The sequence below is a fragment of the Cyanistes caeruleus genome, chromosome 2 (assembly GCF_971803275.1).
Source record: "Cyanistes caeruleus chromosome 2, bCyaCae1.hap1.1, whole genome shotgun sequence".
NCBI classification, from domain to species: Eukaryota; Metazoa; Chordata; class Aves; order Passeriformes; family Paridae; genus Cyanistes; species Cyanistes caeruleus.
This window is the reverse complement of record NC_141702.1, coordinates 101,916,905-101,988,993: the sequence shown is the minus strand read 5'-3', so window position 1 is coordinate 101,988,993 and position 72,089 is coordinate 101,916,905. Positions and strand designations below refer to the sequence as shown.

The window sequence follows — 72,089 nt, the reverse complement described above, 5'->3', positions numbered from 1 at the left end:
TTTCAGCCCCCAGTGTGCAAGGAGGCTCTGAAGAACCCTGGTTGTAGTTGGAAGGGCAGGAGCAGCACTGTAGTTGTGGTAAAAAGCCAACCTACCCTCGCCTTCCGTGGTCAGAGGATAAGTTTGCTTTGCAAAGGAAACACTGCCTGCAAGTTCAGCAGCAAGAACTTAGTCACAGCAAAGCATCAGAAAGCAAAGGGAAGAGGCAAGCACTGCAACATGGGGATAAACAGCATGAAGATACATGGGAATGGTGAACAGGTTCAGGAAGCAGAATTCCTCCTTCCCAAGGTCAGGATGTGCTGGAGCATGACAGGAGGGAGTTGGTGACAGCAGAACAAGGTCTGATCAGCTCTACATGTTGCTCTCAGCCCTCATGGCCTTGAAGTAGTGGGGACGTGTGATCCCTCCTCTGCTGTGGGATCATGTAAAAACCAGAATTTCCAGTAATTTGTTTCTTGGGATCACCCAGAACTGTGTTGTTTGGAAGTGTGGAGCTGGGCAGTACTGTGCCATCTCTTTCTCTTCAGGAGAGGGACATGTAAGAAAAAATTATCTTGAAATGGCACCTGAATGCCTGTGCTGGAGGGGAACTGCAGGGAACAGAGACAAAAGTCACAGAAACAGGGAGAGCAGATGAGAATTTGATGGACAAACCCCATTTCCAGGACAGAAAAAATACATCGAAACTGACCATCTGTGCAGGAGCTTCTAACATTTGGTTTGCTGTGAAAGAAGGCAAAGTGACTGCCACCTTTGAAAAATAATAATAAAAAAAATCCCACTGAGCCTCTGTCACTGCAAACACTTTTCACAACTTTTACATAACCTCCAGACTTGGCCCACTCAAGCAGCCTCGGTTTTGGTGAGGGAAGGGAGTCAGGCACAAACTGTGCTCACTGAGTCGATGAACTGTGTAAAAGGCTCCTGAGACATTTTCACTCCTAATTGATTGCAGAAAGCTTCTGTGACATGTGTCACTATCCACCTTGAGAAAAGCTTGACCCAAGGGGAACGTGAAACAGCAATCTGTGTAGCCCCTTGAAAAATCAGATTGCCTGGGGATAGTGCAAAATCCTCAGCACACCCCTTGTGCTGCTCTCCATCCTCACCTTTCTGCCTCCCAAGTGCTTTGTAAGAGGAGACTGGAAGAAAAGCACAGCATCTCAGATGTAGCTGAATTATTCACAGCTTATGGAGCAAAAGGCTTTCTAGCTACATAACTATCTTGGAGGACTTTCACCAAGTTCTTCCTGGCTGTTACAGGGCAGCTGCTCTGATCTCAGCAAGCAGCACCACTTGAGCATCCCTCTTCATTCACATGGATCTTGGGCATTCTTTGAGAAAAACGGGGATACAGCCTTTAGAACAGTGTCTGTGAATTCTTCTGTGCCTGACCTGTGTCCTTTTTCATCCTGAATTTTTCAGAACTTGTTTTAATATTTCAGCTGGCTGATTTTCCCATTGACTTATTATGATGTGAAAGGGCACGTCAGCGTTTTCCCATTGGTACTGGTAAAAGTCATGGTTGTTCTCCTAGGAAGTCCTCACCAGCTGTGACACTGCTTAGGAGCAGCAAGGGAAGAAGTAGATTTTCCTTTCTTTTTCCCTCAGCATTCTGCTTTTCTCTCCTCCCTAGCTTTGGATGGAACTGCTGGCACATCACTGCCCAGTGCTCCTGTGCAGCTGTAAGCTGCACAAGAGCAGCTGCGGATGCCAGACCTGCCTATTGCCATTTCAAAGAGAGAGTGCCAGGAGTGAGAAGAGCAGAGTGAGGGAATGTTTGTTCATTGTGCTCACAGGACCTCAGAGCTAGGCATGTTGCTCTTTTTGAGTGCTGAGATCAATCTTGAGAGAGGACATCTGAAACAAAGACAGAAAGGCCGCAAATCTGAACTTGGTGCTGCACTTGGCAAAGGCTTTGAAACAGAAGGGGAAAAAAAGAAAAGCATGGGAAAGGATTTTTCTATCTTGTTCTTTAATCTCTCCTTGTTTTTATTTGGTTTTTTTGTCCCTGTTTGCTATATCAGTTGTTGCTATCATGCCCACAGAGGTGGGTTTTGGACAGAAGCCCTTCAGAGCTCCTGCTTCATGTCAAACTATCAGCATATAAATGTGACCAAAGCTACCCAGCTTACCAAGGCATGGTCACAGCCCCGTGTGTCTTATGCACTAAGGTCATGATGGAGTACATCAGGAAGCTTCTGAAAGATCATGGCCCCATTCAGGCACGGGAATAAGTTAGCTGCAGTAATCCCAAGCACTGGAACTAATTTCCAGAGCTTCAAAGAGTCACAGAATTGCCATCAGCCATCAGCCAGTCATTTCAGGAGTAAGGCACAGAAAACCCTCCCTGTTTCCAGGCTCACAAACTTCATGAGCAGGTCAAGTCCCATCCTCCAAGTCTGAGAACTTTTCTCCATCACGCCCTAGAACATGGACCCTGTGCTAAACAGGGTGAGAGGCTGTGTCACACACCCAGATCTCAGAAGTTAGGTGGGAAATGAGGGGTGACTTCTGCTTACCTTGATATTAAAGGAAAATAATCTACATACTGATGTTTTTCCTAGTGTTATAACTAAATTACATAGGAAGGGACCAGTTCTGCTAGATAAACTAAATTTCTTTTTAATATTTTCTGATCCTGTGGTGGTCAGGGAGACCAGTGCAGCCTCAGCAATGCTCTGAGATTATAATGTTGGCTACAGCCTACTCCAGTGATAGGTGTTTTCCTTTTTCAGTTACAGAGTTTACCATCCTCAGCTTCCAAAGGTTTGCTTAGTTCTCCTTGCTGGCTTCCAACCAGGCACCTGTCCTCAAAACTGCTTCCCAAGTGCCCGTTCTTGGAACTGGCTCCTTGAAGAAGATCAGGCTGTGCAAACAAGCATTTGCCAGGCAGTCTTAATATATTGTGAATGAGTATGGACAACAGACCTCTCTAGAGCTGATGCCCTTTATTTCACTCCTAAGGGTGGGTGGCCTTTTTGATGCTGCACCTTGCACACAACAGCTTTGAAAGCCTGTCTTTTGTTGCTGCTGGCTTGGAGCAGGATTTTGAAGCTTGGCTGCAGGCATCCAGGGGCCAGACCTCACCTTTCACTGAAATGTAATCAAATACATGGTACCTGCCTTCCAGATTTTACTTTTAACTGCCTCTGTTGTCAGCTTGTCCTAGATGGGCTGCCTCTAGAAGACCATGTTTGAGGTAAATGCTGCCTTTCTGATAAAACACTGAGGTACTCTGCCCCAGCTGTGGTACTCTAGCTAAGTCAGCCTAGCACAAATGAGAGATGACCTCAAATGTCATCTCAGTAGCTGGTCAAGATGCGCATGAAAATATTTCTTGGAACCGTGCTCTTTACTGGCTTTATGGAAATACATACCCACACTAAGATGACTTTGTTTTCATTATGATCTGCTCCCCTGTTCCCAAATGCTTGTAGCAGTTCATACATCATTAAAGCTAGAAGCTGATAGAGCTTTCAAGTAATTACTAGTGACAAGTATAAATAGATAAAATAGAATTTGGTTTCCAATACTGAAAGCCTGCTTTCAAGAGAATTGCTAAGCAGCTCCTTTGTAGCTTACTCATCTGACTGTAGAAAACCTTTTACTTTAAAGCTGATTATTCAGTCGGTAAGCAAGCCCCAGTTAGTGTGTAGCTACTGTTTAACTCAAGATGTGCTTTATATCCAAAGGTATTAGCCTGGGAGGGATGTAGTGCCTGAGGAAAGGAGAGTGATGTAACCACTGATGGATGCACGGGGGAGAAAGTCGATGAGCAGCACAAAGGAATGAATCACAAACATGCCTCGTTGTCCCAGATTGCTCATTTCTCTGGCAATTGTAGTAGTAGAGCTGCAAGTGAGTGTTGTAAGAGGGCAGGTACGGCACACACTGGGGAACTGGAGCGTGATTCAGGGATTGAAGGGAATGGTAGCTCCTGCTGAAGGCTCTCTCTCAGTAATGCACTGCCGGTAATTTAAGAAATTACTTCCTTAGAAATGTCCTTGTTGTAAACTCTGAGCTCTGTGAACAGACTTGGGCAGCTTTGTTAATTTGTGTCTTTTACATGAAGAAGCTTTTAATTCGTTTTCCTTGAAGAAAAAAAAGTGCACCATTTAACAAACAACATGTACCACATATTGTAGCAGGGCTTGGCAGCTGTATAGGGGGCAAAAAGGTTTTGATAGGAAATTGTGAAGTTTAATAGTGCAGTCTGGATTGTGCTTTTGCTGTAAAATTTTTGGAACTTCTTCATATGATCTCTGGGACAAGTCAGTACATCCCAGACCAAATCAGCGCTGAGAACTGCTGTGGGATCTGAAGGGGAACTGGTTTTGGCAGAGTTCAGCTGGGCCCTGTGATGCCATGGAACTCCCCTCAGCTGAACAAGCCTGTTCATGAGGTGTTCCCAGGTATCCCCTTCCAGCTCATCATCATTTTCCTCTAGCTTTCTCTTCATGACACTGCAGCTTGCTTGCAGCAGTGTGTGTGCTAGAGTGACACGTGGAGCCCCAAAACAGCTGTAAAAGTTCACACAGGGAAGAAAAGAAGGGGGAGTGCAAGGTCTTGTCTTCTTCCTTGGGGGAATATCCTTTCAGACTGTGAAACAGAGAGGATCTAGCAAAAGAGCAATTAAAGGAGAGAAATCAGAGTTGCTGACTGTCTGCATAGTTGGCATGGGACCTGAGTTTTATTAAGCTTTCTCTGTCCATGGTATGTCCTGCCAGGATGTTGTGAGACGGATGGGACTCACAAAACATTTTATGTGTCTGTCTCAGGAGGCAACACTAAACTCTTTCCCAACAGATGGCGTTGGTTTCATGGATGTGACTTGTCAAATGGACTAGAGCATCAAATGAGAGGAGAGTGAGAGGAAAGGTCTAGCTGTTTTCTGCCTCTCCTAACTGTGTGCAAGAATTAAACATGGGGCACAAAATGACCCTAGGGATCCTAGCAGTGTTATGGGACATGAGCTGACACAGGAAGTACCAATGTTCCTCAGGAAACCAGTGCACTCCTCGTCTGCCCTTGTGTAGAATTGAAACGGGGATTTCTGCAATCTAAATAAATCCAAGCAGGAAACACAGAGGAGTATGCCTTTTCCTCACATTCATTAAAATTTCAAGATACATTTAAATACAAAATAACAACCACCAAGAATCCTGGCCAGAGAAACTGTGTATTAACAAAGTAATGAAGCCAAAATTTTCGGTTTTTTCCAAATTCAAATTTATAAATTTTGTTGCATTTGTAGCTTTGAGAATCCAGTCTGGTTTATTTTCAGTATATGGGGAAGAAAGGATAAAATAGACAGCCTTATTTATTTTATCAATAAATTAAATGGTTTGGGGTGGGACTTATTAGTGCTCAGACCAGAGTAAGAAGGGAATACCTTTAGTCTTATAGAAGTGAAGGAGTAAAATTTTCTGATGACGTTCTTATGCTGCAGAGACTTTCTGGAAGCAACCCAGAATCAAATAGGCTTCTTTAATATGTCTGTTTTTCTGTTTGCTCCAATCCATCAAATCCAGAATTAGCACCGGTGTAAGTGGTGTGTGAGGATTTGTGAAACTTTTTATTCTGTTAATGCTGCAAGAAAAATGCTTTCCTGACGAATGTACTCCAGCTAGGAAAATGTGAATAAGTGCATTTGGTTTCTCTTGTTCCTCTCTCCTCCTTTTTCACCCATCTTTGTTCATGTTTTCTCTGATTCCCATGCTGTGGCGTGTGCATTTCTATACGAGCAGTGTGCTCCATGAATTTTTGCCCAAAGGAGGGTGTTCCATGGTCGCCCCAGGTAATCTCGAAAGAAGTCTGTGGGACAGCTGTGGGATAAGTGGTCATGAAGTCCTGGTCATGAAGTTCCTGGACCATTGGGGACCTGCACCCTTCTGGTGCTGGAGAGCAGGATGTGGGGACAACCCAGATGCTGGTGCTGACCATGACCTTTTCCAAGGGGTGCTACAGTGACTGGTTGTCTGGTGGTAGAAGCAAAGCTCTGAGGAAAGGAGCTCTGTAAAACATTCACCTGTCCCTCTTTGGCCACGGCATTAACTGCCCCAGTCCTCTTCTGTCTCTCCTGAGGTGTTCCTCAGCTTCTCTCTTCTCTTTTTGATCTCTTCTAAACTTTCTTTTCCTTGCATAGTTTGTTTGAATCCCACTTGGAGGGAATATTGGGGGAAGAGGAATATATTGAAAATTAATATCTAACTTCCTATTGTCTTGGACTATTTTAGCATTTTCTCAGGTAATTGCCTCATTCAAGTCCTGAAGGACTGCTCCACCTCTAGGTAAGGTAATTTAGTGCACATATCTCCAGGCTCTTTGTCTTTCTGCTGAAGAGTAAACTTCAATCCATTCTGTCCAATGATTAGTTGTTATATAAGGGTGGAGAAATGGAAGGATGCACATCAAGCTTACACAAATACTGTAATCTTCTCAGGTTCTCTGTACAGTGAGCAAGGAGCTACAAGGGGTCAGGGTTTTCTCCTTTCCACTCAGAATACCCTGTCCTTTTCACTCCGAGCAGTGGGGCAAAAGAGAGAAGGGGTGTGAAACTGCTTAGTTTAACTGCACCCAGTGGGACCTCTTCCACGATTCGTTTCTTTAAGATGCAAAAGCTTCCAGAGGGCATTAGGATGATGTAGACACTCCCATCTGTGCATACTCAGCTTGAGATATCCTCCAGAAGTCAGTTTATTAAAGGTTCCCAGTCTTTTCCATTCTGCCAGGTGATCTCCATAAGAATGCACCCCCAAAGTCACTGTGCACAAAGTCTACATGCACCCCAAAGTCACTGTGGGGAGCACAGACTGCCATTGCACATTCCACAGCCTGTGCATAACCAGGCCTTTCCCTTCCCAACACCTTTCCAACAACATAAAAAGCTTGTTTTGTAATCCAGAGGCTCCAGTCTGATGTTTAACAGAGACGTGTTAAAATCTTGTGGAAATTGCCTGGGAGTTATTGTTCCTTTTTATTAAAAAAAGGTAAACAAATCCTGAGAGATGTAAGTGAGGTAGCACCATGCATGACTATTTAATAACAGGGTTTGTGAGGTTGTAATTCCCATGGTACCACCCAGCTTCTGCTTGCTATTGGTGGTTAATTATAGCATCCACAGGGCTCCCAGCAGCGGAGCAGAGGGACACAGCGTGGCCTCTTTCTGTTAGACTTTTCCCCTGCCTCAGCCTCCACTTCCCCTCCTGCCTGGAAGATAAAGAAACAAATCCCAATTTAGTCATCAAGGTCTGAGACACGCAGTGAATAATTCAATTCCTCTTCTTCACACATGGACTCAGCTGTATAAACAAACTCAGCTGTTTCTGTAAAGCAGACAAATATATTTCCCAGTGTTTTTTGGGAATGGGATATATTGCTGTAATTGAAAGATGTGAGACTTGAGAGAAAGGTCAGGAAAGCTTTGCTGGTGAAGCAGCAGGGTGAAAAGCCAGTGAACCCTGGCTGCTAGACCTGGAACTGGGGCACCAGCTGACACCCAACCTATCGATCAGGTACTCGTGCCAGCAGGAACTCTGAGCTGCCTGGCTGAGAATCACATATGGGACCAAGGGAAATGCTGACATTTGCCTCCCACAGTTCTTCCTGATGCTCTGTTCAACGTGTCTGCTTTGTAAAAGCCACCAGACCCCAAAAGGTATGAGATTAGTCAGGTTTTTGGCACGAAGGTACAGCTCCAGGAGCCTTATGGCCACAGCTGAGAAGCAGAAGTTTCAGTATGTGTGAGAATGTTGCCGGACCCCTGAGTCAGCACAGCTGCAAAGTGGGGTCAGAATGATCTTTATTTCCAGTAAAGAAGACGAGGCTCAGTGTGCAGGGGCTGGCTGCTCAGCAAGGGCAGCCACAGTGTAACTCACAGGCTGTTGGCTTACTCAGCTGTGACAGTGGGTGAGTGCAGAAATGTCTTGGCACTCCCCTGTGCCTCGGGACGGGGGTCTTTGGGCAAGGGTGCTCTGTTTGCAGAGTTAATTCATCCCTGTCTGCAGTATTGCCTGGGATGTGTGCACACACATGAATTTGGCTCTAACACAGCCTCTGATGAACCTTTTCTCTATTATTGCCATTCATCTGTTACACACTAGTATGTGTGTCTTAATGCTGCCTACATTTATCAGATACTAAGTACTGTGAATCATCTTCCACCTCCTGAAAGGAAAATCGCAATATTAATGGAGGGCAGCATCCCATGTGAAATAAGTGAGCTGGAAGGAATGACCATCCCATAGGTATCAGTCAAACAGTGGAATTAAAATTTACACAGGCTAAGTACACATCTCCAGGCTCGGCTGGGGTTAACCTGCCAGCTCTTCTGGATTTTAAATGTAATCTTTATTCTGGATACTGTGAGATTTTTTCTTGGCTTGAATTCTGGAGAACAATGTAACCAGCAGGATGAGCCAAGGTTTTGATACCAGGGGAGATGCTGTCTCCCTCTACTTATTTCACTTGAAGTAGCACTTGGTTCTTAATACCAACACATCCTGTGGGTCTTGCTACAGTGGTTTGAAAAAAAATAATTATGTTCTGAATGCATAATCAAAATTGGGGACAGTGTGAGTTTCAGGCTGGGTAGGTTGCCACCTTTCCTGACTTGAGGTTTCCTTGTGCTGCCTTTTATTGCTTGTTGCAAAACATGTAAAGTCATTGCCTGGAGCACACCAAGAGATGAGCTGTGTCAAAGCATTAGCCTACAAGGTCAGGAAGCTTCAGTTAAAGGAGTTTATTTGCAGTGTACAAACATACAAGAATCAATTCCTAAGCAGAGAGAAATTAAAGGGACAGTCAGTCACTCTCAGAAATGGATCTCAGGCCTGGGGAGTACAGTGGTAGATAGGTTTGGTGTGGTGATGGAGATGTATCTGCAGGAGAGCTGTGTCACACCACCTGAGCCAGTGAGCCCCAGACAGGACAGTCATGGCACCCAGTGGTCCTGCACTCTCAGATGGTCACAGCTCAGAGTGGCTCCTCTGTCTGTCGTTTCTGTGGGGCAAATGTGTCCCGTGGCATCCTTGCAGTATGCACGGCCTCCTGCAGCAGGCAGGAGGGTCAGGGAGCTCATCAGTGTGTCCTGCTGTAGGGACAAGCTTCAACAACCACCAGCAGGGGAGCATCTCACACCTCCTTCCCTGGTGCATCTTCCACAGGAAGAAAATCTTTGGGAAATTCCCAAATTTGGGAAAATTTGGGAAAATCCAAAACATGCAGTCAGGCTGCAGCTGGCAACTCAAGGCCCTTGTCACCAGTCCCACAGGTACCACCTGTGAGTGTCTCAGGGTGGCTCCTGTATTTTCCACAGTATTTTCCTTCTCACTGCATTCCTGTGGGGAATCCTTTGTGTCTGGCTGAAAAGCACTCAGAGGACAAGAAGGTGCAAAATAGGAGTTATAAGTTGATAATCTCCTGGTTACTGTCCCAGAGGGTAAAGGTCTGGGACAGGTATGCACTTGAAATCTCCTGCGCTTGGTTAAATTGCTCTGAGCTTTGGGGGCTGAGAAACTGGGTTGGCTGTCCCCTGGGAAGCGTTTCACATTAGTGTCCTGTAATTGCTCTGGAAATAAAACTGGGTGTTTGCACAAGGATAAGGCCAGGGGGGCACGAATGGGTTAACCCCCAGCAGCTCAAAGTGGTTCCAGTTTTCCCAAAAGCTGTGAATACACAATTCAGTTTCCAGGAGCCACTAAGCCCACCCAGCAACAGCAGATTTACTCCTGCCTTCCTTGTGGGCTGCTCTATCACATGATGAAACACCTACCCTCTTGATACACAGCTGCTCCTTTCTCACACCTCTCAGTGAAGGCTCTGCTTATTGGGCTGCTCCTGCTGCCCTGCACTTTGCTCCAAGGTTTTGCCTCAAGCTCAGTGTCTCCCTGTGTGTGGCAAAAGCCTTTGCTGTGTATGGTGCATGTAAAGGTGAAAGCCACCCACCCAGCTGAAAGGCAAATGTCATCTGGTGTTACGTGTTCATTGCACAAAATAAGACAGATGTCCTTATGCTTGGCATCTCCCTCTGAAATAAATGTGTCTTTCTTCTCCTGTCTCCTTAAACTGAAGGAAGATGTATGGTTTGCTCTTTGCCTGTGTATAGGGAGAGACAGTAGATGACAGAGGACTCTCGTATCTGCTGAGTCATGCTTGGGCAAGGTTTTACTTCTTATGAACTGGGAAAACAAAGAAATAGAGCAACCTGATAGTAATTCACTTACTTTTGCCCCCCGCTTCTTGTTCTGTGGGCTAAATTTGTCCTGTCTTTCCCCAGTTTCCCCACTCCTCATGGGCATTACTGCCAGCATGGGAAGGGAGGGATAAGTCACTTTACCTGCATGCTGGTGGCAGCCTCTCCCACGTCACCCAGCACAGGATCCCACTGCTGGGCCTCCCAGCCCGGCTTCCTTCTGCTGACTTGGAAGTATTTGCTAACAGCAGTGACAAAATTCCTCATCCAACCCCAAACACCGTTTCCCAAACAATTATTCAGCACCATATCAGCTCTTCACAGCCCTGATTTTCCTGACTGAGAGACAGCTAATTAAAGCAACAGGTACAGCATAGATTTGTTGCTGAACAGGTAAAACTTAATAAACAGCAACGACATTGATTCGTTAATATGTCCCTCTGTTATGTTTCTCTTTTCTTCCCTGAAACTAGGTGGAATGGGCAGGAAAGCCTGAAGAGGAGGGAATTAAGGAGAGAAGGAAGCCATTCAAAGCAGGTGGGATGCTTGCCCTATAGTAGCTCAGTTGAACCAAGGAGCTGCAGTAGCATCCCACTGATGTGGCTCCTGCTGATGCTCAGCCATGACCTGGAAGCAGAGGCACCCATTGCCTTCCCCACTTCTTTCTGCATCCTCTGCCCACCCCTCCAAGGAAAGAGCTGCTGCTTTTACATCCCTGGATCCAGCCCTGATGTAGATAGATGGAAGTTGCCCATAGACAGTGGTGTGTGGGCTGTGAGCCCTTCCCACAGTGTGGGCTGCTGGGAGCCGGTGACCCGCTTGGCGGCTCCGAGTGCGAGCTGGCTGGGGCAGGCAGGGGAGCGACCTTTTCCCACACAGGGTGCTGCCCTGCATTTTTTTCTCCTTCCCTCATCCCAGCTGTCATCACCTTCCTCTGCAAAAAGGAACATCTTGTTGTAAGCAGGCTTTTCCCCCCTCCCCCACTAGCAGGCAGGGTTGCTGGGTCTTTTCCAAAGGCTCTTGTGCCACATCTGCTCCCTTGGAGGATATTCATCCTTATATCACAGTCCTTCTCCTACCACATCATCCATGAAACTCTGGGGTTCCTGATCTCTTCAGAAGGCTGAAGATACTTTTCTGAAGGGCCATAATCTCCATGTTTGGGCAGCTCAGAGATGCTCCTGAACCTGGGCCTGCCTAAACCCTTTTGTATGAATAATTATTTCTATGGAAGCATGAACAATGTCAAGAGACTGATCTCCAGAACCAGAGGAGAAGTGTCTGGCTAGGTCAGAGAGCTTAAGATGAGCTCATAGACTCATTTGAATGGCAAATTTTTGGTGTAAGAAGGATGTAAGTTCATCTGTCACTCCCAACTGATGAACTCAAAGAGAGCAGGGACAGTGGTGTTCAAGGGGGCATCTCAGAGACCTCTGACCAACGTTCACCTCAAGTGGTCTATCCCAGGTCTTCCTTAACCCACATGCCATGGGTACATGGTTATCCTTGCCATGACTTCCTGATCTGAAAGGTATTTAAACAGCCAGTTCAAGGCAGAGCTGCTCCTATGGGAGGAAACTCTTTTGAACTCTTTCCTTGTTTCTGGTGACCACACCCTCATTTTTGGGCAGGATGCTGCTTTCAGACTTTGTTCTCCATCCCATCATAAGGAAAATAACTCATTTCAGGAAGGAAAAGAGAAACATATGGAGTCCTAGCACCCCAGAGGAGAGAAGTCTGCCAGTACAGAATGGAGGCACGGCATGTTTGTAAGGACAGGCAGAGCACGTACAGACAGACCACCCAAAGCCTTTCACACAAGTCTCACAGCTTAACTGTTACATGCACACAGCAGTGTGGGGAAAAACATGGGGTTTTTCAAATAGCTTTAGTGGGAGGGGAGTTAAGAGGTCATTTTGTTCCTAAGAAAGTCATCCAACACTTGCTTGCTATCAGAGAGATGCCATGAGGACATGCTTCTCATGGAGAGGGAAGAAGATCTATTCCATAGGTACAGTCAGGGGAAAGCTCAAGGCAGAGAAGCACATCTCTTTAGAGAGGGAAGCCAGCTGGAAGTTATCATATGGGTTACAAGATAGAGGTAGGTGTGTCCTAAACAAAACACCTGGGAGAAGATAGATGCTGTAAGAGGATGGCTGGTTGCTGCTGTTTCTGTTTCACTGCTATTCAGGAGGTTTTTCAGGCTCCTGAGATTAAAAGAGTTGGTCTCTTGTGTCTTTCATTGGAGAAGGAGTTCTATTTATCAGGTTTGGCTTTTAGTGGGGAAGTTGTACTTTAGAGTGGAGTACAGTGTAATAATCAGCCTTATTTTATAGACTATGATAAGGATATAATTTCTTTTTTTCTGCTATTATAAAGGGAAATTATTAAGTTCCTTACAATCCAAAGAAGCATTTGCTTGACTTTTATACCCAAAAGATATTAGGTGGTGGCAGGAGGGAAATGGTTGCTATCAAATCAAGCTGTTCAGGGTAACTTTGGGATATATTTGTATGGGATAGAAGAGTACCCTTGTGACTCTTTCTGGCTGGCTAAGAGTAACCAGAGCTCAGTCAGAGTTTAAAGCGAGTTAGAAGTGGAAACTTTTTAACTTGTGTTATGCAGGGGATCAGGTCAGGCGGTGACAGTTCATACTAATGCTTCTCTCTAGTTTTGAAATACAGTCTCAGAGTTGTTAGTGACAAGATGACCTTAGTAAAAATTAAAAAAGGCTATATTGTTTTCAAGCTCCCCAAAAATGTGAGTAAAGGAATATAGAACTTATGAAAAATTAAGGTAAAGTATTGAGATGACACCGGTAATGTGCTTGTACTCTCCATTTATTGATGTGGACAAATATAAGAAACTCTGAAAACACAGAAATGTACTAGCATTAGTCTTCTCATGGATTTTTTTTTTTTCAAGCATACCACATTACTAGAAAGGAGGTAGAAAACCTCCAAGGAAACTGTTTTGACTGCCACTAATGATAATAATAGTGAACAAAATCATCAAAATCCATAGTTATTGCCAAGATAGGTGAAAGAGTTGGAACATAATATCAGCATTTAGTGTGCAAAACATGGACATGTTTGGGGATTCTGGAGTATTAATACTCACCAATTGTCCTTTACTGGATCATAATCTGCTCCTTGAGTTATTCTGTCCAATGAAAGAATACTTTTCTGAGGGGTGAGACAAGTTTGTGACTTCTGCTTCTTTAAAAATTGCAGGGAGGACCTATCCAGGAGAGAAGAAAGTGATCTACCTTGGTGGGGGATCCTCATCAGGTTGAGGAGTCTGTAAACCCTCTGAGAAGACGTAAGAACTAGAGTTTGGGCTGATTCCTGGTTGTTTGGTGTTTCAGGTGGTGACTTGTGCCAGAGCAAAACCTGCAAACCAGAAAATCCCAACGAGGATGCTGCTGCCACTGCACTGAGCACTGCCACATGGCTGCATGAGCAATGTCCTTGCTCTAATTATAGTTTAGGGACCAAAAAGAGATGTTTCCATGTGTGTTCACACAGTCCTTGCTTGTCTAACACAGGGGCTCTTCAGGGAAGATAGTTTCAGTGGCTGTTCTTTGCCAGCTCAAAAGTTCTTGAGTTATTAAATAGTAAATAATTTAAATGAATAATGACACAAATAGGAGAAATCTAAAGACAAGAAAAGAAAAAAGCCATGAATTTGTGCCATCTGTCCCTGGAAATGGAGAATGGTAGGGACAGATACTAGGCCATCTACAGAGATCCTAATTTACTCCAAGGAAAATTTTATATTTTTGGGGGTCTTGGGCACGTGTGAAAAACAAGATGAAAATTAGTTTTGCTCCAGTGCACAGCATTTTCTGCTTGGTTCAGAGACAGATGCTTCAAAAAGAGAGCAGAAAACTAACCAAACCGACATAATTATTTCTCAGTACCTTTTATTTTTTTTCCTTTAATAGTGCTCTTTTCAAATGCTGGAATTGTTGGGTCCTGCTCAGGTGCCAATCGCTGCTGTCCAGGGGCCGTAGTGACAAAATTTTAACAAACACTGTCACCTTCTGGGCACGCCGCAGCAGTGCAGCTTCCAACCAGCTAGCCTGCTGGTAAGGCTATTCCTCCCTGCCCAAAAGAGCCGCTGGTTCTCCTGACTTGGAAAATTTTCTGATATGCTACCAAGTCTAGATCCATTGGCTTGATCACTATAGAAAAACGGAGCTTTTTGTCTTCGGGTGAACTTAGCACTGAGGTACTTTGGTTTCTGTTTGCTTGTAATTTCATGCTTATAAACCCTGTACGAGCAGGATTTCAACATTTTTTAAAATTTTTTTTCACTTCTTGGTACATTTAGCTACTTAAAAATGCAAGCAATATGTGGTGTCCAGGGTGTTGAGCTAATCCTACAGCCTGCTTTGATCACACTCCCTGAGCAAGAAGATCTATTGTTTCAGCCCCACTGGACCTCCTGGAGATGCTTGGGGTGCAGTGGGAGGGCAACCTTCTGCTATGGGATGACACCTCCCATCAGTTCAGCCAGTGCCACATGTATTTGAGCTTTGCCACTGGTCAGAGCTGGTTAAAAAACCCACTAGAATTCAGTTTTCATTCTCCTCCCTCACCTAGGCTCGAATTTGGAGGTTTAGCAGAGACTGGATATTCATTTATAAGTCTCTTGAAGGCCTTCAGTCCTCTTGGCCATCTGGTTTTTCAGTGTCTGGTTGGTGAACAAGCAGGACATCAGCATGCTGAACGTTCCCTCCATGGAGCAGAGCTCCTTGGTATCTGTTGCTCTGCAGCCATTACCAGCTTACAAATAATTCTTTATATTGTGGTTGACTTCCCCAGCTTTGTGTTGCCTAAAGGCAAGACAAAAGGGTGGTGGGAGGAACAGCTGTCCTCCTCCTTGGGCAAAAGGGAGTTGTTGAATGCTCTTTTGTTTAGTAATACTCACAGTAATAGAGTTTGGTGCTCAAAAGATGGACCTCCAAGACCTGGCTGACCAAGAAAGACTTTGCTGGGACTCCTGAGGTGAGTGAATGACAGGACACTCTCTGTGATAACTATTTTGAGGCAACAGCAGAAGCAGCCAACAGTTAAGATATAATAAGGATAAGGACGGAAAATTGTGTGGCAAGGTGTGTTTTCTTGTCTTTCACTCTTTTGATTATTGATTTGTCAAACATCAGACCTTCATACTTACTTGGATGCAATAATGTCTTACAAAGACACAGCATTTGCAAATCTGATTATATCCTCCTGATTGGAAGCGTCCCCGCAGTATTTTGAGTTTAGGCTGACTCCAGCAGGGATAGGAGAGGGCAGCAAGAAACTGGTCAGGGAAACACTCTTGCCTCTGTGCTGCTCCAGGTACTCAGTTTGTGTTTTAGCACACTCTCCCTTGTGCAGGGATTTTTTGCCTGCCTTCCTGTGGTGGCTGGTGTTTATCACCAGCTACACTGCAGAAGTTTGGGGGGAAAGGTCTGGATCTTCTGTATGAGCACCTATTTTCATGGAACTGTGCCTCTGACAAGAATGTTGAGCCTATTTCAGCAATGCTATATTTTTCTTCTCTCTTCCCAACAGTGCTTTTTTTTAAATCATGGCTATTTTTGAAAGATATGTAGAAGACATTCCTGATTTTATAAGGATTCTAGCTGAAAGCCAGTTTAGAGCACTTAAGAGCCTCGTTTTCCACAACCGTATGAAGCCTCACAGGACTACTCAAACTCATAGGCTCCTCCTATTTAGAAACACTAGAAACAGCTCCTGGCCCAAAGCAGTACTTCACAGAGCACTTGCATGTATTTTTTGACTCCTTATCCCCACAAAGATTGTTTTACCTGGTCTAAGAGCCCAGATCAAGCAGCCATCCCTCCATGTGGGGCTACCTCCCCGTGTGACCACCCAGCACCAGGCTGGTTATGTTTGGCAGTTTAAATGGCTATCAACCCCCTCCAGGAGCAGAAGAGGTGTCATGGGCAGCAAAGCTGCCAGATTTGTGGGTTGACATCTGGGAGCATAGGGGAGCTATTTTATGGATGCAGTTTGGATCCGAGTAAGTGCATTTTGGCCATCTCTGTTGTACTGGGGGCACTGCAATGGAACCAGATGGTGTGACCCCATGCCTGCCTCTCCCTCCCTGCCCAGCAGTGGGCCTCCATCCTTGTCCTTTGCCAGTCTGGAGCAATCCTTCCTGGTCTTGTGGAGCAATCCTGCTGTCCAGTGCTCACTCTGACCAAATTATAAGGTATTTTTCCACCTCTAGAGGACACTGTGTCCTTCCATATGCTCACTTCTCTCCTGTGCTCTGGAGGCATCAGCCCTGATCAGTGTCTGCCTGCCAGGGGTTGCACAAGTTTGTCGTGGGCTGGGACCATCATACCCAGGTTGGGAAGGGTAGTTGTGAAGGCCTGAGTGGCTCTGTCACCAGCACCTATCCTTCTTCACCTGCTCTGTCCATAATTCTACAAACCTGGGAGGCCCTGCTGGCTGCTGGGCTTGGACAGGGTGAGGCAGGGACTCAGAAGGGCTTTGTAGATGTGAGAAAACGTTTTCTTGCTCTCAGCACACATCTGTCCAGAGGTCACCTTTTCAGTACACTGTGGGGACTTCCTTTTTTCTGGGACTTCCTTCATTATGGGTCTGTGATTTTGATCCCACTGCTGTTCCCCACAGCCAAGGTAGCTGGCAAATAGGGAGGCTGAACACAAGCCTAGGGAGGCCATCTTTTACTGGAAGACTGCCTAGGTTTTCATCTGCTTTTTTGTCTCTTCATAAGCCTTGCTGGCTTAGACTTGACTTTTTCCTTTTTTTCTTTTTCCGCTGTTCGCTCATTCTGGTATTTTGCATTACAGTAGGGACGCTTTGTTGTAAAGATGCCTTGTGCTAGCCAAAAAACTTATGGAGTACATTAGCAGAATGACTTTTAAAATGTCTTGGTGGTTGATCAGGAGGTGGTAGTTTACTCAGAAGTAGCCAGTGAAGTGTGTGATAATACAGCTGCAGTGCTGCTGGGGGAGGTGCTATACAGCTTCAAGTTTTTCATGCCATAGGTCTCGTGGAGTCACATTGCTCCTGCTTGCAAGTCCCTTCCAGATGGTTTGTTCTGTCAGACTCCTCTAAAGGACTCACCAGCAGAGCCAGACTGAGATGTTCTGGGCTGGGCACGCTGGGGTGCCCCTGGTAGCTCCCTCTGCCATGGTGATAAACTCCAGCAGCAGTTTTGGACATAACGGTGGTCCCCTCTCAGCAGGTGTATAAGCAACATCAGATGCTCAGATGCAGGGTTCATATTCTTGAGTCTTGTGGAACCTCTTGCAGCTGAAGACATGTCCTGGCTTTGGATCTGAAGACATCTGAAGACATAGCCGACAGTAGAGCAAGGTTGTTTTGTTTTAATTGAACCAGAAATTAGGTCATTTTGGAGAAGGAGGATTCCTCTTCCAGTCCAAACTGTGGCCATGATTTGTGTATCCATAGGTAAAAAGGGGTTGGGTTCTTCCCACCAACTGTCCTTCCCAGGAAGTGCATTTCCAGGTTTGAGTCAAATCTGAACTATTTCAGGTCTTGTGCAGGAATCCATTGAAACCTGCCACTGAAAGGAAAATCAGACAAGATTCAAAGGTTAAATCCTGATAGGCCCCCAGGTTCCTACTGAATTTTGTGTTTGGCATGTTACTGGTGACAATCCAACGGCTGCAGAGCAGGAAAATAGATTCAGGGTGGGAGGTCATACCAGGGGAATTAATTTTTTATATCCAAGGGAGGATGAAAATTTTCTTCAAATCATCCAGCTTTTCTTTCTGGGGAGAAAGTGGAAAGAAAAGAATGTGGAAAGCAACGGATTGCTGTGCAAAACAGCTTTTTGTAGTTACCAAAGTTGGGCAAATTTTTGTTTTCTATCATTTTATGAGAAGCAAGAGTGTCAAAACTGCGCAAGTTGTAAACCTGTACAAGACAGCAGTGGTGAAGGCAGAAATTGATTGTATTGCTCCAGCTTTGGGACCACAAAAGCCATCTGCAGAAGTCCTTATGGAGCAGGAAGAGAAGAGGGTCGCTGTTTCCTACTAAATGCAGACACTCAGACGTATTAGTGTGTTGTTGCAGACATATGCAGTTTCCCAGTGCTGCTTTGCTACCCTGAGCCCCTGATCCACCTCCCTTCTGCATCCCAGGGAGGTGGACGTGGCGTGGAGGCAGCAGCCTCGGTGTGTAATGCAGGCACTGACCTTTCCCACAAACGCTTTTCTCCACAGCCCTCGGGACATCTGCTGGCCCTGGAGAGCCTCAAAACAATGCGGGTTTCCTGGCCCTCTGTGTGGTTTTTCCTCTTATAGGAAAATATATGCTAGAATATTTGTTTTCCAGTGTTTTTTTCCCCCCCAGTGTTAGCATGAGTGTGTTGTCTGCAAGGGTGCATGCAAGGCTGGAAAGTCATGGTGAAAATAAGACCATTCAGACAGGGATTTGTAGGGACAAGCTCTCTTGTTTCAAGGGCAATGCCCTGCATGGAGGGAGTCCCTGCACAGCAGGAGTTTGCCCAGCTGTGTTTCTCACATGAGTTGGGCAGGTTTCTCTCACCAGTGGGATTCCTTAGGCTGGGTTTTTTTTCCTTCTCTTGTCGTTCTCTGCCCTTGTACCATACCCCCTCCAATACCACTCGTGGTCTGACTTGCTGACCCATTGCCTTCCATCCACGTCTTCCCCTGAGCTCGATAACTTATTTGGTGAAACTGTATCTCTGAGACAGACATCTGTTTTGAAAACGATACTAGCAGAGCTATTGCTTTGCTTGTTAGTCTGTGCCCATCATGGTATACACTGAGTCAGCCTGACTTCAGTGTCATGGGTAATTTTTTACTGCTGTTCATCACATTTTTTAGACCACTTTCCTTCTGTGAAGACATACGTATTCTGTGATCTTGTTGCTTCTTACTGAACAAAGCAAATAAAACGCTTTAAATTCCACTATAAGGCAGCTGCTGAAACACATTTGTGGGTTGTGGGTTTCTTCACACCCTCTCCATTTTTTTTCAGTAGCTTTTTTTTTTTCACAAGTGTAAACCAGGACTGGACAAAACGTTTCAGTATTTCAACTTGCCAAAACTGTGTAGAGAGTCAAACTAATGATAGAATGTTTTTTAATTCTTTTTAACACTCACAGCTTATGAATGGTAACACTAGGCATTCTTTTTAGTATGGTTCCTTCTCCTGACTCAAGTATGCTAACTAAATCCTTTCCCCTAAAATATTATTGTCTAAGGTTGGATTAAAGCTGTGAGGAATGTGTGTGAAAGCACTTCTGGTAAGTCATTGTTCATGGGAGCTGGGAATCATCACTGTTTACATTTTTTTAAATTTTCCCAAAAGATCTGAGGTGCAGTTGGGAGAACTTTAGTTTCTACAGGAGCCAGCTGAGTTAAGCAGCTGTGGGGAAGAGGGATAGCGTGGAGTTTTGGAGCAGTGCTCTCCAAAACTTCAAGAGGGAATATTTTTAAATGCAGACACTTGTCCACACACTGATGCTCCCCTACACGAGTAACGGAGGTTAAACCCAGCCGCGCTGTTTCTTTGTGGCTGCTGTCTCACGGGGCATCCTCTGGCTGGCATTTGATTGACTGGGAGGAAGCAGGATTTCATGTCCACTACTACGAGCCCATTCATTTGGTAACACTATCTGTGATCCTCTTTGAAATCCCCCAAGCAACTGTTAATAGCTGGGTCCCAGGAAAAGCGATCCAGCAGCACTGGCCCGTGGGGAGGCCAGTTGCCTAGCACTGGGCTCAGTGTTGTGAAACAGTTGGCTGAGCCATCAGACTGGCTCAGCTAAATGAGTTAAGTAATTGCACAGCCCTGCAGAGAATATTAGTGAGGAATTTCCATATTGCAGCTCTTGATATTCCCGCCCCACAGTCCTGTTACCACAAATACAAGGCCTTGGCTGAGCAGGCAGTAATTTGATATTAAATGAGGTTCTTATTAAGCAGATGCAATGAAATAGGGCAGAGTTTTATGTTGCGTTAGTCATCTAAATGCTTTTTATTAGCATTCATTAGGATGAGGCATAACTGAGAGCAGGGTATTCTTTAGCCAAAGCCTGACCCTTTGGAAGGAGGGTAATTAAGGAGCTAAGAGCTTGGGAATAGGAGCTAGGCCACACACGGCAAGAGTCCATCCACTCACTCTCTCCTGCTTCTGGGAACTGCCTCTGCAAAAGAGGTCGTGAGGAAACTTGGGGGATGGCCCACTCTGCCTGGAGATGAAACTCCTCCTTGTCTCATTCTCCAGGTGTTAATTTGACAAATCACAAAGCCCTCATGGAAAGCAAAGCATCTGCACAGGCACCCGTTGTTCTTTCCTTTGGACTGGGTTTATCAGGCCATAGGAATAATGTTGGGGGTTTTGTTGGTTTATTTTGAAGGAGCTTAGTAGGAAAGGTGGCATAAAAGAAGGTAAAAGCTCTGACTCTTAATTCTGACCAGTTAACAAATGCATACAAACGTATGTAATTGTCAAAGCTGGCTCCACCAAGGTGACAGTAGTCATGTTGGTGCCTTCCCTACAGGGATGCCTCTGCTCCATCAGGGAAATGGATCCTATAACCGGTGGAAAAGCCACCCAGAAGTCAGTGGTGCCTCTCTGCCAGCCCAGGCTCATTTTGTAACAGTGATGGACTGCTATCCAGCTTGCTTTTGTCCTGTTTAGGTTTCTCTGTTTTAGCCTTTGTCTCTATTTCTCCTGAGCCTGTGCACCGTGATCAATGAATTGTTCTGCCTCCTGTCTGCACAATTTAGTCCTCTCTCAGTGCTAAATGCCCTAGGCCGTTTACTCATGAGATGCTCCTTTAAGCTGCATTTTTTGTCTTGGTTTTCTATCATCTGGCAGGATTCAGCAAAAAAGAAAGTGATAATTTTATTAGAATTCCCAATGCTTGGTGTGCATGTGAGTTGCGGTGGGTGCCTTGTGTCTCATTTGCAGTGAACTGAGCACTTGTGCCCTCTGTCCTAAACATGCTCTGGTCCTCTTGGGTTTGAAAACATCCACAAAGCATAATTGGTTTGGATGGGATAGAATCTGGCCAGTGCTGAGGCCTTGGCAAAGCTCTCCTCCTAAATAGATGTGGTGACAACTGACCACTGCAAGCTCTTGTGAGTCATCATGAAGACTCAGGGGTACCCTCTTGCCTAGACCACTCCCTAGCTCTGTGAAGCCTGTCCACAAGTAGACACTGGGGTCCTTTGTCTCTCCAACACTGAAGTATGGGTTTCACCTGTGAAGGGAGACTAGGAATCTGGGTATATTCCCTTTTTTAAAAAAGGAGAAATGAAGGTTTTGAGTCAAGCAAACTACACTAGAAAGCTGTCAGGTCTGCCTGTAACATTGGTTCTTGCAACAGCATCCACAAGGCAGCTGTCACTTTTGGGGGAGGAAAGGAATGAGAGGGAAGAAATCATTCAGTGGGAGGTCCCATTTTGGTTGGAGTAGAAGCAGCCTATTCTTTTCCCAAACTGTGGGAAAGGAAACGTCTTGATTTTTGAAGATGAAAAAAGGCTGCAACTGCAGCAGAGATGTGACAGGAGTTGACTGGGGTCAAAACAAAACAACCCCCTCAGCAACCTTGGCATGTGGAAGTGTCCCTGGGCTTTATTTTGCACTTCTGCTTCTCACAAACCACTTGCAGTTGCCAGAACCTGGCAGTGGTGGCTGCCTGCATCCCAGCAGCCGGCATGTGAGAACCTGGGGGAGACCTGGCTGTCTCACAGCCCTAGTGCTGTTTGGCCTTCCAGCAGTGTGTGTAGGACTGGCTGTGTCTGTCTGGCACCAAATGTACAGACACTGATCTGGGATCACAGGTATTTGAAGACTATTTCCTTGAGGGAAAGGGTTTCTTTATTTTTTCTGCTCTAATACACTAATGAAAATCAAACATGACTGTACTTACAGGAGCAGCTTGGAGTGTGCATAAAGATCTGAAGGTAGGTGTGAGAGGTGCAATGAACCAAATCCAAGCATGGAAAACTAAGTCTTCAGGGGTAAATTACTAAAACCCTACAGTATGCTGTCTGCAAGGGTTTTCTTGGATTGCAGTAGTCTTAGTTCTGGCAGATACAAGGAGCAGTTCAAGTATCTCCTTTTTATTCCTCTTCAGCAATTGTTCCCCAAGCCCTGACTTGATAAAGTTTCCCAGTACCACAGTTGTCTTTGGATAAAATAAACAAGTTTTCTCCAATGCAAGGTGTTTGCTATTAGATATTTATGTTTGAGCTGTGTTGGTTGTCTCATTGTTGGTGACATGTGGTCAGTTGTCTTCATTTTGGACAATATAAGCCATAATCAATATAACTCTTGGAGTCAAGAGCTACTTGAAGCCAAAGGGAAAGGAGCACAAAAGTAGCAAATGAACCTGGAAGGATACTCTTGGAAAAAAAAAAAAAAGTATTTCTTAAGCCATAGAGCCTTTGTAGGTGATGAACATTCCTAGGAAACTTGGGTGTATGGTTACTATCTTATAGTTACATAAATGAAGAATGTTTCAATTTAATGTTCAATTGTGTGCAACTCTCTGTGAAGCTTTAGACAGATTTCTTGATTGTACCTGTCTCTGATTCCCCATCATCCTCATTTTTCATTGCTTAAAAAATGTGTTGATCTCAAAGCAGCCATGGACAGTTTCAAGTGTTATCACAGCAAATAGCACAGAGCAGAAACATATTTGGGAAACCCCATGGGTATGGTTCCCATTACAAATTTGTGTGATATGTTTTATTTGGTCCAGAGCTGAAAGACTCCTTATCAAACTTTAAAATAAATAAATTTTAAAAATACCATCTTTCTGGCTTCAATACTCCAGAGCGGGAGGTTAAAGTTTATTTTCCCCAGTTATGCATGCCAACGAATATTTGACTTCTGGAAGTTCATAGAGAGTGAAAACCAAAGGGTCAGGATCACATCTGAACTGAATTCTGTCTTAAAGGTGGATGGTTATCCATGGAAATAAGTTTGTGGTATTTTCCTAGTTCCTAGAATAATAATAATTAAAAAAAATCTTAAATTCATCATCAATTTGCTTTTTAATATTTCTCTTTCTGCATGTGATTTCTCTACTGTCTTTCTCCTTGGTACCACTCCTAAAGCTTTATCCTCATCTGTGACAGTGGTGCTAAAATACTGAGGTGACAAAACTGGACAGCTCTTGGTTTTCCACTTCCAAGTGCTCTCTGTGGGTAGTGCAGCCTGTGGCATTCCCTGTTTGGATAGCTGTTAGATCACATTACCTGTCTATCCCCTGGCATTGTAGCAGTAACCTGGCACGGCAGCTATTTCAGTGCTATTTCCCTTCGCTACCTGGCACCAGCCATACAACAGTTTTATATACTGAATTATTTATGGACTCATAATTATTTAGCATCAATATGTCAATGTTACAATGCCCCTGTTGGCCATAAAGGAGCAAAATCTTTCTTTAATTAAAATTACATGGTCTGTGTCAACTTTCCTTGGACCTAACCTTTTAAAACTGAGTTGGGAGTTTGAATTCCATCCTACCAAATACCTGTGTTTTAAGCAAAGACTAAATACAGAGCTTTCTTTCAGTGAGACTGGTCTTGGAAGCCAATAATTTTATGTGTTTTAGGGAGGTTTATGTTATACTGTGGAGTTTACAATGGACTTCATTGAACTGCAGACCACAGTGGCAGTATTTTTTTTATAAGTAACTTCTAATAAGGAGGAAGCAGTGTATAATTCAGACTGTCAGTGCTCCTGTCTAAAGACAAAAGCTTAAGATGCCTCAATGATGGTTTGAAAATCTCAATATTGAGGGCAAACAAGTAATGAAGATAATAAATTGGTTTGTTTTAAATAATGCACGGCTGTCCTTTTTGAAAAAATATTGCATCATTTGGCATTGTCGAAATACACCGAACCACCACGTAATTTAATTACACGACCACCCTGCAAGTTCCATGAGCCATACTCAGTCCTGGCATAAGCGGGTGCAAATCCCTCTGGGAATTGCACCCGCTTATGCCAAAGCTAAATATGATCCAGTGTTGTTTTCCCTTCTCCCCGAGAGCTGGAAGGTATGGAGATCCACTTCATACTCTGCTGTTCTTGGAGGTATTAGCTTTTTTCCACACACAGAGTAACTCTATATTTGATGTTGAGCTGACTTCTGCTATAATTTTTGGGAGAGAAACAAAAAAGATTCCTGAACACAGTATACAAGGCAGTTGTTAAGCATTTAAGGTTATCATAACCAGAAAGCAAATTCTGTCATTTTCTAAGTCACATCTGCCATGGGAACAGCACTGGCACTTTGTAGAGAGGGACCAGAATGGAGCAACCATTACATGTTTATCAAGACTGCTCCCTTGATGCCTGTGATACACAGCTTTCATCTGATGCTTAAAGAGGTAATTAATTCTGTATTTGTTCAGGATCCTTGCTTTACTCAAGGTGTGAGGCTGCCACTCTCACTTCAAGCTGGCTTTTACTTCTTGAGCAGTCTTCTCTGACAGGGAAGAAAATATTTTGTAAGAAACTTTTCACGTGCTCCATGATTTTGCCATATGGCTCCCTCAGTAACTTTTTTCTTCCTGACTTGTAACACCTGCAGGTTAATTAACACTTTTAGATTTATCTTCGAATCCAGAGGCCTTCTTTCCAGATGGAGAAAAGCACCTCTCAGAATGGCTAAGAATCTTTGGGAGATAGCTCTTCTGAGGGTGAATACTTTTATTTGCTTTATTTTAAAATAAAACCCTCTGCCTGCTCCAGGTTAACCACTTGCTGTACATGTGTGATGTGTGCAGCCCCACAGAGCCCAGAGATGGCACAGAACAGTGTAGAAGGTACAAGGAAGATGATTCAAAGTTTTCATCTTGTCTTGCTGGACATCTTGAATAGCTGTGGCTCACTCCCATCAGCCACAGTGAGCCAACATGTGCATGCCAGGCAGAGGGACATAGCCTCTTCTAGAACTTGATTTTAAACATTTGACTGAGATGGAAATGAAGCAAGAATTACATATGATGTATTCTGTGAAGAACAGATAGTGTCAGGAGAAGCCTTGTTCTTTCCAAACATTGAGAAACAAGAATCTCTGTTGAGCACAGAAACAATGAAAGGCAAAAAACACATCAAACAAGTACCCAAAGTTTGTAAAATAGGCACGTAGTCATGCCCTTCCTCCAGTTACACAGACATGTGCACGCACACATCAGCCTGTAACTTCAACAGGAGTTGCTCACATGTGTCTTTGGACAGATCTTGTCCCTAAACTGATTTATGGCCAAAGGAAACTTGGGCTCTGATTCAGGTTCAAATCAGGTTCAGTGTGGAAAATCTTGAACTTGGAGTCAGAGCCTAAAGCAGCCCTTTAGAGAGGCAAACAAACAGACCAGACCAGCTTTTCTCCCTAGCTGGAGCTCTCTAGCCTTGTGCTCGGGTCTAGCATGCCCTTCTGCCTCCCTCTTCACTGAAACACAATTATTTTTAAAGGAATCTTTATTCCACCCAGGAGAATACAGCACAGGCAATTGGCTAGCAATGGTGCCTTGGAGCTCAGCCACCTGGGGCAAGAGTGAGACTGCACATGGAGGGAAAAGGAGAGAGCAGCAAGTGACAGAGAGACCCTTTTGCTGCAAGAGCCTGGGAGATTCAACCCAGAGACTCCCAGAGGCTCCAATCTCATCTGCTTAAAGGGGCCGATACCATGATGTTTAAACTAAATAGGGGTTTTTGGTTTGGTTTTTTTTTTTTTTTTTGTTTATTTCGTTTTGCTATTTTTAACACAAGTAGATGTCATCATGCACTTATTTCTGTATTGTCTCTTGCTGACAGTGAGGAATGGTTTTCTGTGATGATTGTGCATGACTGGGCAAAGATTGGACTTTGACCTTTTATTCCCAAACAATGGTGACCTGTCCTTTTCCTGACAAAACAGGGAAGGTACTTAAATTAGATTTATCTGCTTCTCTTCCTACAGCGTGCTGCTTGCTCTCGGTGGAAACTTCTAAGTAACAAAATTAACGTGCAGTATGCTGTTACAACTAAGGACATCCAGTTAAAATTTACCCTACAGTAAATCCCAGCCCAGTCAGTTTAGGGGTGGACCAACCAAATAACTGTAAGCAGTGACTGCCTGTCACTGAGTCATGGGCATCCCAAACTAAGGTTCAGAGTTTCACCTGTGTTTCAGAACCCACCCTGCTCCAGCACAGCCACCAGGCTGACATCCCCACCAGGGTATTGGCAAATGCAATCTCATTTTGGATAATGTATTTTCATATTTATTGAGAAAAATCTTGTAAGGCTTCTATTTAAGTGTTTGTTGGGGCTTTGTTTTGATTTGTTTTTTTTTTCTTTTTTACTTCTCCTTATAAACATTGTGCAGGATGAAAAACACTTTTTTGGGAACTCCACCAAAAAGTCCTTTCTTTTCAACAGATTTGGATCTTACCAAATCCAGATGTGTATCTTATTTGGAAGCACATTCCTCCTGTACTTCTCAGTGCAGGTAAAATCAGTCTATCTCTTGATTTCCAAACACTTGCACCCCTCAAAGCTGACCTGTTTTCTTGTTTTCAAAGAGGACAATCACTTGTATTAACTATTTGTTAACAGGTCTTGAAGGATTCCTTATGGCAAAGCTGCTTTTCCCAGCTGCTACCAATGTCATGGAGCCAAATAATTGTTAAAGATCACCCTTTCTAACATAGTCATGTGTTTTAAAAGGCTCTCAGTTCATCATGAAAAGCATATGAGCAGCTTGACTATATATTACTTCCAAATTTTCCATGTTCCTGTCTTGTCACAGAGGCATTTGACACCAGCTCCTTTGCTGGTTTTCCATGTCTCTATACTCTTATTTTAGCTACAATTTGATCACCAACTAATATTGAGGAATGTATCCAGGTGTCTCCTAAATAGGAAGAATTTTATTCTTTCACATCTTTCTCCATACTTTCTCTATTTCAAGGGGCAGGTGACCATTAAAAATTTTGAAGTGAGTCTACTTTTGCTTCCTGTTCTTTCAGGAAATATCTTCTTTTTTGTTTTTGTTTTTCTTTTATTTCTTCTCTGCCCACTTGGAAAATCAAGCCCAGAAGTTTAATGAGGAAAATCAAGCCTATAAGTGTATAGTCTGTGCAATAGATAGCACCACTGTAATCTATCCCAAGAAAGAGTTACCTGTATCTGTGTTTCTGCAGGTCCTGCCCTGCTCATTTTCTTCTGCCAGGAACTAGTATAGCTGTTCTTCTTGCTGTATCCTGACTTGGACCAGAGCTGTAGCCTTTTTGCAACTTCTCTTGAGCAAATTACTTTCACAGTTTTACAAATGACTCTGTGTATCAACCCTGAATACTTGCTGTCATGAAGAAAGTTGAAGATATGAGATCAGGGAAGAAAGGTGAATCCAAGTTAATATGAAAAACTTCCCATGAATACACAATGGTTTGAAAATATGCTTGTGTCTTGTTGGTTTACAGCCTGTCCTCATTATCCCTACCATGTTCCCTTTCTCTGTTTCCTATTTGGAACCTTGCTTGTTGCATCTTTTGGAGTCAATACCACAGGTTTTGCACAAGGTGGTGAGTTAAGACAGCACTTTTTGTAGCATTCAGAGAAATGTCAGACATCATAACTTCCAAATAAATATTTCAGACTCGCAGTATCTGTGAGTTTCAGTGTCTAGAGGTGATGGAGTCAGGGGAAAGCTTATTATTCCCCTGACTCGCCCATGGGCCTTTCTTCAGGGAGATACTGCCAGAAAGATGTTAATGAGAGCCAACTGTATGGGATTGAGTTGTGATGCTGGCATCCACCCATCAGGAATGATCCATCAGCTTGTTTCATTTTAGCCATTAACAGGAAGAGCACCTTTTTTAAATAGCCCTAAAGTAGCAAGTAAAACTATTGCCTAAATCAAAAGCAATTGCCCAAGTGTTTATTTATGCAGCTGAAACACTTAGTGTAGGTGCTGCATAGCTGTGTAGTTAGCAAACTTTAGCTGACAGGTTAGTGGGAATGACTTGGTGAATGGTAGGGGAAATCAAATTGTAGAGCAGCACAGGATCTTTGATTTCATCGGGTCAAGCAGCCAGTGTCTTCAACTGAAACTGTTTGTTTTAACTTCATTGGGTTTAGTTCTTGGTGTCTTCAGCTGAAAACCATTTGTTTAATGTCATGATCATGTTCATTATCCTGGGGCCTTGTCTATGGGCTGCCTTTTACTGCTGCAGCTGGATTCATGTAGTCCAAAAATGTAAAAAGGTGTTATCCTTAAGCCAAAGTTCTTGCAGTCCCAATATCTGGCATGAAAATGAGAGGTAGAGTCCTTCTGCAGGTAATACCCAGGTAAAAGCAGGGATGGGGTAAAAGGCGTAGCCTCTGACTCCCAGTCCTGTGTCCTATCTGCTCTCACAGTCAACTTTTAAGGCACTGTGCTGAGTTTTTCATGAGAACTACTGGAAGGAAGGCCAAGAATTCAAACAAAAAAATGGCTCATTCCCATTTAAGAGCTGGGGGAAGAGAAGAAAAGAAGCACTAGGCGTTTGCAGCCAACCCATGGGACGTTCTGGGCAACATGGGAAAAAGGGACCTTGAAGCTGGTTCTAGACCTTGGTGCAAGATACCCTCTAAGAGGGGATGTGCTGAAGTCTTCTGGTAGCTGCCCACACATGGTGCAAAGCTGTCTCAGCTGACAGCATGCCCAGAAAAGTGGCTGGATGCAGACATGGGAGCTCCTGGCACTGCTTTGGGTCTTAAATATTTAACCAGGGCGCCACTTTGCCTGAGCAGTGTAAAGGGGCTGGACCTGTGACCTGCTTCATAAAGGAGAAGAGGTTTTCAAAAGCACTAAGGGGCATTTAAGCTGTTACCTTTCAGCAACACCTTTGAAAAATCTCTCTTAACTAACCCTTAACTTCACAAAAACACAAGGCCATTTTCAGTTTGGGATCTGCCCCCCTGTTCAGCAGCAAAGGGTGTTTGCTAAAAAGCCACCCACCATTCCAGGCATGATGCTGCAAACTCTCAGCTCGATGAATAATGTTTAACAGTGTGAATTTTATTATTTTGGCTTTGAGGGCCCCACAAGTCTCTAAGTTCATAGACAAAACCTCCCAAAATACCCAGCGAAAGTGCAAAACCAGAATTATCTGCATTCAATGCACCCCCAAAATTTACTGGCTGTTTATATTGCTAGCTGCTACTGCTGGGAGAAGTCCTATAAATAACCTTGACAATGTGTGGGTTTTAGGAAGAAAAGCATTGTGCAGATAACGATCCATTTGTAGCCTAGAGGCTATGTGAGATCTCTGCTTGCTATTTCTTCCTGTGTTTATCCAGGAGAAACTACCTCTGAAAGCTGGGTAAAAGAAGGTGGGGTATTCTCTCTCTAATGTTGAGGTGAAGGATCATCAAATTTTTTCTTATATAGGCAATGATTGAATGTAAATACATTTTATGTAAATAAATAATTAATATAAATACATTTTCCAAGCCAGAAAACTTCAGTCCTAAACCCCTGGAAGATTATTTGTGCCATTTTAGAGGAATACAGCAGAGAGACACCAATTTGTCCATATACAGTAGATCCTTCAGTCCAGCAACTCACATACTTCCCTGAAATAGTCCCATGTGGTTTTGATTATACTTGTGTTACTTCTGGTTAAAGACTCACTTGTCAACATGACCAGGCCACCTCAAACAGATCTTATTGTAATTTTTTTCTGGTAAGAGAGGCAGCCAAGGGAGAAAAAGATGATACAGAGGAATATTATGTGTTTTCTGAGGTTTTTTTGCTGCATCTTTGAGAAGAGAGGCAAGAGTAAGGAAGACAACTTGAAGTTAAAATAACATATAGATGGAAAATTAAAGGATTCCCTACTGAATTCACCTATTTTTAACTGCTTTAAAAAAAAAAAACAAACAAAAAAAACCCCAACCGAACAAGAAGTCCGCATTCTTGTTTACTCCCTTGATTCAACATTCAGCCTTTTTTTAGTGGAACTTCATTCATCTCCACTTCTCTGACCACTATTTTTTTTGTAATCAGGCACAAAACACTTCTTTTTAACCTCCTTATCAAAACTATTAGTGATGTGGTATAGCAAGCTTTCATATTTCTGATATCTCAGGATCTGCAAGCATGATCACACTGCAGTCATGCAATGAGCACATGCCCATATTGCCACGATATCTCTTCTGGGGTTTGCTGGTTCACTTTGCACTGAGCTTTAGTTGCAGACACTTCCAGCTGTTTCCCAGGGTTATTCTCCATTAATGAGTTATTTTTATGTAGAAAAGTTGCTCAGAAACATTTTTCCCAATAAAACAGCTCCCTCTAACCACAAGCATGTAATACGATGGCTTACAACAGCTGAGCCAAGGAGTGTTTTCATCCCCTTTCCTTCATGTGCTTCCACTGATCTCCTGCCTCATTACAGATTCTTGTTTGTTTATGGAAATGGACTCAAGGAATCTGACTTGCCTAGAAGACTGTTGTGACTACAGTCATAGGCCACCTTTTGATTTTTCAGTTCCAGTATCACCCCTTGAACCGCTGCAGACAGAAATAACTTACTCATCAAATCCTCCCAAGTGCTAATAGGAGAAGTGACCACCCAAAAGGGCAGTGGGACACTGCATCCCCACAGCCAGGCAGTCAGCTTTGACTGATGGGGAGAGGGACATGCAAATGGAAACAAAGCCCTATTGACCCTAATTCACCTTCTGGCTCCATCACAGTGTATGGAGCACCTGCAAAGTTGCCTGCTAAGTTCTATCTGTGTATCCTCCTTTTTTGTGCAATTGACAACGGGTTGGGCAGTGCTCAGCAGCAGATCTTTGTTGGAAACTGTCCTGATGCTGTGGGTAGCCACTGAACAGCACAAAATGAACAGTTGACTGGCTATGGGTATTCTGGCCTCTGTATCACATGCACACAATGGAACAGGAGAGTCCCAAAATGTAGCTGACAAGCCATCACACACTGGCCTGTTTTATTTCTTCCTGCTGCTGAAATAGGAGTGATTATTACAGTCCAGGCTCTGGATCCACACAGAGCCTGGGAAGCTGGATGTTGAATGTCTTTGCAGCCCAACTCCTATTTTAAGTTACTTCCTTTTTATAGCATTATTTCCAGGTGGGGGGATGTATTTCTGTGCATTGAGTCTCCTGTTTTTCTTCCTTGATGGGAGTTTTAAATAGCATGCAAGAATTGTCAGGGAGTAGGTCTTTTAACTATTTAGAAGTTGTTTTTTGACATAACTTGCAGAATATGTGACCTTGGTGCACCTGGTGGGGCTATAGGCTGATCTGGGTAGTGGGTGACACTTGGTCACTGCCCCATGGTGGCCCCCAGTCCCTTGCTCTCACCTTGTTCTAATGCCACATCCCCATGCTCTCCCAAGCTGGAGGGAGTTGCCTTCAAGGGTGGTCTCATGGGTACAATCAAGCAAACCTGAGCAGAAGGCTGGGCCCCTGCACCTCTCCTTGAGGACAATAGTGATCTCTATCCTATCTCTTGTTTCCAAAACATTAAAAAGGACTGGGAGTTTACGAGAGCTGTGCTAAGGCAAAGGCAATCTGTATGGTTGGATTAAATCCTCTCTTCCCCTTTGGAAAGGAAAACTTGCAGTGTGTTATTTCAGCTTAGACTTCAATGCCGTCAGGTCTTTACAAAGAAGTAAAGCTGCAATGGAAAATAGGTTGGGTTCTGATTTTGGCCTGATGCAGACCATATAATCTTCCTCAGGCTGTTGAGATGACGGTGTCATTTGACTTGGATATATGCTGTCTCACTGTTGCTTCCATCAGTTCATCCATCTCTTAATCATCACCAACTTTTCTGTCTTGGAATGATGTCAGCCAAAGCTCATCCCTTCTTCTGCCATGTCCACCCAGAGGCCTTGCACAAACAGGCAAGCAACATCTTTTTTCTTTCTCTCTGTCTTTACTCTTACCCAAATCTGCTTTTTCTTTTTTCCATTTCATTGCAGATGTGTGCATAGGCAGCAGAGTTGTTTAAGAAAGACATTGCCCTGCTCTAGTTATTGGCTACTTTGGACAGTGTCCTTATTATCTAGTCTCTTTTTCAAAATTCCGTGCTGCATCCCAGTCCAACAGTTGATTTAATTGTTGAGGATTTAAAATTTTTTTTTGACTGTTTTTTTTTTGACAAACATTTCCTTCTCCAGCTTTCAACAAAGATGACATAGGTATTTTATAGAACCATGGAACCATCTAATGTTTTGGGTTGGAAGACCATCTAATTCCAGCCTCCGCCATAGGCAGGGGTTTCTATGTATCTCTGTGTTTTCAGCTGTGTGTGGATTACCCATTTGACTGACTATGCTGCAACCCAAAAGTTGTAACTTTTACACAAACTTAATTTGTGAAGTCAGCATGGAAAGCAGCCTCGAACTTGGTCTTTTCTGAGGAACAGATTCTCATGGTTACCTTTTCTTTTTTGCCAAAGACAACCACAACGTCTGTGCCTGCAGAGGGTTTCCCCCTCCCCCCTCTCTTTTCAGCTCCACAGTGAGGTTTGTTAGCCAAAAACTTCTGGTAAGAGTAGCTCAGATTAACATTTTAATGAGAAATGTTGTTCCTTCTGATAAGTACTAATGAAGCAGATTAAGCATGATCAGTTGCCAGAAATGCACTGGAGATAGTGGTGGTTCTTTGCACAGGTGGCACACCAGAATACCTCCTCTGCCAAGCAAAGTAAGTTACATAGTGCTGCAGGCCTGCAGAGATGGAGGCTGGCTCTTTGTGGAGCATTATGGAGCTCAATTCATATGTCATTTATCTGGGATATGGTCATGAGTAATTTTGTTTTGGTAGAGCAGAGATGGTGATTATATACTTTGCATTTGGTAAGAGGGCTACATATTTATTGTGGACACATGAATTGTGGCAAACAGGGACGCTGGTATCTTTGCATTAGTTGCTGCTATTTGTCTTTGAACTACAGGCTCATAAACTGGCACAGAAAAAGTCCTAGTATGTGTGGGTGTCTGGGAGTCATAAAGCAACTTTTCTGTTCTTGAATGCACGCTCTTTTAGCATCTTTTTGCAATGTGCTGAGGAAATACTCTATCCTCTAATGTGCTCGTCAGTACTATCAGTTGGGAGTGGGGGGCAGAAATCAGCTGCAAGCCCAAGACCTGTGTGTTTGAAGCCCTTTCATTTTGCATCTTCTGAACCACCAGCTGACCCTACATGCCTGGCAAGCTGGTCTTTCATGGGATCCAAGTAACAATCATGATCAGCTGAAAAGAACAGAGAAAGGGCAATTCTGGCTTTGAAGTAGGACCTAAGTGGGACAATGACACAGAAGTATTCCTCCTGGAGAGCTGAGCCAAGCTCACCATGTACCTGTGAGGTGGGCAGCAGCCCTCTTTCCTCTCTTCCCTCCCTAGACTGTGAAGAAGAGGGTAATGGTGGCTTTGAGAGTTTTCATCCCCCAACTTTTGGCCACCCATGGCAATCTGGACTAGCTTGTGAGCAAGGCCAAGGGGAAGTCTCCTGTCTCCTGCCTTTTGTGAGATGTGGAGGTGGCAGCTCTCAGTGCCTGCTTTTCATCTACAGGATTTCTTCATCCCATTGGACACATAATGACCCCAGTCCCAGGGGTTTTGCATGGAAAGGGAAATTGTTCCTTGCAATTGCTGCCTTGCCCAGGTGAAGGGTGTGGAGTGCCCATCACTGAGCACAGGCTGCAGAGAAGATGCTCTTTCCCTCTGGCCAGCTCTATGTGGCTCCATAGGGTGAGGGTGCTGGGATAGCATGCCCAGGATTCTGTGAGTGCTTTGATCAGAGCCCAGGCAGTGGGGTGATGGTGGGGAGGTCTCCTGGCAGGATCCACGTGGACATTGCTGGCTTTGATTTAACATCAGTGAGGATGGGTCAGGTCCTGGGTGACACTGTGATCTGTGGTGTTGCTATGGGTTGTGTCTTGAAGCAGAGACATTTAATGTGATTTTATTCAGACTCTACCTTCAGGGTCTCAGTCCTCTCAGTGCTGAGTGTAGAAACTCTCTTCTTTCCTTTGCAGCTAGGAAGACAGCTGCAGGAATCAAATACTACCAACCAAATGTCTCAGTTCAAAATATCATTAATCCAGGACACTATATAAAAAAAATTATATTCTTATTTTAGACTATTTCTCTTGGGAAGGGACAGATGAAGGTTTTACTGTGGGTTTTCAATTCTTATGTATGAGGAATTAAAATAATATTATAGAAACTTTCTATAAAGGAAAAAAGATTGAGGCTGGAAAATACCAATTGCTGAACCAGGACAGGGGATATGGGAGGAAAAATTGCAAATATAGATGTCTGACTATTTCTTTGAAGTCTGACACATATCTATGACAAAGAATGATTGCAGGAAAATATTTCAGTTGTATAAAAGTAACCATGCAAGAAAAGAAATGCATCAGAAAAGACTTATTGCTTGGAATATGGAAGAAACTGCCAAAGTCATAAAGCCAAGAAAGGTACATGAATTCTGCAGGAGCTGAAAAATTCTTTTATGGTAGCACTAGTAAATTCTAGGTAGGATCATATTTCCTGAGTGTGCCTGTGCAGGTCCTGTCGGTGATGTTGTTTTTCCTTTTAGCTGGGCAGAGAAGAGTTTTATTGTCCTGCAAAACTTTGAGATTTCAGAACATGTTCCTTTTTTACCCAGGGAAGAAAGCTGTAACCTTTCCACATGCTTGGTTGAGAATTAAAAAAAAAAAAAAAACAGAGATGGAGATAGAGAGAAAAGAGATAAATGCTCTCACATACCTATCATGCCTTCCCCACCAACCCTTTCTACTGACTGCCAATAGAACCACAAGAAAACCTTGTACTTCCAGGGTCTCAAGGCTACCCCTTCCCTGCCTTTCTTCCACCATTCATGGGAATACCCCAAAATGTTGCTTGATTCTTCAACAGAAAGTCTCTCATAGAGGTATAGCTTGCAGGGAGTCTTTTCTGAACCTGGTTAGTGCCCAAAACCCCGGTTCTCTTATTTTGACTTTCTGTTTCTCTCCTGGAAATAAGATGATTTTGCTGCCAAAATTGATTTGAAACAGCTACTCAGATGCAAAATACAGTCTAAGTCATTGGGAAGACCTGTGGGGTGTATTTTTTCGGATGAAGAGCCAGCAGTCTGGTTTTGCATTGGTTCTGGTGACATCTTACCATCCTCTGGTTTCTTCCAAGCATTTACTATGACCTTGTTGCTGTGTCCTTATTTCTCAGAGCTGTGGGCTTTTTACAGTCACAGAGGATCTTCTGTGCAGGTGGATGAGTGTGTGATCACAGGTTGGCCACCAGAGCTACACCCAGGGAATACCTCTGTATGACTTTTTCCTATGATCCCAAGGGTTTTTCTTCTCATATCACTGTCTCCTCCTTGAATTCTCTTTATGAATGGGTTTGGGTGGTTTGGTTTTTTTTTTTGCTATGGGAAATACTGGAGGTGGTAAAGAACCACAGTTTTGTTACCAGCCACTTGAATTTCACTACAGGCTAGTGTGCAGCTATGTTCTAAAGAGACACTGCTTTCCACTTGCAGCATGCTTATACCACTTTATATCCTGTTACATGACCCTGCTTCAATATTCTTCCCCCATCTTCTTTCTTCTCCAAGGGCTTTCTGAAATTACTCTAATCAGGGATGACTGTAGAAGAAGGGAAAGATCATCTGCCTGAAATGCAGCCCAGGTGGTGGTGCTGGGGTGTGCACAAGAGTAATGGGATCAGTAGGAGACTGCTGTAATAGTATGCCAGGGTTTGAAGCGTGTCTTACAAGTGATTCCTGCTGGTCAGGATGAGGGAGGACCACGGGAGGAATGATTAGTTAGGGGGGACAGGGTGTTTGAGGGCAAGCTTTGAAGACCGGTCTTAATGGATGGTTTAAGTGGTTTTAATGGATGTTGAGGATTTGCTTCAGAGGAGAAGGATTACAAGCGACATTAACAGTGAGTCCAACTGTGTGTTTGGTATGGCTCATTTTGGGGAGTCATTGAGGAGTTTTATTTAAGTATGTACATACAGGGAAGTGTCAAGAATGGAGACATTTGCCATAGGTCCATCATATAAATATTTGCACTGAGAGGATGAACTTCACTAGCTGCTGTGTAAATGATGACATTCACTGCTGCAAGAGCACTCTGATAACTGATTTTGGCACTGGGCTCTGGCTGCAAACACTGTTTTCTCTGCTTTACACTGGCTTGGAAGCAAAGACTTGGGACAGGCTCAGGACATGGGAATATTGGACAGGGTGCCAAAGCACCCTCTGCCTCTGCAGGCACCCAGGGAAGCCAGGCAGTTGAGGGCACAGCACATGGGGGAAGTTGCAAACAAAACAGCTGGGGCTGCTAGGAAGCAGTGGCTGCTGGTCTCATTCCTCTGCTGAGTATGAAAATTGAATTGGATCCTCATGTGACAAATGACCATGAAGACTCTGGCTGTCACAACACTTGTGGTGCAGATGTGGGGAGTAGTCACATAGTAAAACTTCCTTGAATTTGCTAGTACTCTTTTTTTAGTAGCTATTTCATAACCAGATTTAGGTTGAGGCTTTCATTTTTACTTAGCTTTAAAACTGTAGTTTTCTTTTAAATACTGTTTCATACTATCATTTGAGTAGATTAAGGGTTACATTTGGAAACACCTGAATTTCTAGTGAAGAGTCATAAACCCCAGGAAGGCACCCTGACTTTCTCTAAGTGATGGCCAGACACACACTAGCTTACCTGATTTTGTCAGCAGATGTCCACGAGATGGTTTGTGTGCACAGGAATTTTTAGCCTCTTCTGGGCATAAATTGCCAAACTACTGACCAAATTTTTTGGTGATAAATAAATTGTCTTTAAGCTGCACTGATGGTCAGTCTGAATGCTGCCACAAGCCTCCTTCTGGCTTCCCCAGGAAGCTTCCTGGTAGGCTGGAGAAGTCAAATACTGTGAATTAACAATGTAGTTGCCATAGCCTTTCAAGCAGAGCTAGGAAAGACTGTTTATTCATCACATTTAATCCTTCAAAAATGTTCTGGCCTCTGAAATAAAAGCAATAATGCATATGACATTGCATCATTCTTCCACTAATTTGTAACTGTACCTACTCCAAGAGAGACAAATTTAAGTAATGACTTACATTTTTTCTTTTTTTTTCTTCTACTTCTGCAACTATTACATGAGTAGTTAATTTCTTAGAGTAATGACAAAGAGTAATTTCACTAATTATCTGACACTGAATATTTTTTCCCTGAAGACTTGGCTAGTCTGTGCTTAGGAATATCCTATGGATCATTTCTGACTCAGTCCATGCACGTTTTCCGTTTTGGTGCTGTAAATGCAAGCAGAACTCTGATGAGCAAATCAGCAGGAAAAAGCCAGACTATCTGAAAGGAAGTAGAATTGAAGAGTGCAAGCATTAAGCTTCAGAAAAGACTGTCAGGCATGTGCAGTGTGACTTGTTCCAAATACATTTCATAACAATTTTATTACTCACCTTATTCAGGAGACATGTGAGTGACTCCAGCTAAGCTATAAAACCACCACCCTTTTTTTTTCCTGTTACCTACAAGAGAAATCCTGTGTATTATTAATGTGATAAATCAAAATACTTCCATCAGACTTGTAATTATTTATCCTTCTTTCATGTACTTCTTTAGGAACTTGTGTTGATCTGAAGCTGTGTAACAATTACTGTTTTCTGGGCAAGCAAGTAATGGGTATAAGCCTGAAAAGAGGACACAGTTTAAGAACATAAAGTGAGGGGATGTTTTCTCTTTGCCATATTTTATGCTGAATTTAGATGTCTGTGTGTAAGTCTCCTGAATAGCTTTAGAGAAAGGTATATATTTGCTCAAGTGGAAAAAAGAAGCCATCGTGGATGGACTTAGGCAAACCGTGTTTCTTCTCTTTCTGCTCTGTAAATGGAAGATCATTCCTCTGCTTTTGTCTCATGCAGGTAAATAGAGCAGACTTTTGCTGAGCTGGGTCATCCTTTGACAAGGTGTCTGGTTCTGTTCATTCTGTTTCTATACCTCACAGTGTGGCTTAGAGTCCACTCAAAATGTTCTATGTTGCTTCAATGGATGATGTAGTGTTTCTGGAATACCTAAAGCTGAACAGAACAGCCAGTCCCATCCTGAGCACGTGCAGAGCAGCCATAGGGCCAGCAATTACTTTGTTTTCCTGCTCCAGCAACTTCTGCCTGTAATGCTTTTACAAAGGGCCAGCTGTGAAAATGAGATTCTTTGATGAATTATGCTATGCGTAATTTTTTTTCTCAGCAACTGGTTAAATGGGTGTCTTTTTTTCCCTAAACTTTTCCACTGAAGAAGGCTTTGCCAGGGCACAGGAAGGTGCTCTTGGCTTAGTGTCAGAAGCGTGAGCAAACTTCCCTGCAGATTTTTTCTTCTCATTGAGTTTCTTAATATTTAGATGCATCACTCTTTCATTCATCCTTTGCTTTGTGGCATGGTCTGGAAATGCATTAAAGAAACTGAATAATTTCTGGGAAATTATTAATTCTGGAATGAATGTGACAGATTTCATCATGCGTTTGGCTGAACTCTGCCTGAGTGACTAACTGCTTTGGGAGAATTTTCCAATTGTCCCTCGTGAAAGTCAACCTCTTTGAATTAATTCAGCATCCTCTATTTTGATTAAGTATGTGTCAGCTCATTGTTAGTGTGACAGAGATATGGGGCTGCTTGTTTTCCTTTTATTATTATACAAACAAACTAATCATGAGTCACGAACAATACGTGCCCTCAGGGCATGATAAGGGACGTGAATGATAAAGCATTAACTGCTCTGCGTGCAGGCTTCTCTAGTGAGTTAAACAAGCAGGGACTGAACAAATTAATGACAATACTTTTCTTTCCCTGGCATCTTAACAATTCCTCCTTTCCAAGGAAAACTGTGGTCTGTTAAGCCCTATGTTATGCTGAAATAAAAGGAGGTAAAAGAGGAAGATGAGTCCTCTGTGCAGTAGGCATCACAAGCCTAGTCCATTATCTCATCCTGACTCTGATGTCTTCTTACAGATTCCCTGTTTCCAATTTATTTGCAGTGTGGTTCCTTCCTGTCCTCATTACTAAGATTTGACAGCATTTGGAACAAAGGTGTATTCATGATATTCTACCACCCTGAAGCATGCTGCCATGGCTCTTTCTAATGGACCAGAAGTTGAGCCTTTCCTGCCGTACCCTTGTAAAAGAGAAAACATCGAGACACACAATACATGGAATATCTTGGGAGCCACAAAAGCATATGTTTTCTGTTCTGGAAAAAGCGTTGTTACTTGGTGTTAATTTCTCTTCTTTTTCTTGCATCTGTTGGACAAACACTTTGTCCGTGGCAATCCGTGTAAGATAGCAAACTCACTGCAGGGTGTCTGAGTATATGGAAGAAAAATAACACAGGAACTTGCAGAAAGAGCAACCAGGTGCAGATGGAGCTGAGGCAGAAATATTGGTGACAGATGTTCTTCCTGGCCTGCTGGAGGAGTATGCACCAGACAGCATCTTCATCATCCTGTGTGACATCTCCTGCCTTGGAGAAGTGAGACGTTACATGATGACTTTTACAACTGCCTAACGCTGCCAGAGGAAGTGAAGTGCTGCAGCACCTCTGCCTGTAAACACCTTCTCCCAAGCCACTCAGTGGCAGAGGGACCATAAAAAGAGGGAAGGCCCTTTGGAAAAAACATGCACCAGCAGATTACGCTGTTGACTTGTGAAGCTTGGCAATATCCTCCTCACAAACACCTCCACCGGGCAGGGCACTGTAAATAATGGAGGAACTCATAGTTATTTGATCAGAATAGAAGATGAGACAGATGTCCACACCTGCAGAAAAAGAGCTCTTCTATTTCACATGATGTTGTGCAAGGTGGGCTTTACCTTCCTAGAGAGTCAGGATTTGGTGCATTTGTCTACACCTTCATTAGTAAATAGTGTAAATGCATTAAGAAATGGGTAAAATGGGTAACATGCACTTTCTTAAACTCAAAAACCTTTCTTCCTCACTTCCAAATCTCTCTGGAGGAGAAGCCAAGAGAGGGAAAGCCCTAATCTATGAGAAACTTTTGCTGCCATAACTACTCTAGATTTTCCATTCCCAATAAAGTCATCGCAAGATATGTACAGAATCCTTTGGTGGGTGCTAAAGACAAAACAAAGATTTATTTTTTGGTATAAAAAAGAAGAGTCTGGCTTTACAGATTGAAAGTTAGCATTTTGACCATTTGTATCATGTGACCCTCTGTTTTTCTGTGGATCTCAATATTAGATGAAATCTTTTCAAAGGATGATTGTAAATTAATTTTCATTAGCAATCAAGAGGCAGAGCTCCATTCTACATGCAATTTCTCTTCTTGCTTCAAAATTCTTCTCTTGCTGTTGGAAAATCTCCTTTCACTGATGACCCCTCAGTTATTTTGCAGGGAACTGACTGCAGAATGGGGGAACCCTCTATAAAAAAAAAGTAAAAAATCAAGTTTAAATGTACAAAAGTTAGCAATGGAGAGGGCAACATGATTCAGACTGCCTTTGCTTGGAGTTGGAGCTGAGAACCAAACAAGAAGCTGATGCTTCCACCTCTTCCTATTGCTGTTTCAGAACAGGAAAGCCTTTATCAGTGTGCAGCCCTTTGCAGAGCAGCCTCCACCACAAAGACTATGTTTGGAGTTTTCATTTTTCATTGGGATTTTTCCTTTTTAAAGGATTTTCAAATTAAAAAATAATAAGAAAGCAGGCTTCATGCATTTAAAAATATGGCATAAGGTGCTGAGGGCCTTCTTACGCTTCCCAGCAGTGTTATTTAAAAATTCAACAGTAGTTTTTAAAAGGAAATATCAACAGATTTGTGAGAAGTTGACAAAACATTTACTAAATGTCAGAGAAAAAACATGAAATAGCTTGTCACTGGTTTTGGACAATTTTGCAAAATTGCTTCTCTAGACCAAGCAATCTCTTCTAAGGTAAAAAACTCCTTGGTTGTTAAAGAATGAAAAACAATTTTCCTTGCTCCAAAACAAAAGCATCATGATAATCAAAATGTTGCCATTTCACCCCACTGTTGAAAAGGTCACAGTTTTGGCTGGAGGCCATGCTGCAAAGCAAACTGCTTTGTCACTTGAATAGGCTGGCTTGGATCATGAAACATCCTAAACTGGGACAACAGAGAGAAAAAGGAAAAGAGCATAACTGCCTGAGGAAGAAACAGAGATTTAATAACATTCATGACTCCTTTGTACAGCATTAAGGCAAGAAGGAGAAAACAAAACCCCTTCCAGGATCCCCACAATAGCTTGGAAGGCATTTTGAAGAGGCTGATTGTTCTTTTTTCTATCACCAGTTGTGACCAACGGGAACCGTGTGGCAATGGCATCACCCTCACTTGCCAAGAACAATGGAAGGGATGCACAACACCCTACTAAAATTTACACCGGGTTGGCAGGCACATTCATACTTGGCTGGTTTTGGGGGCTGTCTGTGGAGTTAAGTTCGTCTCACTGTTTTACCAAAAAATACCCAAAAAACCTAAAACACAAAACAAAACCTTTGGCGGGGGAAGAGAGGTGACAGAAGCATGGAGCAAAAAATGTGTGTGTGACTATCAGAGTGTGGGGCAGAAGGGAAGAGTCTCTGGTGTGCTTAGTGATATGTAGCTGCAGCTGAGGGTGGAGGGAAGTGTTATTTCTGAGCTGGAAACTGCTGGGATTTGCGTTGCAGATGACTTTACCTGCCACTGGTGGCTGTGGCCAGGCTGGCGGTGGTGGTGGTGACCTGCCAGGTCTGGGTGGTGGCACAGCCACATGGAGCTCAGCTCACCTCCCCCTTTTTGGAAAAGAGAATGAGAGGCTGAGCCTTCTCTGACAAGAAGAGGCGTGCCAGAGGAGGGAGAGTGACCCAGATCTCCCGCAGTGGGCAGGTGCCCAGGGTAGATGAGCAGGGTACACTGTCATCCAGACCATTTCTTAATATATGAACTCTAAGCTGGGGAACAGCAACAGCAGAAGATTGCAATTGGCCTGAGAGAAGTGCTGAGAAACACTGGGACTGCAAGGAAGAAGGAAGATTTGCACTGTCATGGCTGTGCTAGGTTCTTGGTACTCTGGTTCAATCAGCACCAGTTTTATCTTGAGCCACTGGCACTTGCTGTCCTGAGTAAGGAAACTTGTGCTTGAAAAGCGGCTCCGAAACACCAGAGCTGAGGGGACTGATCAAGGAATGTACAAGGACTGGGGACAGTGTGGCCCACTCCAGCTGGGAGTCATCAGCTGGGGACAAGGGGAAAAGGACAGACCTCCACGTGAGGGGAAGAGAGAAAGAACAAGAGCTGGGGGTTGCAGGTGGGAGAAGGAATTCTGATAGTGGGATTCAAAGGTGTAAGTAGTTCTCATGTCAACTGTTTTTTAAGGGCATTGCATTTTCTTGGATATATTTATTTGCATCTCTTCTTTTCATAGGGCTCTCCTAGCTCTTCTGTAGTCCAAGCAAATCTGGAAAGTTGGTGGGTTTTTTTGCCAGGTAAAGAATGACCTTCCTTGGGTTTTACCTTTATGTCTGTCTTCAGGGAAAATAAAAGGGTTTTTTTGCTTTGCATTCCTCCTCTGAAATGTACTAAGCTTCTCCTCCTGTTCTCTAAGCAGCTGCCCCATGGGATAGAAAAAGGAAATTAAACAGCTAATGGTTATACTTTAATTAGGCTTTATTGGAGTTAACGCAGCTTATGTGCTGCATATGTGCTGCAGAGAGTTAGACACTTAAAAAAATCCTGTCTTTGCTATTATGAGTTTATGAGAAAGGAAGCCCAAGGAAGATCAATACATCCTCTGTGTAGATTACAAATGGTTCATGACGTATGTCCACAGGAGCTGTTTTTAGTGAGGGTAGTCTAGTTATTATGGATTTGACATGAACTTGGCCTGGTGCCCTGAGGGAATGCAATGTAGGCATAATTTGGTCTTCCTGTAATTGTCTATTTAACTTGGCAATCCAGAGTAATTTTTTCCTGTGAAATGAGACCGAGACGTCACTAAAGCGGCGCTCAGATTAATTAATGAGACATAATAATGCTCCTAATAAAAGCTCATGAGCTGAGTCCTCTTCCCTCCCCTTTCCTGTCCTTCCCTGCTGTCCTCCCCCTGCTGAGAATGCAGCTTCCCAGGAATCCATGAGTCACACTTCGTAAAGGAGTTTCTTCTTTAGTTGACGCAAACAATACAGCGGAGAAAAATAATAAGTGCAGGACCATCTGTTTGATGAAGTCCTTGACATTTTATTTCATTTCCCCCTATTGCATATTAAAGGAAGTAAATAGAAAAACATTTGCTAATTATACCACTGTTTACTGATTGCTGGGGCGGCTTTTATCGTATTTATCAGAAGTGCTAGCTCGTTGTGCAGTCCCAGCTTCAGCATTCTCCTTTCTACTTTGGGCAAGAGGAGCACAACAGGAGTCATGGGTGCTCAGCCAGGTTTTTGAGGCCTTCACCTCTGAGCAGTTCACAAAGGGATGGAAATATTCTGCTTCTTTGCAGGCTGGAAGCCTGGGAAAGGTAGTGGGACCTCCTGGTTTGAGGTAATTTGCTGGGCTAATGAAAGAGCCTGAAGCCAAAACTCTGCCTCTGAGGTTGGATATTGGGAGGGAATGCTTGCCATTTCCTTTTGTGGACCCAGGATTTTGTGCTCAGTGCCTTGGGTTTGTGTTAGTGCTCAGTAAAGTTTGCCAGGGAAGCCAAATGGCAGCCCTTTGCTGTGACTTTGGTAGGGTGAGCAGCAGCTACCATCTGGTATTATGAAGGAGATTTCCTGAACATGTTGCTCTCCCTATCTCCTTCCCAGTATGTTGGATCATGTTCTTGTTGCCCCATCTGGGTCCCTTTGTAAGGTAGAGTTTTATGGTTTAAGAGTGGTCTGTGGACAATACAAGGTTTGAACATTAAAATGCAGATCCTCATCCCTCCCTCAGACTGGGATTTGGATTTGGCTAATGGGTAAAGCAAGCCAATGCTGTTTGAAAACAAACTGGTGGCCAAAGGCCAGTTATACTAGGCAGCTATTTCCTCTGCAAAATCTAAGCTTTTAGCACTCATTAGAAGTGACAACAATTAATCAAATGTCTGTGAACTAAAGCACTTTTTCTCCCACCACGCCATGTAAGGCCAGCACGAGAGCTACTTGGCCTAGCCCGTTGCCAGGAAAGGAAAAATTTCAGTGCCAAGGAGGGCATGGTGACCTTATCTACGGATGAGGACACCGGGAAATTCAAAACCACCACTTTGCCTTTGGATGAGAATTCAGAGATGATGAAAGAATCTATTTCTGGATTTTTCCTTGGGTACAACAGACTTGATGAATTTTCCAGTCCACCATTTGGACAGATTTAAGGGATTTTATAACTTATAATTCCATGAAGATTCTATCAGTAGTGCTGGTCATCCTGATGGGCTAGATGTTTTGACTCTTCTCTCTAACATCCGCTCATTCAGACAGGTTTATATTCCCAGTGCTGTAAAACTCTCAGTTCAGAGCACAAACAGTGGAAGATATATTTCTCCATGGCTCCAGCCCATGGTAACACATATGCTGACTTGGCTCCGAGGGGTGAGCGTTGCATGTTGGCCTGGCCTCTCAAGTGTCATCATGAAAGGAGTTATTTTAAAGCTAGAGGAAGATGGCTGTCTGACTGTGAAGGAGATGTCAGTATTCACACCACTGCTTGAAGCAACCAGCACATTAAAATTGTTTGCTATAGGAGGCCTCAAGTAAGAGTTATCTTTCAATCTCCAGGGTAACAGATCTCGGAAAGTTCAAAGCTGGCCTACTGCTGGAACTCATTTGTTGTATTGATGATTGGCTATAGAAAATCATGTATCTTACATGGATAACTTCATAAAGCACTTATATCTTCAGACAAGTAGAATTCTGCAGTACTGTGTGGCCTCTGGTTCCCAGTTCATCTTATTTAAAGAAATCTTGGTATTTGCAGTAATGGCCTTAGCTGTTAGGTAGAAGTGCTTGTGTGTTTTTTCACTGTGGTATCACTCACTTTGTCTGGTGATCTTTGTAGCCTTGTGTCTGAAAATCTGCCACAATAATCCCCTGCAGTGCTACAGGCTGGGGCAAGAGTGAATGGAAAGCTGCCTAGTGGAAAAGGAGGGGGGGGTGCTGGTTGACAGTGGCTGAGCATGTGCCAGTGTGTGCCCAGGTGGCCAAGGAGGCCACTATCAGCAATAGTGTGTCCAGAAGGACCAGGGCAGAGATTTATACCAGCAAGGGTGGATGAAACAGATGATCCCTTCTTTTTGTCATCCTTCCCTTACTGTTCTAGTTTTGGAAGGGCTGTGTGTCTGTGGCTGACCATCAGCTTAGTCAGAGGCAAGATTTTGTAGAGAGAAGCACCAGGGTGAGGTGCAGCCCTGGGTCATGGGACAGGCAGAGCTGAAGGGGCTGCAGGAGAGGCGAGGAAGACACACTGACAGCTTCCCCACCAGCTGATTAGTGGTGCTGGCGTGACTTCAGAGAGGAGGTCAGCTCCCGTGCCCAGTGCAGGAGATCCACAGTCGCTCCCAGCAGAAGGAAGAGGAGGAAGGAAGGAGCTTTATTCAGCTACAGTAACTCCTCAGGTGCTCTGTGCACCAGCTGGATCCCACTCGCTGATGGAGAAGGGCTATAGCATTCCTGCAAAAAATGCTTCACTTGCATGGACTTGACTTGGATGCATTGGTGTAATTCCTGGGTTTGACATTCCTCTGTTTGGGAGCTAACATAAGCAAATACATTCTTTTGATCCTCCATGCAGCTTTGTGATACTATACATGCAGCTCCATGCTTTCTTTCACAGATGTCAGATTCAGCTGCCACATGGGATCTCCAGGAGAAACTGTATTGTGTGTTTTTAAAGGAAAATGACCCAATTATTTTGATGGAGTTAATGTGGAGATGGTGACCTTTACATTCAAAGCTGTTATGCTGCAAATGTTCCAAATACATTATGTGCTCTGCTAACACTGCTGACAGGTTCTGCATGATTAATAGTGTTTATAAAGCGTGTACAAGAGTTTGGGAAGCCTAGGATGGAAGACCTGGTGTGGGATTTATTTTGCACTGAACATGATAAATATACAGTTGGCCTTGGAATATTTTTTTTCTTTCTTGAAATTACTTAATGATGGAAGAGAAAATCACTAATTCATTACATGAACTGCTTAATTTTTCTTGCAAGAAAAATAAAAGCAAAACATTGGTAATGGCTGCTCCAATATATACATTTAGATTGATCACTTTTAAAGGAAGACTGATGTTTTTAATACATGTTTTTTGCTTCAATACTGGCCAGGTTCCTGCTTCTCTGGAAGGAACACTTCTGTCAACTGCACCATGTTGTGGTGTTGCCAGGGGCCACACACAGCTTGGATGAAATTTCAGGGTGAGCCTGACATGTAATAGAGGCAGGTGTTTAAATAGAGGGGAAAAGGTGTAAAGTTTCCCATTTGTGCGATGTTTGGGGATGTTATTCAACAAATAGACAAACAAGTTACTCTGCCTCAAGAGACATCTAGGAAAGACTCAGTCTCAGCTTGATTTTCTAACAGAACATCATGCTTGTCCTTGAGCTGCTTTCTATTCTCTCAGCACATCCAAGTACAGGGTTGTCCTTTTCCCCATGTGGTGCTGTGGCAGGGCTCCTTGCCCTCCCACACATGCCATGCTGTTCTGCACAAAGCCATGGCCCTGCATCATGGTTACAGTTTAAAATAGCTGTGTAACTCAGAAGACTGCCGGGGAGCCTTTTCTCATTTCCAGGAGCATGAGCTGAGTGAAGCAGCCCCTCTAAAGGCAAACCTATAGGGCAGTGCAGTGGGAGAGGGGGAGCTCTGGGTTCCCATGCAGGCACCCACTGAACTCCACATGGAGGGCTTCTGCAAGGGTGGATAGACGGACTCACTAGTTGGACTTCAAATTGTGATAATGTAGTATTTACATCTGTAAATTTTTAGGTCAAGAAACCAGGTAATTTCTACATCACTTTGTGGCTAATACTGCACCAGCATAGGTACACTTAATTGAATCTGATGATTTCTTATTTACAGGCTAAGAAAGTGAATAACACAACACTAAAAATCCTTTATTCCATTCTGGCAAGAGAAAAGTTGGGCAGGAAGAAGTGCCAATTCAGAGGGCTCTGGATGTCCCACTTAGGAATGACTGTGGTGGTGCTGAGCTGACTGTTGGACTAGAGGACCTGGAAAGCCTCTTCTAAGCTCAGTGATTCTTGAATTGCTCTGTCCCTGGGGCAGGCCCTTGAACTTGTTTAACCTCGCTGGGTTCTTGCAGTCCCATTTCTCAAGCTTGGCCAGGTCCCTCTGGACGGTCCCTTCCTTTGCTGTTGTCACCTGTCCAGCTCAGTTTCCTGCCAGCTGCAAAGGTGCTGGGGGTACTCTTGATGCCACTCTCTGTGCCATGAAGACATTGAAGAGCTCCAGTTCCATGGCAGAGTCCTGCTCGACACCCCTCACCTCCACCTGGACATGGAGCCACTGACCAGAGCCCTCTGTCTGCATCCATCTGGACAACACTTCATGCACCAAATAGCCTGGCCTTCAATCCCAGGGCTCTCCAGTCTGGGGAATTTGCATGGGACTGTGTTGAGAGCTGCACGAGACCCTGGGCATGTCAGGACCTACAAGTCTAGAAGTCCAGGAGTTGCATCCTTAAGATGCAGGAAGATCCAACCAGTCCCAGGTGGTTCTACTATGCTGGGTGTGGTCCTTTGTGACTGAGGATCATTTCAAGGACCATTCTCCTACCTCAGTCAGCAGCTACAGATCTCTCTTGGTGCAGGGATCCGGTGACTGCTAAGATAATCAGGGAATAGAAGATGTTTTCTCTCCTTGTCAGTGGAACTGGATGCTCAGTTGGGTTCTGCAGGTCCTGTTAGAGGAAATGTTCCAAAAGGCTGTTTCTCCAAACAATGATAGGATGGTTTTGTTTCCAATGCTGATATTCTTCGGGAACACTGGGAGACAAGGGAATGGAGGCAAGGGATTTGAAAGCCTTTGTGTCTGCTGGAACTCCCTTTCAATGCACCTCTTTAGAACATGGCACAGTGGTTTGACTGGAATTTCTGTGTTTCCTCTATGCTGGAATGACCTTCCATACTCATGGAAGTCACTGTTTTAAAAACCCAGTGTCATGTAACCAAAACATCAAAATTATTTGCATTCCCACAGAGCAGAGAGAGGGACCTAGTGCTTGTGAAGCCCTTCTCATACCTTTGGTAGAGGTCTACAGCAAAGCAGAAACAGGAGCTTTGTTTTGTGTCTTTGGTGGCTGTCAGATTTCCTAAGGAAAAGAGGTATTGTAGACAACATATAAAGGAACAAAGGTGAAAAAACAGGAAGGATCAGAGGAAAAAGATATTTGGAAAAGAATAGGAATTGGGCAGTTACCTATAGTCTCAGAAGATAAGACCCTGATAATATCTGTGATGTCTCTAATATCACAAGACATGATTTTGTGCTTTTAACTTGATTGTCTAGCTTTAGAACAGGTACTGCTAACCCAAGAATGGACCCAAACCTTCCGCTGCCTGCTTAGCCTTACTTCTTCCTACTTCACTATCAAGGGAGCCAAAAAGGGAGCTGTTAAGAAAAAGTGCAAATTTTTTTCACATTCACTGTGTAGTTTCTTAGAGTTGGAGTAGGATGGAGACTTTTATGTAAACGAGTAAGGTATGAGCATTAATCTTGTTCCTTTCATTTTACTACACATATTAAAAATAATAATAATCCACAAATGTTTTCTGCTTCAGCTTTTCACTGAGCCAAACTTGCCAGAAGTACTCAATACTTTGACTGTTAGCTCTGCATTAGCTGCCATACTGATTTTAGAAGGCTCAGGGGAAAAACAAAAGCATCTATAAAGGCATTCTAATTTTTAACATAAGCTTGGGCTTTGATTGTAAAATGTATCTCATTTGGTCATCTTGTTTTTTAAACTTCATGCCATTCCCTAAATTCATCACTTGCTGCAGCTGCTCAGCACTTAGCACCTGTACATTTACCCCTGAGAGACTCCAGACTGAACCAGAAGATTTTATTGGTGTTGAGGCTAATGGCTAAACTTTCAAGATTTCTTTTGCAAATAAATGCACTTTTTTCCACATTATACTTTCAGCAAGCTGAAATGGTTAAGAGGTTGCTTATGAGAAACCCACCATAAGGCCCTTTAACATAGGGATCTAAAGAGAACCAGATTGAATTCCCTTTACAGAGTGAGAGTTTTTAAAGAACAAACATTTAATGAGTATCTCATTTCTGCATTAAATACTGAGAGTCTTTTAAGCACAGGTTTTGACTGATCTTAATGAAGAAAGTGAGGGAGGAGTTCCACTTTATTTCGTGCCATGCTGCAAAAAAAGTGAAATTGCATTTCCCTCTGTGGTTTCTTTTTATTTTTGAGGACATTTGGAATTCATGTTTTTCTGTCCATATGCACTGCTTTTATAAACTTTCTTATCCTTAGAGTCTAGGAGTGTTTAGATCCTACTCTGTCACGTACACAAATAATCTGTTTATGCTTGAGTATGTGGCTATTGTTATTAATAAAGCAAAAGCCAGTAGGAGCAGAGTGCCAGTCTGAAACACTGCCTGTTCCAAATGTTGTTTGAGCATAGATCTGAGCAGAAGCTCTGTGGAGCTGATGTAGGTGAAAAGCTGGATCCCAAATACCTGTATAAGATGAAATATGGCTGGATGCTTAGGCTTCAAGGCTGCTTTCATCCCTCTTAACTCTCTGCCTTGGCAGCTCACTGAAGAAAGAGGAGAGAAACATGGTGGAGGCTACTCCGGCTCTCTAAACACAAGCAAGGGTGGCCTAAATGTCACAGCCAAATTACTGAAGTCTGGTAACATGGGACCTGCCACTCTTTCAAGTCTACCTAGCGTTCAGCACCTGCCAACATCAAGGCAATTTGATATTTCTTTGGAGTGGGACTCTAAACTAGAACTATAGGTCCCAAACCTTTTACAGATGGACTTCTGCAATGGCAAGTTTACAGGATAGGTATTTTCCAGCTAACCAAAGTCCTGCTCACAGGAAAAATCACACATCAGGAACAAGGAAAATCAGAGCTAATAACTATTCAGGCTCTTGGCTAATATGCAGGTATGGCTTTAGAATCCATCCAGATTTAAACAGCTGCACTTTAGCCATAATGTAAGTGGTGGTAATAATTTTTCACCAATTATGTGACATTTGTATTTGATTTGCCCGGATTTGATCAAACCTGTCATTACCTGCTCAAATGGTAACAGCATTTAGTGAGTTTCCTGGTCTTGTTTGACTAAAATCTGATACAAGATAAAAACTGTATGCCTAAAGCTATATATATTACCTTTCAGATGTTACTACATGCATCTGCAATAAATAGTAATTTCTCCACAATTCAGATGCTTTATCTATGATGTTTTATTATTTACAGCCTTTTCCCCCTCTGGTTTCAATATTTTTCACCTATATATCTTTTTCTGCAGAGAATGGTACTTATGAAATATTGACATATTTATTATTTATGTTATTAGGTCCTTCTTGCATTTGAGCCAGAACAATAAACAGTACTAACATCTTTGACTGTTACTTAGAGATTATTGGATGACTTCATCATGTAGTGTGAATTCATCATGAATCACTTCAACTAAAGGGATCATGAGGGAAGAGGAAACTATTATTAGGCAATATATTATCAAATGAATGTAATGATTTCCAAGATCTCTTCAGAGAATATTCTGCCTGAACAGTACTTTTCTTCTCAGAGAATTATGATAACAATTTTTTTTTTTTTCTTGTGATCACGTTGTAAACCATAAGCCATTGTTGGAATATTTTATTGAAAGCACTATTAGTCTTTATTCCTGGTATAGCTGAAAGTCTGCTTTCTCAGCTTTCCTTCCAGGCAGAAAACATCTCTCCCTGTTTTGATGTGACTGTAAGATAACCTATTCCAGATTCACCCCATTTCAGACTTCTGGACAAGTTTGTTCATTATGGCTATATTTGAATTTCCTTCTCACCTCCCAGAATGCCTGCCATCCTCTGAGGGAAATACCTTAGCTGTCTTTCTCACAGAAAGCCATACATGTTTTGGCTTCCTCTAGACACAGAAAGTGCTTAGCATACTTGTGGAAAAGAAGTTCAGGTTAGGGATGTGTGTGCAAGATTAGATAACAAGATTCACTGCCTCCCAGGGGAATTAAAGAATGCTCCATAACAAGTGCATTAGTCATCATTAGTCCCACCTCAATCCCAGCAGCAAGTATTGCTTCTTTTCTTAAGTCTTTGTGTTTACCCAATTGGTGTGAACATGGAAAGGCCTTTGAATTCTATGTGGGATGGTTAATTTACTGATATTGTGTATACTGTACTCAGGATCCTGTAATAGATTTTTCTCAACTGTTATCCACAAGAGAGCTCATCTGGAAATATTTTTAACCCTTCCTTACTGGTGGACTATTCACTCATGACTGCTGTAGGAAGACTTTTGTGAAGCAAGGAAAAGCACTTTTTCTAGTGCTAGGAGAAAGCAGACTGAGTAGTGGCTCAGAGAGAGGCAGGTTTTATGGAATATAAGGACTTACTTGAAAGGTGCCTTGGATTCCTACTCAAGCAATTGCCTCTTCTTGCATACTGAGAAACAAAAATCCCCAATCATTAGATCAGCTTATCTTTTGCAAAGATTTTGCAAGGTTTTTCTGGTGTGTTGTTTTGTTCTGGTTTTTCAGGTCAGTACAGATGAAGTTTGATGCTGGTGAAGTCAGCTAAATGTACCTCAGTGCAAAACTGGTGCAGATGGGAGTTCAACAATGTTTTACTCCTTGTTCCCCATGGAATTAGCCAATACTTTTAGAAAGAAATCTGTTCTCACTGTGAATGGGTAAAGAAGGCAGAAGACAGCTGCCAAAAGCTGTGAAATCCTACCCCACACTTCCCACTACCCTGCTTCTAAAAGATCTCCTAAATACTTTGTTTTAGAAGAAACAGCAAACATTCACTTCTTTTCTCTTTCTTTCTGTCTGTAACAACAAACTTTGCCAGGGCAAGACCTGAATCCTCTTTGACCTCTCCCATCTTCAGATTCCACATTTCAGTGATGTTTTGAATTTTGGGTCTGAATGTTTTTTATTTTCCCTCCCTGGAATTCACTTTTTAATGATGATCTAGAGTTGGTTTTTTGTTTTCTTTTTTTCATCTTTAGTCGACAGAAATGAGAGTTTAAATCTTTATTTGGGTTTTTTTGTGGTTTCCTCTCCCCTTTTTTATTTTTTGGAGACACTTGGTTGTGTCTGCAAGTAGGTTCTTTGTGTGTACATCTCTCTCTATTGGAACTGGCTTTTAAAATGATATACTAAATACTAAAGTACTCAAGGACCTTATAGAAGGTAGCAATTCAAGTTAGGACTGCTTCAGACCAGGACACTAACTTAAGCAAAGGATTCATGTGCAGCACATGAATAAAACTCTGTGAATGGGGCAAGAGATATTTCTCTTATGGGAAGACATTGATTACGTGTGAATTAATGCCATGGTGTGAACTCTGAGCCTGCACCTGCAGTGCTGGCAGGTTGTCAGGATCCTCTGTGCTACAGCCTACTGTTAAATTATGGCTATTGTCAGGCTGCCACCTTAATTCATCCACTTTCTGCCTTGATGCTGCAAATGTTACCCTGCCAAGGCTCTTCTGCCAGCATCCTCTAGGGAATCAGCAGTAAATCTCCTTAGTCCTGTTTGCTCTGTCACTTTTCTCTTTCAAAGTATTGCCCTGCTGTCCCTTGACTCTCTGGGTGTCTTTTAGCAAAGGTGTCCTTGCTTGTTTCTCCTCATGCCTTTTGCTGCCTTGGATTGGGATCTTGCAGAGCTCTACTTGCACCTTCCCAAATCAAAACCAGGGCTAGTTTGGACCAACCCAGGCATTAAAACAGCCGTTCTGGATTCTGACAAATCCAGAAGAACCACAGGCAATTATGTGAGGGAGATGTTTATCTTTCAGAAGTCTCGGCATTGCATTCTTCTTCGTCAATAAATTAGGTTTGTGCCTTAAAAACTTTGAACCAATCCACAAACAGAAAATATGTGTTTTGCAGGGATTTTAGTTTAATCAAAGTTGCCAATAGAATGAATGTTGTCTACTTGATATGTGTGGGGTTTGGGATGGGATTTTTCAGTGGTTTTGCCATTGTAGGGCAGGCTGTATCATCTTCTCCTGGTGTCAGACTTCATCAGGATGAAGTATCACCCTACTCCATTTGACTTTCATGGTAAATTCATTATTGGGCTACTCACAGTAAAAAAAGCTAAGGGAAGGGTCTGTCATAATCTCTGTAAAATGAGTGCTGCTTCTATTTTGCAGTCTTTGGCAATCTGACAAAAGGAGGTTGATTATTACTGTTTTGTTTTGTTTTATTTTGTTTCATATTCAGGTGATAAGCCCAAAGCTGAGGAAACTCAAATACTGCTATGGTTCACAAACTCAGCTATACCTCTTACACGCACTTTGTAGGACTTTGTAGGCACAATATAATTTCACTGCTGTTTTCTGGAATAGATAGATTAACATATTTTTAGGTTGTGATTACCTAGTCTGATCCATTTTAATACAAATGCCAGAAATTTCAAGCAACGATTCTGGCCTTTAGCCCAACAAAATGTTTTCAATCTGAAATTTCAAATTGGAAATGCATTTCAGTGGAAATGCTTTTCAGTTAGAGACTCCAACAAATGGAGAATTTCCCATTGTAATATGTTCCAAGGAACTTATTCACATCGTTAGAAGTTACAGTTCACCTCCCACTGAAAGGTTTGCTGACTTACAAATTCCAACCAGTGGATCTTCACTTTCAGCTATCGAAGAAGGGGTTTGTATTAGCTCTTTTTTATTCACAGAGGTCTTGGGGGCAAGGCAGACAGCAAAATATCTCTTAGCTTCTTCTTTCCTATAGCACATATACTGACTTCCTTGTAGTTCTCATGGTAAAGGTGGGTTTAAATTGTGACTGCATTGCAGATGGATATGGCCATGTCAGACTTCCAGCCTAGTGGTCTGGGCAGGACATAGCCTGTGATATGCTGTGTATGGGCCTGCAAAGCTGGGAAATACATGGTCTGGGCTGAGTTCCCTGGTTTCATGGCTGCACCAGTGGCCCAAGATAAACGCAGTAGGTTCTCAAGAAATGCCTTTAATGAAAGTGGCAATACAACCTCTTTATTGTGACTCTTCCCACTCTGTATTGTCAAGAGGCTCAGTAAAGCATGAGCAGCTCTCTTCTGCAGGCAAGCAGGCAGGACTGAAGCTGGACTACAGCAGTCCTCATCCTTCCCAGCTTAGATGTGTACTTCTGTGCCTCTGGCAAATCAAAGGGGCCAGCACCATTGGGAAGGTGACGTCCTTTGCTTAATGAAGGAGTTGTAAAGGACTCTGTCCCTGCAGCATCCCATGGGGAACAGGGAAAAAAGTAAGGCCTTTATGCCTAGGAGTTGGCTCATGGGCTAGCTGTTCTTTGAAGCAGAGCAGTGATGAGGTATAGCACAGCACAGGGAGAATCAGATTGGTGTGATGAGAAGGGAAGCAAGAAATTAAGTGGTTTGTGTATTCCAGAAAGTGGGTGAAGTGTGTGGAACCAATGACAGGGTGGGAAACTGGGAATACAAGGGTTGTAGGTCTTGGGAAAAAGGAATACTAATGGGGAAAAGGAAAAAGCAGAGGGAAAGAAAGGAAGGGAAAGCCTGCACAATTTCTGAGACCATCATGAGGTGCTGCTGGTGGATCTCTGCCATGTCTTAACAGAATGGGAGTTTTGTCCTCCCTGCTGTTTTTTCTTTAAATTGAAAGGCTACCTACCACCATGTCCTGCATAAACAATGGCATGTTACCAGGAAAATACCCTTTCATATGGCTTTTACCTCTCCCATCTAAGCTGCCATGTGTGTTTGATGCACAAGTCAGCAGGTCTCTCCCCAGAAGCAGCTCTATTTTGGGGATAGGCAAAGTGATTTTAGTTGGTATAGGGCCTCACTGTCCCTTTGCAGTGCTTTGGCAACCCTCAAGATAAAAGGCAGTGTGTATGAGTAAAATGAGTACGAAAGTGTACTTTCTGCATGGGCTATTGGCTGGCTTCAGCATGTGCAGAGGCATGCTCACCATTTCTCTTGCTGTCTTACTTACTTTGACATAAAACACAGATAGACTCTGCTTTAAGGACTTACAGAGAGCTGTTAGGTGATCTGGCATTTTCAATTCCTCCTGAGTGCCAAGAACACCATTCCAAGTTGCTTAAGATAACCAGATGTTTAAGTGACCCAAACGCTTTTATAAGTGGTAGTGTAGTTTGTTCAGAGCTGTGTGACGTTTTGGGTGTCCTTTATTCTGCTTTGGCTCATTTCCCCAGACATTTTCCATGAACTTCAAAAATAGATCTGGCCAATTGCTGTTTGAACATTTAAGTTTTATTCCTTAACCTAATAAATGGAAGGCTGATTGACCGATGTGATTGATGGTAATTTATTTTCTGGTCAGCACTTCTCAGCTTTGTTTCTATGTGACTCAATGGCATGCTCTTCTCGATAAAATGTTTTGGGCAAAGATAAATAAGAAGGGGAAAGGAGGGAGGGAGGGAGGGAAGGTGCTTGCAAAGTGCTAGAAGATTTGGAGGAATTCCTCTGTGGGGAAAAACAACAAAGGAAGGTACCAGGAAACCAAGTATTAATTTCCCGCACCACCATTAGCCTGACACCTGTTAGCCCTGACCATTACCCAGAGCTGAGGGGGAAAAGGCTAATCTCTACCACATTTATATCAACAAACTCAAACAAAAAGGCTGCCTAATTATCCCATTGAACCTGTGTCAGCTTTAAGGCCGGCTCAGTTTCCCAGGCTGGCTGCCTGCCAGGACCAGCAAGCTGGGGTTCATAAGCTGCATGCTAATGACAACGTCCTTTCATTCCAGCAGCAGCATAATTGCCAAAAGCAGTTTACAGGCTCATTATTTTTATGGTCATATTTCAGAAGATGAAGTCAAAGGTCAGCCCAGGGTTTACTTGGCAATGCATTGAAAATAGTTGGTTTAGCAGGGATTGCATCTCAGTGATAACAGTGGGGTACCTAAAATAGCTGTCAGTTTTTTCCGAGCTGTTAAAGGGAGGATAACTGAGGAAGGAAGCAAAAGTGACAAAGATGGACAGAATATGGCTAAATATTTAGTGGCTCTGCCTTGCCTATTTTGCTTCTGCTGCTGGTGGCGTTTGCTTCCCGGTAGTAAACCTGATTTGACGCTATGACATGCAAAGCCAAAGGATTCATTTGCTTATAGTGGAGAAGATGTGATGAGGTATCACAGTTGACATGCAAGATGCAAAGTTAAATTCATAGATTTTGGTCTGAAGATTAATTTCCCCCAAGCATTTCAGCTGAAAGGAGTGAGTGGAATGGTTGTTGCAGTGTTTTATCTTCCTTTTTTCAGAAGCTTGATGTTTGGCTTTGAATTTGCCTGCACCTGAAACCTCTCTGAGTTCTTTGCTCCCATTTGTTCAGTGACAGAGCTGCTTTCAGTGGCAGACACTGAGTTTGGACCAGACCTTTCCCAGAGTGGCATTGACTGCTCAGGTCAACTGTCTTTGTTCAGAACAATGCCAGCTCAATTTCCTCTGGCCATGCATTGCACTGTCAATAAATGTCATCAAGTACAATTTTAAAAATCAAATAACTCCTGTTATTTGTTGTCTTTGTTAATTAAAACAAAAAAAAAGTCAAAAAATGGGATGTATTTCAAATCTTCATTTTTTTGGCCAGTGATAAAATTCATCAGTGACAGGCTTAGGGAGAAATAGTGAGGAAAACAGGTAAGTCAACCCTCAACTTTTATCCAAAAGCCTTTGGAGTTAAGGACAAGGAATTAAGGACATGCTTGGATTTCTGGCTTTTTGTGCCAAGATTTCCTTGCCAAGTTGTGATTGTTTGAGTCAGAAACCCAAGCAGACTATCTCCCATGCTACAGAGGGCATGTCCTGTAGCAGGATGAGAGGTGTGTGGTGTCTGTGATGCTCCTGGACCACAGGCAGCTGCTGTGAGTTGCTGCTGGAGAACAGGGAGACCCAACACGTGATACTAAAGTTTAGTGAATCCTTTAAATGCTCACATTAATGCACCAGCCAGAATGAATGTCACAGGCCTGGGTTTTATTGTAATATTCCTAGGCTGCAGGGGCTGACTAATGAGATGTATATTCACATGTAAAGCAGTAAGAATACAATTAACAATGACACATGGAGAAAATCACTGTCAGTTGGCATTAGTTTGATGATTAATGTGATTTTTTTTTTTTTTTTTATTGACATGCTTTCTTCCCATCCATGCTGGAGCTGTGTCATCCTAGCCCCTGGGAGCAGAAAAGTAAGATCTACACATTTTTCTGTTTCTGTGGTTTCTATGACTGTCAGTCTGGCACCAGCACATAATTCTCAGAGAATATCACTCTGCTGCTCTCTGGGTGGGTGGAAAGGAAAGAAAGCAAACAGAGGGAAAGAGCTAAACTGAGTGTACAAATATAACACCATAAGGAAAACCAGGCATCCCTTACAGCTCATCCTCTGTCTCTAAGTATGCTGATTTCCAGATGGACCAAATAACCACTACCTGGCAATATATACCTCTCATACAGAAACTTCAGAATGAGAATTGGGCAAAATACCTTGCATTTCAAACGCAGAAACCATCATTTCTGTCTGAAAGTGGAATCCAAGTGCTGTCACTCTTCTCAGTGTCAAATATCAACCCCTTGTACTTGCAAAAAACACTGAAGACAACTTCCTATTTCAAGGAAAACACAAACAAAAAGCAAAATAGTCGAAAACAGAAATCACATATTCAAATGCAAAGTTTTAAGGGGAAAGTAAATGAAAGGCACAGAAGTGTTACAAAAGCACTTCTCTGAGCTTTACTGTGTGCATTAAAAAAAAGCAAATGAAAACAGCATCTCTCTTTAAACTACGGTTGAATTGTATTTACTATAGTAAAACTACAGCAACTTGGTGCATTATACAATAAAAAAAGCCAGTTTATTAAGTTGAATTGTAAAACTATAGTCAGTCTTTGCTTTAACACAGTAATGTGGCAAATCATGCTGACTGCAGCTTTATAGTTTCTTTAGCATCTGCAGTTAGTTACAGCAGCTTTACTATCTACATTTCAATATATTCTTCTGATTAAAACTCCTCATAGATTTTTTTATTAGGTTTTCGGTCTACATATGTTTGATTTACCACGACATTGTGAAATAGAGAATGTTGCTTTGAAAGTTCCCTTGATGTTTTGAATTGCGGGTAAAATACAGAAACAGGAATAGGACAACGTGAGGAAGTGAAAATCCACTTGAAACTCCACTGTAGTGTATCAATCCATGGGGATAACTTATGGTAGATACCACAGCTATGGTAGAAACCAGTTTTCCTCCCAGGCAGCTGGGTCTGGTCACTGTGAGACAAAGAAGCCAGACGAGGCTTGGCAGGGGCCAGCTGGCTAATTCTTGTACCTTGGTGTTGCAACTTGCATAGTCCTGTGAGTGTTGTAAGAAGATATGGAGCAATTCTGTTGGGATTAATGGCTAGAAAATTCTACTGATTTCTCTGTCAAGACAGTTGACTTATGTTTGAGCTGAGCATGGAATTCTGGCTCAAAAACTAGAAGCATGGGTTAACCTGGGAGATAAGGGACCAAAAATATCTACACTTTTTTGATCCCTTGGCAACAGCATTGGAGATTCCAGTGAGGATCACTCATCTCTTCCAAAGTCAATACAGCGACCTCAGTGCTGCACTGTCTGTATTTCAGGTAAGGCCATGAGAAGGGGGAGCCAGAGGACATTACGAACCTATTACTGTGCTTATTAAATTCCAATTTCCTGCCTTTCATCAAGTTTTCCCTTCTCTTTGTTTTTGGCTAGCTGTCTTCATGCATAACATATTTAATGTTCCTGTTAAAGTGTCCCCCCACTAAAAAAAGAAAGCCCTTGGCTTCAGAGAAGTAAGTGGAAAATATCCTGTAGATGTGGTGTGGGGAAAGAAATGGGCCAAATATCAGCTTGTAAAGATGGTGCCTGTGAAGTGACCCTGTCAGTGAAGCTGCCTGAGGATCATGGAGATTGCCAGGCTGGAGGACACACAAGGGGCTGTACAACAGCAGTGTCACAGAGCCATATTTGAGGAGCAGGGATCATCACAGAGGGATATCATCCCAGCTTTCATGTGAATTCACCTCTTGTGGGACAGCACAAAAGCCCAGAAGCAGAGGCCAGTCATCTTTGCTTCCAGAGACCCTTTGTGACTGTGTGTAGCGTGCCACGTTTGCAGCCTTCTGCTTGATCCACGAGAACTGCACCCATTCCTCACTGCCCAGCAGGGAACAGCAATTATGGGGCCCTCCTCTGTTTTATATTTCCATCTTTGTGACCCATGCCACCCCAGGGTGGCTGAAAGGTGATGAGACACCTCCAGTGTCTGTCAGCCCTCTACTAATGGACACCTCAAAGGAGACAGGAAGCTCTTTTAAGGAGCAGGATATGGACAGTACATTTCAGCAGACACAAGAAACTGAATGCCATCCACCTGGAGGAGGGGATAACAGCCAAACTGAAAACTTTCAGGATGCCTAGTCTCTAAGAGGCTATCGATCCAGAATTAGCTGAAACAGCAGCCATACGATTTAGGTACTCATTTGTTTCAAATCAGAAAGCCATTCCAGGGACCTCTGCGCATTTTTTTGGTACCTTTTCTCTGGGGACCTTCTGGTTTTGGCAAAAATAATAAACAAGGGGTTTTATGGGTCATGCTGTAGCTTTAGAAAAGACAAGATGAGTTTTCTAGCAGTGATGTCATGTGACAACTTTGAGCAATCTAAGAATTTTCCCCTTGTTCTGTGTCAGAAGAACTTAGACAAAGGAGAAAATTTCGTTTATATTCTTCCTTTCTGCCTCACTGCAAAACTTCTGACCCTCACTGAGTCCTCCCCTCCACATTGCTGCATCAGGCTTGAAAAAAACAGTATATGGTGCTTTTGGTCTCCTTCTAACCAGTACAAAGAATGCCAGTGGAGGTCCTGTCACAAATTTTCTGCAGATAAAGAGAAAACAACATCAGGACAACGTAGGATCCTTTCCTTTAGCTGTAGTACAATCTCTGATAAAATATTTTAAGTGTTTTTTCTTATACTTTAACTAAAATATTAATTCTTTTTAGAAATTGACTGGTTTGAGGTTTTTTTAAAGCATCTGGTATTTTTCCATTCTGATCTGAAGATCATTCACAATGCAGCTGTATTCAAGTCAAACTTTTTCTAATTTTGGACCCATGTTTGTGTTATTGAAGTACAGCTTTTAGCTGTGCTATATGTCATGTTTTAAGGCAAATAATGAAGAATTATTATAAGAATTATAAATAAGTGAATTAAAGATACTGTCCCCATCCTAAGCCAGCTCAGAATGAAGGCTAGCCCCACTCACTGGCATAGACACAAAAAACAGTCTAGTTGCTCTTAGACAACAAGGGAATTTTTGGATGCATTTTAGGGTTTACTTTTTTCTTTTTTTTCAAGGAGAAGAGTGGTTTTTTTCTGATCTTTGAGTCATTTTACAGACAGGTGAACTAACAATGGATCTCTTCTCTAGATCTTCTATTAAAATTTCACTAAACTAGGCTCTTACAAAATGTCTTATAGGCTGGCAATGTCCCAGGAGCTACTTTTCAGGTTAGAGTAGTATTTTTCAAAATTGCAGTAAAAAACCTTAAATTAAACATTCCAGAGGCAGAGGATCCAATTTACTAAACAGAGAGATAAAACAGGCTAAGGTGGGACTAAAGCTTGTCTTGATGCTTCAGACAATGATATAAGGAAACCTGGCAGCCAGGTTTTATTTGAAATGAATGTGCTACATGTCCCTCTTCCTCTCCATCTCTGAGGAAGGTTTATGAGTGTCTCATGTAAAAGTCAAGTCCCAAAGCTTATCTGCAACTGAATCTTTTGTTTGCAACTACTTTAAAATGGAGGGGGAGTCCTGTGCATTGACACCAGTAAAACCATTAGATAAACAAACCTTTATTTCCTACATTTCCTTTAGACTTCAGATCCTGCCTTATTTTTTTCTTCCTCCTAATGCTCCACTCATTAACAGGTTCATTTGATTCTTTCCTTGGGAATTCACCAGAGTTTGCCCTCAATCTCAGGGCAAATAGTTTATAAGTGACCTGCCGGATGGTGTTCGTTAACTGCCTCAGTCCCAAAGGGACACTGATATACCCTTAATTAGGATGTGAAGGGAAAAACCTCCAAGTGCTCCAAGATGATTTGGGAAAGCTAACTGAGAAAGCCTAGCTGTTCATCTTCCAAGGTTCAAGGCAAAAGTGGAAAGGGAACAGGAAAAAAATCCCACATCAGGAGTGAAAAGGAAAAACAGAAACATTAGGATGACAGCTATGCATTCTGACATGTTTTTTTCTGTTGGTCACACGGGGTTTTTTGTGTGTGCTGTATTATAAATGGTGAGTTGAACTCTCCTAAGAATTATATTGGGGTACAGCATGAAAACACTGTCACATCTTTTCCATTCCCCCTCTGGTGCAGAAACCCAACAGGGGTGCTCAGCAGACCAGCAATGTTCCTTGCCTCGTAGAAAGTACTTGCTTATTTAGACTGGTCCTCTTGAAAGAAAAAAAGCCACGAAGGGCTGTGCATGGTCAGTAGGACACCACTCTTCTGAACCAGCTGCAGTCTGGTGAGGCACAGGAGATCAAGCCCTAATACCCTTTCCCTGTGGAAGGCTGGAGAATTGGGGTAGGAGAATTAGACTTTGAAGCCATAGCTTAAGAAAATGAGTCCATTCAGCACCTCCAGTGGGAATGCGCTTACTTTTAAGCACCTTTAACAAGTCCTGCATCCCCATAGAAGCACTTTCCTGAACTGTGTTTGTTGTTCCAGCCACGAGTGATAATACGTGTGTCTCTTGCACTTGGTACATTTGGTTGAGATTTAACACACTACTGTATATTAGTAATTCTGTAATGCAATAACATCAAGGTTATTCCCTGTAACACAGAACAGATGGTGACACCTTGGAAAATAGTGCTTTATCATGCAGTTCTGTGAAGGATTGATTTTTGTTCTTATTCTTCCTTGTTGAGAAAATTTCTTCGCCTTCCAGTACTTTCTGAAGACTGACATGATCGATTAATGTCCTGTTTATGCATTTCCCATTTTTCAGCCCTCCCTGAAAGGAGAGGTGTGTGGGGATCCTGCCTCTTCCCAACTCTATAGTACCAGGCTGCTGAGCTATGGTCCCTCCTGGCCCAGCCAGGGAAATTGCAAAAGACCCCATTCAGAGATTTCAGACAACAGCAGTAGGATGCAAGGCCACTGCTCTTCTCATCCTGGTGAGATGGAGTTTACACAGGAGCTGAACTGAACTGACAAATATCTGTGCCTGGGACTATGGATTGGCAAAGGTGCCTGTGGAATGGGGTGGACTGCAGTTTTAAGGATATCTCTTCAAGGTTTCTTAAACTCCTTATTGTGGAGTGGACCCCCAGCAAGCATGATTAGCTCAGAAACCAGGGTAGTGTGGCGAGCAGGGGGCTTTGCAGAGTGTGTTACTTGCTGGCTTTGTTTTCATTCTGCATAAAACTTTGCTTGATTCTTCACATCTGAAGTATCTCTGGGTCTGTAGCCCATACAGAATGGCTTTTGCCCACCCTTAAACAACTGCATTCTGCCCAAGCCCCATGAAATGGTCCTGAAGTCCTGCAAATCTGAGCCAAGCAGGTCTCAACCCCAAGGGTCTGCTGAGCAGAGAGAATGAGTGTGCTTTAGCTTCACCTGCTCAGTTCTCATCAGCACTAAGCTTTGCAGATGTAGTCCTTAAAAATCAGCACTGGGTAATTGGAGATAATCTATTATTTAAATCTCTTTATGTATTTCTTAAATATTGATTTAACTTCCTAGCTGCCTGTACCCAGCATGTTTCTAAGGACTTGTTCCAATTGCTTGTATTCTTTACAAGTATGTTGCAGACCTGACTGGGTACTGTGTGCTAGTTTTGAGAACAATTTGACATATATTAGATCTGCTTGCTCTTTATTTTCATTATCACAAGTTTCTGAGAGAGGGAAAAGTAGCCCACCCTATAACCTCTGCACCTTCAACCTCTGCAGCTATTACTAATGGTCCTCCTTCTCCTTCCTCTGCTTGAGCCTGGTCTTCCTGGATGGGAATGACCTCCCCTCTACCCCCACCTCTTTTATTATTTCCAAGACACACTATGCATGAAACTGCAAACACCTGGCAGACATTCCAGGGAGCGATCTGTAGCGCGACTCCTGCGCTGCACAGGCATCTGAGCTGAACCTCGCTTTAGGGATCCCAGAGGTCCTCTCAATCAATAATCCATGTATTTTTATGAGAGCTAGATTATGGGGATTTGCAAAAGGGTTGATTAAGTAATGCTTCAAAGAGCAGTTACTACTAACACCTGCAGCATTAATAGGGATCTATTAATAGAAAGTGCACGATTTAGGAATAATCCCTTATTCATACAAATTCCCTTTGATTTATGCCTGTCAAAATAGACAATACTTTCCATATATCCAGCTGGATTTAGATAGATGTGACTTCAACATCTGGCTAAGTGATGACATTTCAACTGTGCAGACGTCATGCAGGGGGCCCAGAACAGTTAGCTAGAAAAGGGATAATAATCATGCTCCTTACATTGCTCACCACCTGCACGTTCACAGTGTGTGGAAATGGTTTCCTGTGCTGATCTGTCTCAGGTGGTTATCTGCAGGTGCCCCAGTGAGACAGTCTGAGCATTGTCAATCATTGCCCAGGCACCAGGGAAACCAGTACTGACTCTTTTGTTGGTTGGATGAGGTTGGACACAGACCCAGTGTCTGGGATGAAGCCTATTGTACCAGAGTCCTGGAAATGCAGAGCTGATGGGTTTCCTACACTAAAAAAATTAAAAAAATAATAAAAAAAGTTAGACTTTTGATATTAATATAGGATGTGCATAGAGATTTCTTTTCAGAACAAGAAAAGAGCTTCACACAACTGTTTGCAAACTCTGAAAGGCAGATCTCTCAAGCTAGTACTAACATCTTGCACTTAGACAGATCTATGCACTTACCTAGATCTATGATGCCATTTGAAGCATGAAGGGCCATCAGGGAGTGGAATTTGCACTTGTGTTTTACTGAATTTTGTCCCTGTTGCTTGTCTTCCTCATGCTAGTCAATTGGAGATTGTGCAAAGCTTGTCCTCACAATAATTTTGCTCTTTTGTTAAGGTGACTGTGCTCTGCTGGATTGCTCTCTGTGGCACAAGTGGAACAGGACCAGAAAACTGATTTGTATTTATTTGGCTTGCAGCTTTTCCAAAGGCAAATTGTTAATGCTGCAAGCAAATAAACGGGATAGATAGAGTCTAGATGAGTCTGTCACCCTCTGTGAAAAAAGTTCTCTGGTTTCCAATGGATTTTGACGTTGTGACTTTCTGCTAGTTCTAGAAGTAATCTAGAAGAGTCCCACTCCCATTAGGACTTGCGCTTTTCACTTCTCTAGGCTTGCTCTGGATTTATGCCATCACCCCTAAGAGCAGACTGGATACTCGGCAGCTCCTGGACAGCTTAATTAAGGGCTGGATCTCAGCATAAATCCATGCAAAACTCTTTATTGTTTGCTTTTGTTTTGCTTTCAAGGCAAAGATCATGATGACAGGTCACTCCTGGATACTGTTTAAATTATTGGGGGGGGCGGGGGAAGTAATTTTTCAATGACATGTAGCTGTTACTCCAAAACAAACTTTGATATACTTTGGGGTAAAGTCTGTGGGGAATGTCCAGGCATTTCAAAATCCTGTCGTTTTTCTTGTCTGTTTGAATGGGAAGCAGTTTTGTTTTGTTTCGTGACGTTCCCCATTCCAGCACACGGCACAATTCCTGCCTCCATGAGGCACCAGGCCAGTGCTGCCTTTCTCCAGCTTCAGTGCTCTCAGAAATACTGAATGTCACCTGGCTGTGGCTCAGTGCAGCCAGTGGTGGGTGAAGGTTCACACTGATTCATGCTGGATTCAGAACAGTTCTGTCATTATAAGCTCTGCTTTTTCTCCTTGCCTGTGAGCAATCATCATGAGTGGTTCTGCTTAACAGAGTCCCTGTACACTCTCAAAAGCAGAGCTTTGCTTGGGGCATATGGACCCAGTGCCCAGATTTCAACCATGAAAAAAGGGGAAATTATATTAGTGTGAAAATGAAGGCATAATTCAGGGGCTGAAATGAAAATAAGCTAGTCTGGATTTAACTGTCCTGCTCTCCAGGTGAAAGACGCATTTTAAGGAGATGCTGTCAACTTTAAACACGGGTAAAATGGGCTTACTTGTTTTTTGTCACCCACTTCGGGCAACAAAGTGAGGAACTTTATCCACTTCTTCCTCCCACATGCCTTGCAGCACAGCACCTTTAGACATCTAACATTATCAGTGGAAAGCCTACTCTACCACATACTCCATCCACCACGGTTAGTTGTGTTGAATAGGAGAGACAACAAAAGTGTACTGTATGTCAGTAGTAGATGAAATAATGGTGTCAGAGGCTATTGAAAAAGATCTGGTCTTTCTCCTGAGCATAGAAAGCTGAAGCACACCTAGACTACTTTTGTCCTTTATTGCATCCCATCCTGAGCAGGGTCTATCCCAGACTCCATAGAGAGGCCATAGGGAGACAGAATGGATCAAGTCAGCATGGAATGTATCAACCCATGAGATCAGGATCCTTTAACATTCAAGAAGTAGGCAAACAAGTAACACAGAAGAAAGATACTCTATTCTTCAATACACATCCTGTTTTACTTTCCAAAAAGTATGGAAAATTTAATGAGTAAAGAAAAGCTATCCATACCCTTAGGAATGCATAACGTAGGCTAAGAGCTTATATCCTCATCAAGCAGAATTTGCTGGTGGCTGCTGAGATGGCTTTTTTGATGAGGTTATTTAAGTATGGGTTGTCTTTCTGTTCCTGCTGGACTGCTGTTAGCAAGTGACTTCTTGGTAGTTTAAGAATTTATTTTATAGGGCAACTGAGCCGCATAAATTCCACTTTTACAAATCAGGTAAATCATAAGGGGTTTTTTGGGATGGCTTTTTTTTTTTTTAGTTTGTGGGTTTTTGAAATCCTTTAATGGTTCTACTTTTTTTTTTTTTTTTTTTAATGATTTATGTCCAGACTCTGCATTCCCTGCAGGTCATGAGACATGCAGTGTGTTCAGCAGTGATGCCTGCTGGAGGAGTTTCTGTCTGCTGCTTGTCACTGTAAGTGATATGCTGCTAAGAAAAGAGCCACAATTAGTCTGGATGGTGTTTGTCACTGCCTTCAAGAGGAAATCTCTTATCTAGAAGCTGGGGGAGAGCTTTCCAAATTCACTGGCTTACGCAAGTCAGCTAGAGCTTATCACTCTCCGTGTGTCCTGCTGTGTCTGTGGAACCCATCCATTCAGGCTCTGAGCTTTTCTTGCATGCAAATAATTTACAGAATTCTTTTTTCGACCAAAAAATCCAAACAAATGAAACAAACAAGCAAACACCCATACATATACCAAAAAACAAAACAAACAAACAAACAAACAAACAAAAAAACTACTAAAGCAAACAATATGAAGAAACCTGAGAGTTTTAGATTTTGTTCTTTAATGCATTGCACCCTGAGCAGGGTATACCCCAGACTCCATAGAAGAGCCATAATGTGCAAGGAGACAAAATGGATGAAGTTAGCATAGAACGTATGTAATCACAAGATTAAGATCCTGTAATGTGCAAGAAATGTGCAAACAAGTAACACAGAGAAAAGATGCTCCTGAAAACCTGAGGGGTTTTTTTGGTGTGGGAAAAAAAGACCTATCTTTTGCACGCTGCTTTTTAGCAGACCTGTCAGATTCCAAAAGATTGAAAAATTACTATTAGGAAAACCTTAAAATAAATAGGATTGTAACTTCCTCTGCAATCTCCTACCCTTCCTTCAGGCAGGGCAGAAATAAAATGCCCAGGAGGGATGACTTTTGTGTGTAGAAATTTTAACCAGTCTGTTTTTAAACACTTTCCACTCTGTTAGGTGGCAGTGGACTCCCCATGGGTACAGCTGGCATCACACAGGTGGGAGGGGGATCTGCAGCCAGGCAAACACCCCTTGGACATCCATGCCCTGGAGGTGGTAGGTGGGAGAAGAGCAAAGGCAGCAATCTTGGTCCTGCATGAGGAAAAGCTTCTCTGTCCTGCACTTGAGTAATCGATTCTCCTTACCTGAGCCCAACCCTCCCCCTCAAAAAACATACATAAATGGAGAGGAAACCGGATCCAGCCCTCCCCAGGGCCAGCAAGCATCCTTGTAAAACAGGGCCTTTATAGGATGAAGGAAAGCAAGTTGTAAGGACTCCATCTGTGCAATAAAATATTTAAATATACACTGGGACCAAATCAATAACTCTTCATTTAAGCCAGGCTTGCTGCTCTTTTCATTTTCATTAATATTGCCCAGTATTCCGAAGACCAAAGGTTAGTAATCCAGCCAGCTTCTCTGGCTTTCTACCCACTGACACTCAATGAAATCAGTTCTAAACCTCCTACCCTCAGGTTGCCTGTCCAAAGCCAGGACAGAACCCTTGTCTGACTAAACAACAGTGACTGTGATAAAGATCTCTGGATAGCTGGATATCACATTGCAGGATCACTGGAAAAGGGCTGTAACACTGAGTCCATAGGGGTATGATGATTAAGGCAAACTGAAAATCTGCTCTTTAGCACTGAAACATCAATTACATTACCTATACATTTAGAGAGGATTTTAAACTTTGCTGTCATTGATAGACCAGAGCTCTCCCTGCTATAAAGAAGCACAGCCATGTTAGCTTTTTTTTTTTCCTATCAACTGAAAATGTTTCCACAGTAAATGAGAACAAGGTTTGAGTGTCTTTGTTATAGGATGAAAGCAAAAGAAGTGTGAAGTGTTACATATTGTAGAATTACTCCAAAGGAAATATGTCCATTTCAAGAAGCCTTCTGTTGGCTTAGAAGCTACCATTGCTTGCTAGGAACATGTTTTTAGGAAAATATCTTGTTATTTCAGTTTATGTCTTGAAGACTGCTGATTGTACCTGATTTTATTCAATTTCTCAAAGTGCAAGCCTTTCCACTTGCATCAGTTTATGGTGGGTTTTTTGGGGTTTTTTGGTTTTTTTCCTTTTTTTTTCCTTTTACCTGCTTTGTTTTAAAACCTGGCTTTCCTGAGAGGCAATATAGAATAAGGTCAAATATAGAAGGCCAAATAACATGGCAATTCCTATGGTTAAACTTTGAAGCATTCTGTGGCAGTTATTGCAGGAGAAACAGCCCTCATGGCTCAAGTCACATGCTTTTAAGAGAAGTGTTGTGCTCAATGCTCAGCTCCTTTGTGGCTGAATGTGACCTCTCAAAACTTTAGTTTTAATCTCTGACTAAAGTTACAGGGACAGCACCCTATAGGATGTTCCTTTTATGATCCTTGCACAGCAAGAAGCTGCTGAAGAACTCAAGACGAGAAAGGTCCAAACTGCAACATTCTGCTTTGAATTTCAAATACCCTGAACTTGATGGGGATTCAGTTCCTGGGTTTTATTTATCTCCATCTCTCTTTAGAGCTACTAACAAAATTTAATGTATTTTTTTCTGTTTCTGGAGGCTTTTACTGAAGCATCAAGGGATATCCAGGGACTGATGTTCCTCTGCACACAGGGTTTCCAATAACATAATGTGAAGACATCTTTCTGTTAAAGGAGCACATATCTAAAGATACCCCGCCAGCTGTTACAGGTGTGCAGTCTGCACAAAAAGGGGATTCTCAGCAATGAGCTGAGATAAACACTGCTGCCAGCATCTCCCCTTCCTCCTCACCTCGTTCCTTTGATTAAGCCAAGCCTTCCAAGCCCTATGCTTTTTTAATGTATATTTACATATCCCTCTATTTGTAATCCTGTCTGGAGTATGTTAGTCTTAGAGTTGTTACTATAGACCACAGGTGAGATGAATGCAGCCATCAGAAAGTTGTAGCAGATTTCTGCCAGCTCTCACAGTACAGGTGGGCACCTGAATGGCTCAGTCGGGCCCTGGAGCATGAAAAGGTGGTTTAATTCACCCCTTTTATCTGAAGGAGCATTTTCTAAATTAACATATTTATATTATATAAGCTCTTTGGAGTATAAAGTAGACTTGGCCAGCAGACCCTAATAATGCTGCATGTTTATAAATTTACTCAGCCGTGTACTGAGACATGTCCCTTCTAAATTAAAAAAAAAAAAAAAGTTAAGCAGTTGCTTACTAACCCCTAACGCATTTTAATATTAAGGAACCCAACCTATTTCTTTGGCTGCTGCTGTGTAAAATGAGATCACTGCTGGCTGCAGATGCACAGTAGAGCAGGACTGTTGAAGAGTGTCTGCTGATAATAAGCATATCTATTCACAGCTGATAATACCAGTTAGTGCTTCTGTAGCACTTTGGTGAACACTCTCAAAGCACTTCACATGTCAGTAATACTCTACAATCCCCTCACCCGTACCAGGAGAGCTGAAAGAAACCTTTTCTGAGTCACACATATAATAGGCCACATAGTGAAAAAGCCAAGGACAAAATTCCCTGACAATGATTGGACCACATTATTAATTTTAAGGTTTTTTTTCAGTCCTTCCAAATCATCTCCAACATTTTCATGGTATCTTATTTTACAATGTTTTGCACAGATCTTCCTGCTAGAATAGAAAATACTTTCAGAGATTCAGTTCAGTGGAAAGTTATGTTCCACCTCCAGGACATTAATCAGTGTGTTTATTTAGGCCTAAATGCTTGAGATGTGCTTGCCTTATCAAAAGTGTGCTGACTACACTAACAAATGCCTTCTTCTGGAAAAGCAGTTCTGTATGACCTGCCAGCACTCTCCATTCTTTGTTCTAATTACGGGCTCCTCCCTAGGGGTTGGAAGTTGCTTTTGGTCTGCTTCAGGATCCAGTGTTTCAGATGTTAAATCAAACCACCTGTGCCTGCAAAATGGATAGAGAAAGTAGGCAAACTGGTTATCTTTCATGGTCTTTCCATTCCTTCCGCTTTGGACAGAAACACAAAGCTATTATCCTCTCTTGTGCTATCGTGATGCCTCTAGCCCTGGAAGGATAGAGGCATTTAAGCCTTGAAGGATGAACTGAGGGGAAAAGGAATTGAAAACCTGTTTTCTTTTTGACTAACTTTAATAATCGTTTGGGCTCTGGCAAAATTGTGCAGAATTAATTTATTTTGTTTAACCCACTCCCCTGAGCCTGTCACTTATGGATAAGGACTGCTCCCTTTGCAGCTGATAGAAGGAATGCCAATGCTGTGCTAATTACAGGATTTCTGTGATTTTGCTGTCAGAAGGTACAGCTAATTGGGATTGATTTTTTTTAAATTATTAGTATTATTTTATTTTCTTTAAGATAATGGTGAATTGCTTAAAGAAGAATTTTGCAGGAATACACTGATCTTGGCAGATATATGTCATTGGAAAGGCTTCTTAGGAGCATGATGGACTTTTTATCTAGAGCCACTCACAGAGCAATGAACATCCTTATACTTCCCATATACTCTGAGGGTAGTCTGACAAATCAGCCTTTTACATCCCTGTGCAAGTAACTTATAACCTTGTGACTCTCATGCAGCTATTTGAATGCTTTCACTTCTTATTCTGCAGTAGGATTAAATCTTCTACGAAGGGAAAAGCACTTGCAACCTAATTCTACTCCAGTGGGCTGTAGAAGACCTTCTAACCAGCTAGAGACCTCAAATCCCAGCTCTTTTAGGGCATACCAAGCAGGCCCATGGGGTACGGTAATCTTGGCTTACAGCTTCACTGTGCTAGCTTCACCACCATGTGTCTTTCCACTCCGAGCATCATGGAGCCTTCTTTTCATGCTCCCAGTGTGCTGCTGCAGCGAAGAATGGGAATTCTGGTCCATAGCCAATGTTTTTCTCATGTAAAGTGTTGAGGGATCATTAGGGTCCATCCAGACCAGACAAAACCCTCATTTTTAAAGCTTCATCTGAAACACCCACCCACTGTGAAGTGAATGGGGCTGAATTTATCTTGAGGAAGATAAAGGCTGAGTCAGCCCAGCTGGAACTTGGGCCTGTGGTTAGAGAAAAGTTAGGCATACCACATTTGAAGGTTAAGCCACTAAGACATCCCCATGAGCTAAGGTAAACATACCATCATTTACCCTTCCTATCTTTTGCTGGCCAAACTATGCATTATGTGCATAGCAAAATATGTGTATAACTCAACTGCAGGGACAAACATGGGAGACTTGAACAAAGGTGAGGTACACTCTAGCTGGTTACATGTACACAAGTGCACCTGTGTTCTCATTAAAGGCATAGAAATTCTTTCCTAGAGGGGGGTCTTCCACCTCCACCACATACTGAGTCTCAGCGTCTGCCCCATACCTGCTCTTTGGGCAGAGCAGATTCCTTTCACATTGGCAATGCCACAGCATAGTGAAAACTGCTTCTTTGTCTGAACCCACTGATGGAGAAGACAAATCAGGGCTGGGAAGATTGTTCTGAAGGGAATACAAGTCAGCTACACTTAAGACTGCAGAAGAGAAGCTGTTCAGGCTTAGTGCCTAACATAACAGAAGGAAAAACCGGGTCAGGAGCCATTGCCCTCCAGAAGCTCAATCCTCCTACTGAAGTCAAGAGGGAAATTATCATTGACTGCAGTGGGACAGGAACTAAG

General features: G+C 42.8%; 2 long non-coding RNA genes across 3 annotated transcripts; both read left to right on the top strand.

The window, feature by feature from the left end:
* The first annotated feature begins 12,307 nt into the window (after nt 1-12,307).
* LOC111926232 (uncharacterized) lies at nt 12,308-50,662 on the top strand. Its single transcript, XR_015283753.1, has 4 exons — nt 12,308-12,465; nt 13,432-13,519; nt 46,553-46,642; nt 47,307-50,662. It is a non-coding gene; the product is annotated as an uncharacterized LOC111926232 (long non-coding RNA).
* LOC147655055 (uncharacterized) lies at nt 35,901-43,298 on the top strand. Of its 2 annotated transcripts, XR_015283756.1 has the most exons (3): nt 35,901-36,166; nt 37,867-38,165; nt 39,276-43,298. It is a non-coding gene; the product is annotated as an uncharacterized LOC147655055 (long non-coding RNA). The 2 variants fall into 2 exon arrangements; XR_015283755.1 differs by lacking the exon at nt 37,867-38,165 and having other exon boundaries at nt 35,920-36,166.
* Nucleotides 50,663-72,089: the final 21,427 nt, after the last annotated feature.